We start from the raw sequence: 72,089 nt of genomic DNA on the forward strand, positions 1-72,089 counted from the left end.
GTCTCCTTGACCAAAGTCAGGTTTACTTGACTAGAGTCAAGTATCTTTGACCATAGTCAATCCCTTGACCATTGAAAGAAATCTTTGACCATAATCAACACATATAAAACACTTTAATTATGATCAAATGAATAGTTAACTGTACTTTGACTTAGGATATTTACATTGTGGTGACAGCACCAATAAGAGCAAACAAACCAAGCTGTGGCTAGAAGAACCTGGTTAACCACCACCACCCTGGAAGCCAAGTCAAGTTTGACTGAGCTCCAAAAAAGGAGCTTTCTTTTGATGCTCTCCAACACCGGAGCAAACTGTTGTGAAGGAGAGATGCCCACCCCAACCTGCCAGCCCAAGTATCTAACGGAGACGCCCCTCTGTACCCAAGTGAAGCCAAAATCAATACCCCAATCCGGTGTCATCATCGCAAATCCAAAAACCATTGGATTTATGCCAATTAATGTGTGCACCTGCAGCTGTGCAAAGTAAATCCAAGGCTGTCCGGAAGGTAGTGAGCGTCCTGGGGGAGGCATCCAAAAAAACAGCCGTGTCATCTGCCAACTCACTATCCAGGAGCTCTTCTTCCCGGCAGATAGGAAGCCTCAGCCCATAAATATCAGCTTGAGATCTAATGTAGATACTCATAGCTTCTGCCACAAACAGAAAAAGAAAAGGGGCAAGAGGACATCTCTGGCGGACTGATCTGGAAATCTGAAACCTGTCCCCTCTTACCCCCCCAATGAGCACCTGGCTATGGGCTGATCTGCAAAGAGAGAATACTCCTCTAATCCATGCATCTGAAAAACCAAAGCGAGATAGAGTACCCTCTAAAAAATCCCAGTCTACTCTGTCGTAAACTTTCTCAAAGTCCAAGAGTAGAATGGCCAAATCTCTGGCGGCTCTGCATGGCCCATTCTGAGGCCTCCCAAAATGAGAAAATATTATCAAAAATACTTCTGCCATGCACAAACCCTGTCTGCGTGTCATGAATCAAATCTGGAAGAAAAACATATAGCTGCAGACTGATGGCTTTCGCCAGAATCTTGTAAAAGGTGCCCAATAGAGTGATGGGTCTCCATTGAGACACAAGAGTCCTATTACCCCCCTTTGGGATGAGATGAATGAGACCATCTGTAAGTGAGTCCGGCGTCTCTCACCAGAGTCCCACACGCCCTGCAGGGCTGATGTAATGCGACCACCAATCTGCTCCCAAAAAGTAATAAAAAAGGAAGGGGAAAGTCCATGGGCACTTGCCCTTGTGAAGGGCAAGTAAAGCAGTCTTGAATTCTGCATTGGTGAAAGGTGCATCCAAAGAAACATGCATCTCATCCTTCACCAATACAGGGATACACTGCCAAATAACCTCTCTGGCATCATCTATAGCCTATGTGCCCGGATCTGCAGTAAGAAGGGATGCAAAAAAATCTAAAGCTACACGCATGACAACATCAGGATCTGACTGTAACACCCCGTTTGAGTCAACAAGCTGCGAGACACTATCTCTACTATGTCTGAGCCCATGAGTAGAGAAAAAGTGTTTGTTGACCCTGCCACCCATCTGAATCCAAAAGGATTCCCGAGCATGAAAGGCATATTCTGCTCTCTAATCCAACAATGTCTGCATATGAGCCCTTGCTGCAACAAGGCACTCCTGAATCCAAACATCTGTGGGCCTCTTCTGCTCTTCCCTGTGAAGGGACGCTAATTGCTGGCGTATACCAATCTCACGTCTCTTGGAATCAACGACTGTATGATAATAGTCACTAATTTCGGATAAGGGTGCAGCTACCTGAGATGGTTGGACAGCTCCACCCTATATGTGAGAAACCCAAATCTATAAAATATCCTCTGTGAGGCTCTCCTCTGCATAAAAAGCATCCGCAATCCTGACACTAGCAGAGCGTCCTCTCCGATGAGGCTCAAGAATCTGCAACACCACTGGAAAATGATCTGAGGTGGAAACCCCAGTAGAAATGCATACAGATCCTCCTCTGTCAAGTGCCCAATCATCTACATAAAATCTGTCAATACGTGCATGGATGGGCATGTGTATTCTCCTGTTTGACCAAGAGTACAGGAGTGACTGTGGCATAACATGAAAGGCATCATCCAACCAAGTGCCCCTGCCACTGTACTGAAAGAGAAAGGCATCCCAGGCTACCCTCTCCAAAGAATGAATTCCACCCTGTCTGCCTCCCTTTTTGTCTGAAGGCAACTCAACCATGTTGAAGTCGCCACCAATGATCTAAGAATCTGCAATGGGGGCCCAAGAGAGTAACTCCTTCTAAAAGGAGATCCGCTCCCCTTTGTTGTTGGGAGCATAAAGATTGAGAAGATCAATCTTACGCCCTCCAATCAAAATAATGATCCATTGAGCTCTAGAGGGGGAGATAATACCATGACCAGCAACCAAGAGGAGAATAGAAGGCGAGACCGAAATACAAGTACCTCCCCTTGTGCCCATAGCAGGCGACCAAAAGGTATGTCCTGAAAGCAGTTTGCCAGACTTAGAGCAATCACTGGCATCCAACTTGTGTTCGTGGATAAAAAGGATATCAATAGCACCTCCAATGACACCTGGATGAAGCTGATTCTGGATCAGCTGCCTACGGCGACGGTGTGGAACTTCGCCTAGGCCCTATATGTTCCAGCTAACTATTCTCATCGACAGGAGGATGCTGGATGGAAAGGCTTACCTGACCTAGTAGAGGAGACCAGCTTCCCCTGGGCCGAAACACTCCTACTAAGGGTAGGAAACTCAACAGGTGAAAGGATCTCCACACTTGCTGAAGGGGAGGCCCTATCAAAAGGAATCCCAATGATCGGGACCCCTAAGGTGGAGGGCACAAACTCCTCATCATCCATGAAAGTAGCCGAATCTGCCAGTGCCGAAAAAGAGTTCTTGATAAGCAAGTCTGGCTGAGGAGTGCGAAGAAGACCTGCACTCATGAAAGATGGAGGAGAAGGACCTGCCAGGCCTCTATTAGCAGAACTGGAGCTGGGGGCTGAGGAGGCCTGTGGCTGGGCTGAAGAGGAATCTAGAGTCCTCATATGTGCCTGCACTTTCTCGGTTGTCCTGACTGTGGCAGAAACAGTCTATAGGGAAGAAGTACGTGTAGCCTCCCCATGGTCAGAAACCAAGGTGATTGGGGCTGGTGCATCTGAAGGCACCTCCTGGTGTGGAGCTGTAGTGTCTGGGGCTGCAGCAACATCCACCTCTAGAGTCTGGAAGGCGTCTGTATGAACAGGATCAAAGGTCTCCTCTTGAGGTAAGGGAGCCGCTCTGATAGCTCTCCACCGTGGTACTGGGTGTGCTGCGGGAATTGGGCGCCCTGCTACCCCTGGTGGTCCTAGGGTGCGCGAAGCAGGGCGCCCTGCTGCTCCTGGTGGTCCTAGATTGTGTGGTACAGGGTGCTGGGGAGGTGCAGTCGGGGTAGTACCTGAAGGAGCCGCACCAGAAGACCTCTTGGGCCTTATCTCTTCCTTGGGCAGTCTCTAGCAAAGTGCCCAAGGGTCCTGCAAATCCTGCACCGGTCCTGTCTACTCACCCATGTTCACCTCTAGGTCACCCCTGTTCACCTCTAGGTCACCCTTGTTCACTCCGATGTCACCTCCCCATGTTCACCTCTAGGTCACCCATGTTCACCTCCAAGTCATCCCTGTTCACTCCTAGGTCACTTCTATGTCACCTCCCCATGTTCACCTCTAGGTCACCCATGTTCACCTCCAAGTCACCCCTGTTCACTCCTAGGTCACCCCTATTCACTTCTATGTCAGCTCCCCATGTTCACCTCTCTGTCACCCATGTTCACCTCTAGGTCACCCCTGTTCACCTCTAGGTCACCCCTGTTCACTCCTATGTCACCTCCCCATGTTCACCTCTAGGTCACCCATGTTCACCTCCAAGTCACCCCTGTTCACTCCTAGGTCACCCGTGTTCACTTCTATGTCAGCTCCCCATGTTCACCTCTCTATCAGCTCCCCATGTTCACCTTTAGGTCAGCCCTGTTTACCCCTGTTCACTCCTATGTCACCTCCCCATGTTCACCTCTAGGTCACCCATGTTCACCTCCAAGTCACCCCTGTTCACTCCTATGTCACCTCCCCATGTTCATCTCTCTGTCACCCATGTTCACCTCCAGGTCACCCCTGTTCACCCCTAGGTCACCCCTGTTCACTCTTATGTCACCTCCCCATGTTCACCTCTCTGTCACCTATGTTCACCTCCAAGTCACCCTATTCACTCCTAGGTCAACCCTGTTCACTTCTATGTCACCTCCCCATGTTCACCTCTCTGTCACCCATGTTTACCTCCAGGTCACCCCTGTTCACTCCTAGGTCACCCCTGTTTACTCCTATGTCACCTCCCCATGTTCACCTCTAGGTCACCCATATTCACCTCCAAGTCACCCTTGTTCACTCCTAGGTCACCCTGTTCACTCCTATGTCACCTCCCCATGTTCACCTCTAGGTCACCCATGTTCACCTCCAAGTCACCCCTGTTCACTCCTAGGTCACCCCTATTCACTCCTATGTCACCTCCCCATGTTCACCTTTAGGTCACCCATGTTCATCTCCAGGTCACCCCTGTTCACTCCTATTTCATCTACCCATGTTCACCTCTATGTCACCCATGTTCACCTCTAGGTCATCCATGTTCACCTCCAGGTCACCCCTGTTCACTCCTAGTTCACCCGTGTTCATTCCTATGTCACCTCCCCAAGTTCACTCTCTGTCACCCATGTTCCTCCCTATGTCACCCCTTGTTCCTCCGCTGTTCACCCTAGGTCACTCCTTGTCGCTCCTTGTTCACCCCTCAGTCACCCAAGTGCACACCAATGTCACCCCTTGTTCATCCTTGGTTCACCCTTGGTTCATCCCTCCTTCACCCTCATTCACCCCTATGACACACTCGTCCACTGGCCTATACAGGAGAAAATATAATTCAAATTCAGATTTTACCACCTTTTTCATTCAAATATTGCCTCTTGCCCACACCGCTTTTTCTCCCACCTCCCACCAGGGCTATATTTAGCCGCCAAATTCAGCGTAGGTCCTTCATCTCACCTCCCAATTCCGACCAGTGCTATATTTAGCACTTGGCTAAACTCAGCGTAGATCCTTGGGATCAGCTCATCCATTGCATCTTACAGCCCACTCATGCTATTTTTGGCTTACCTTCCTAAATTTGGCTCTCTTTGGTTGTGTATTTGTGGCTGTCCCCCCCCCCCAACGAAACCATACGCAGCTCCCTCCCCTCCATCAGCGAATTCTCCTGCAGGCCCCCCCATCAACGATAGCAACCCTCCCTCCATCAACGAATTCTCCTGCAGCAGCCCCTCCATCAACGATAGCAGCCCCCCCTCCCCTCCATCAGCGAATTCTCCTGCAGCAGCCCCTCCATGAACAATAGCAGCCCCCCTCCCCTCCATCAGCAAATTCTCCTGCTCCCTCCATCAGCGAATTTTCCTACAGCAGCTCCCTCCATCAACGAAATCTCTTGGCAGCTCCCTAGCAAGAGCCTCTCCTTGGATCGCACCAACCAGGTGCAGCGCAGCCCTCCTTGCAGCCCATCTCGCACCCTCTTCTTGGATCACATCACTCCCAGAAGCACCCTCTCTTTGATCGCATCTCTCCCGGCAGCCCTTCTTCTAGTTGCGCCTCACTTTCCCTGGCAGCCTGCAGCAAATCGCCTCTTCCTTGTGGGCAGCCTGGGAGGGTCGTTGGAACGCTTCTCTATCTTGGACAGCCTGCTAAAAATTGCCACCTTGCTGTCCTCTCGAACTCAGCTCCTTCTTCTGATCTGCCCTTCTCTGCTCTACTCCGTGCTTCTCCATCAGCTCCCCTTCTCATCGCCATCAGCTCCCCCTCTTGTTATCACCCGCCCCACTCTCTCGTTATCTCTCAGCAGGCCTTGCCAACACCTCGACAGCAGCTCCCCTTCCTTGTCATCAGCTCACCTTCCTCGTCATCAGCTCACCTTCCTGCTTCAGCTCCCCTTCCTCTCATCATCTCACCTTCTACTTTGTCATCAGCTCCCCTTCCTTTCCTGCTTCCTTTCTAGCCTCGTCATCAGCTCACCTCCTGCTTGGACATCAGCTCCCCTTCCTTCCCTGCTTCCTTTCTAGCCTCATCATCAGCGCACCTCCTACTTCGACATCAGCTCCCCTTCCTTCCCTGCTTCCTTTCTAGCCTCGTCATCAGCTCACCTCCTGCTTCGACATCAGCTTCCCTCCTTTTCCTGCTTCCCTTCTTTCCTCGTCATCAGCTCACCTCCCTGCTTTGTCATCACTCACCTTCTTGCTTTGTCATCAGCTCCCCTTCCTGCTTCGTCATCAGCTTCTACTTCACATCGTGTTCCTTCTTCATGCTCGAGAAGAAGCCCAAGTATAAGCCACGGTTGCCCAGAGATAAGCTCTTGACCCCTTTCTATACCGCCATGACGTCTCAGGTAGCCTCTGCAGTGCACATGACCTCACCCATGCCTACAGCCTCTACAGTAGAGCCAACTACATCAGCCAGGCCGACTTCATCAGTAGAGCTAACTTCATCAGCAAGGCCAACTTCATCGGTAGGGCCGACTTCATCAGTGATGCATCCCCACCATCTTGGTTCCGGACATCACTATCATCTTGGATGGAGAGCTACCGCAATCAAGACAGCAGCGGGAGGTTCTTTCCCACTCTCAGAGCTCCAGTGCCTCTTCTTCCGACCATGGGGGCTCAGATTACACCCCCTCTGCACGGAGACCACATTCAGAAGGGTCGGGTGGGCCAACAGAGATACAGAGCCCTTCGATAACCACCCCTCCTCTCTCCCACATTTGGGTTATGTTTAAACCTCTTCTAGATCCAAACCTCAAACTATCCTCGGTGTTGACATCTTCAGAGATCTAGACCCTTTGTCTAATTGAGTTCGACAAGGTCATCTTCCTTCCTGTGGATGTGGAACTGTGTACAGAATTCATCAGATCTTATGACTCTGTCACAGACACTTTTGAGTTCATGGGCTCCAGGCAGCTTCTCACACCCAATTTGGTCTCACAATACATGGGGCTCCCTGCTCTCCCTATTCAGCCTCCTTCCGACGATTCACCACATCTCCTTTCATTCCTTTCACAGTGCAAACCCAACAGGAGGGGATATGATTTAAAAAGGTTTTGGAAGGTGGAAGAAAAGAAGCAGTGATCACTCGCTACTTCTTCACTCGCTTCTATTCTGTACCCAGGCATTACTACATCACGAAAGGTATCCGTCCTGCTCTCAATGCTCTCTTCACCATCACTCAGTATGATTTTGCATCCCTCTTCTATTCAACATTCCAGGCCACTGTTCGAAATCGTACACACAGAGGCACACACACATGTACTTGTGGACCTCACCTCACCTACCTCTTGCACCAGTGGCGGGCTGCAACGCCTGCACTTTTTCCTCCACCTTCACATACTTCATCTTCTCCTCACCGTCCACCTTCCGTCCCTATGGTCCCCCACTTGAGATCAGCTCCACTGGCTCTTAGTGCAGCCCCAGCATCCTCGGCCTCTGCTGCATCAGTCTCTGTCCTCTCTTCCTCTCCAGTCTCCATACCCACTCTTACTCCACCCACATCTGCAGCACAGGTTTCTGAGCCATCCCCTCTTGGGCCAGCCTCTAGAGCTTTGTCATCCGTTGCTCATGCAGGAGTCGCCTCTCCATCCATCCCCTTTGAGGCAGATTTTGATTTCCCTGATGATGTTCTTCCGGTCACTCCCTTGCCCTCCTCAGGTCTCACCCACCATGGAATGACATTACCACTTACCTTCCCCGCAGTCATGACCATTCCCCCTCCGATGATCTCATTAGGGTCAGTAGGGTGCAAGGATACGGACATTGGCCCCACAACTCAGAGGGATCCATCGACAGAAGTTATGGTAGCAGGGACCTCTGCCTTGGGATCTCGTGATGGAGAGGCATCAGAGCGACACAAGTTATTGAACTTGAATCGTACTTTGGGAGCCACTGGTGACGTGAAGACACCACCCCGGGTGTCTCGACGACTGACCCTTGAACCGAGTATGGAGGCTGCTGAACAGGACCTACTGGAAACTCGACCTGGCGAGGTTATTTTTGCTGGGGGTAAGATACCTTTTCAAGCTAATTGTCCTCCACTTCCTCAGAATGATATGTTGGATACCTACTTTGCATCCTCCTTAGGAGATCTATTCACCCATGAGGCCTAGATAGAGGAACAGAGCCAGGAACACAAACGGCTGCTGTATGCATTAAAGCGGAAGCGGTCTCCTGTTTGCATGGAGGAGGAGGACCTGGACCAAATTTTCACACTTCCCTTGCAAGAGACAATCGCTTCCAACAAGAAAGCATCCCAAGCTCCAAGTTGTTACCTAGACATCGACACACTGGTTCCAGTGGCAGCTCTTGAGGACGCAGAGCAAGAAGGATGAAAGCAGCCTTCAAGGAATATGGCGAACTCCTTGACATGGCTGGGGCTAAAAGATCCCTTCATATGGCTCAGCGCATTATAGATGACAGCTTCATTCAGATGGGTGCCTCCCTCTTTAATACTACGGGTCAGGTTTGCAAGCTTCTGTCATAGAAGCAACAACTCCGCTTGGAACACGAGAAGCAGGTAGCCAGCATGCATAAAGAATGGGATACAACATTGCAGGTGAAAGAAGCGGAGTGGAGAGCAACTCTACAGGCAAGGGAGGCTGCGTGGAAAACTCAGCAGGACGAGTTCCAGCAATGTCTTGCAGCGAAGGAGGCAGAGTGGACAGCCAGCAAGAAAGTTTTGGAGGACAATCATTCAGCCCTACCATCTACTAATTTTCCTAATATGTCTTCTAGCACCCTCTTGCTTGGGAAGAGCCCCAATACTACCTTGGCTCATGATCAACTTGCTGCCCTTCGATGGAAGCTATCCAATGCCTCTAAGCAATGCCCATTGTGGTCAAAGCTGAGATAGTGCACTCTTGCACTTCTGGCTGTGCTACCTGCAGAGATTTTCTCCCAAACTCGAAAAAGGAAAGCAACACCCGTCCTCTTACCAGGACACCGCGAACTTGGTTTGCTTTCTTGAGCTCCTTACCACGAACCAGGCTCTCATACCATGTAAAGATAGTAGGAGAGAGGGACGGAGTCTCACTTGCGGCTTTCTCACATACACAATGGGGGAATACTCAAGAGATGGAGTACTATCATATAAGAGCACCAAGCCAAGGGAGCTTGTAGGTGACATGGTTCAATCCATCATCATGTAGTCCATTTTTATCCCAACACACAAATGTCAATAAGGTAGATATGCTTGCAAGGCACAAACAAATCTTGTGACATATGTTGTCTGAAGTCATCATAATTGCATGTTGGTTCAGTATAAAGTGGCATTGTTTCTCCTAAAGGTCTAGAAGAAAAACACGTGACCAAGAACTCTTCATCAACATCCATGCTATGTAGAAATCTAGGGGTCAATAAAGTTGGCAACTTGAAGGAGTGATTGATACTCTCTACACAAGGTTGTAGTGCACCTTCTTATCATTTCCCTGCAAATTCAATTCTCCAGTATCCCACTTTTGAATAGCTTTCACCTTGCATAGCCAAGGCCTTCCCAAAATCAATGGATAGGCATTTCCAACAGCAGGCTGAGATCCAGAGGGAGCTTGCAGCCCTACAGGACAGATACACCTCACTGGCAGAGGACAAGCATAGTGTGGATCAACAGGTGGAGGTGGTGCGGAGTCAGATGAAGCAGATTCTCGAGGAGGAGGACCATCTCCAAGTTTCACATTCCAAGTTGCAAGACGACTTCCATGGGCTGCAAGCTGAAAATGCTGCTCTCAAATCTCGATGTGATCATTACAGGTCTGGCTACCATAGATATAAATCCAAATACGAGGACATCCGCAACCTCATGGACACAGTCGAGGAAGAGGCAAAGACCAGCCCCAGAACATCAGCACACCCACCACACCCAGCCCCTCCCCCTCCCTGACCTTCATCCAGCAAGCAGTAGCTCCTGGATCTTTTAGTTCGGCATTTCTTTTTGCGAGCTCTGTACATTTGGATTTGTGCAGTTCTCATGTAAATAAAGGAATTTTGGAGTTGTATGGCCATGAGCTAGTTTTATTTCAGTTTTACAGTTGTAATTGGAGCTTTCTTGTGTGTGCGCTCTTGCTCACTTGTGTTCACAACCTGTGTCCACTTTGTTCCTATACAAATGCACTTGATAGTGCAAGATTATGGGCTGCAAAAACAGTCCCGAAGCGAAATACACAGCTCAAAACACTTACTGAAAGTGCACCTTGGCCCTAACCACCTGCAAAATAGTCCACTGATTGTGTGGGTAAGCTGGAGATGACAAAGGAGCTGAAGTGAGCTGCTTGGAGTTGAATGAAGCTGTTGGGAGTACTTTTGAACACAATACACGTGTAGAGAAGAGCCTGAAGAAGTATGGAGACGCCTGGAGCTGCTAGAACACGCCCGAGAGAGGCTGGAGTTGAAAAAGGTCCAGATCTGAGTGATAAATACCGAAAAATAGCCGAAAACTACTCGAAATCACCTTCTGACAAGGCGTACGAACTCCTAGCACTGTCGCGCAATTGTATGGACAGATCCGTACGGACTGTACGGGCATCCGTACAACTGTACGGATAAAAAAATAGATTTCCCCCCCGCTTGAAATGGTGCTAGATAGGCTCGTTTGTATGCGGGCAGCTCAGAAATTTTGAAAAACGTCGAAATCGAACCTCAAAAGGTTAAAAAACAGTCGTTGGACTGTTGGAGCTACCTCAAATGAAAGCTGGAGAGCTGAATGTGAGAACCAGGAACGCGCACTCGAGCACCAAGCTTGCGGGAGTCTGGAAGCAAGCGTGGGAATGGGCTCTAGAGATGGAAGCGCTCTGATACCACATGTAAAAACAGAGTGGAGACAGGTTGTGAACAGAAGTGAGAAAGAGTGCACACACAAGAAAGCTCCAATAGAAATGTTCAAATGAAACAATACAAGTACTTGGTATATATAGTACCTAAGTACTAGTGGTCAACCATAGGGTTGACTTTATGCCTACACCACCATATCTTTGTAATCTCTTACACTAACACCCTCCCATGGAGAAAAGGTGAGGGACTACTGGAATGGCACCAAGAATAGAACATGACAATAATGGACTACTAATCTGTGCACCCCATGTAACTCAGGGGCTAAAGTCTGAGCATGTTTAGAGGTTGAGCCAAGCACTCTCATGGCTTGAGACTCAACATGACTCAGAGGCTCACATATTAGCATGGCTACATGACCTACTCATAGGTCTAGGAATACACCACCATCCTGGAACTCGGACAAGCCTGATAAAGAGACCCTATCAAAGCCAATACATGGCTCTTGGCTCCAAAATAGGGTGACATGGAGCCACACACCATAGATAGCAAAATACCGTTTTAGGAGGACTATCCAAGGCTGAGAAGCTTTATTTACTCAAAGATATTATTACATTCAAGTTTTTGGAATACATTAAGCTCGTGGACATAATTTAGAAGACATATTCATCATCCTCATCTACCTCTTGAGGGAAAGATAGATTTCACATATGAGCAGTGAGAGAAAAAGTTTGTGTCGGAGTGTCTTTCTTCTTCTTCTTCACTAGTGGCAGCTCTAGCCAAGTTAGCATGCTCCTTGGATTGTTGTTGGAAAGATTTTGAAAACAACGGTCCTCTGTATGACTACGCTTCTTACAATACGTACACTTGAACGGTTTGAATGGATTTTCTCTCCTCATAGAAATTGTGTTTTTTTCATTTATGATCGAGAAGCATTGCAACCATTTCATCAAAGGGCATATCCCATGCTACACGAAGTGCTGGTATAAGATCACGATAATGAGGAATATCCTCAATGTTGGAAAGGAGGACAACCACCTGATCATCTTTGCCAACAGGGCCCTTCAAAGCAGCAAGTTGGGTGATGAGGGATTCCATATGACTCAAATGAGAATTAAGATAATCTTCATGTTTCATATGGAGTTTAAAGAATTCTTGTCTGAGAAATAATTTGGAATTGAAAATTTTGTTATCAAATAAACGCTCTAGCTTGTCCCCCAACTCATGTGCAGTGTCATCAAAATCTAAGTGATGAAGAACTTGATCAAACAACAAACCCAAACCAATGATAGAAACAGCTTTGTCATAAAGGATTTTCCCAAGCTAGAATTTTCTTTTCATCACATATAGGTTTCTTGTCTTTGCCACTAACCAGCTTCCACACACCTTCCTTCATAAGTAGAAGCCTCAGCTTGGTTTGCCAAGTTGGAAAGTTCTTACCAAAAAACTTTTCACTGACAATTCCTATTTTGGCATACTCCATGTCTACTCCAAATGTTGCAACAATACGGGTTGAAGAGCGATCTTGGAGTGTATGGGCTGTAGTAGTAGCTTAGCTTGCAGTTAGGACAGAAAACCAGATGGGGGGTGGAGTCAATAAACACTTCTTCTCTACTCTTGGATCCAGACATAGTAGGGAGCGTGTTTCGAAGCTCATTGACTTAAATGGAATTTTGCAAAGAGATCTAGATCCTGTATTGTGTAAAGCTTCAGATTTTTATGCTTCCCTCCTCATAGCCGATCCTGATACTCAGACTAGAGATGATAATCAGATGCTAGACATATTATTTGGCAGAATATTAATGTGTTTGTGTAATCGGATATGTGAGTTTCTCTAAATGCACCTTTCACCAACACAGAGTTTAGGACCGCCCTCTTGGCCTTTGTGTGCTAGACATATTATATTGCAGACTATTTCCATGTTGGTGAAAGTAGATATGTGAGTTTCTCTGAATGCACCTTTCACCAGCGCAGAGTTCAGGACTGCCCTCTTGGCCCTTCACAAGGGCAAGTGCCCAAGTTTAGATGGACTTTCTCCCTCATTCTTTAATGATTGGGAATCACATTACCTCAGCCCTACAGGGAGTTTGGGACTTGGGTGAGATACCTGGCTCACTTATGGAGGATCTCATTCATCTTATCCCAAAGGGAGGTTGCATAAATTTAGTGTCACTAGTGGAGATCTGTAAACGACTTTATCTATGCCTGAATCTCTATTCCTACATTAAATCAAGCACGGGCGATGGCATTATTGTTGTTCCACCCAGCCAAAAACTCGTGGATAGCAAATCGTCAGATACATCATTTTCTTCGTTATTTCTTTCATGCTTATCCATGAGACCCTCATTTCCCTAGATAGTTCTCCTTGTCAAATGTCAACATTTTAGCCTCTCCACTTGGTGCACCTTTTTACCCCTCTCTTGGCACATTTAGGTGCACCTAGGCCTTAGCACTCAGAACTACCTAGTCAATGCCATTCCACCCTCACCTAGGACCTTGGCAGTTACTTCTCTTGACCATTTCAATTACGCACATTAACTATTACAAAAGTTGGTCATCTAAGAGAAAATGCCCACCGATCTATCCGAGGTCATGCTATCCCGGCTAGAGCATAACATTCCTTCCCTCTTCAAGCATCAGCGTCCTCGATGATGAAATCTGGGAACGCTCTCCGTAACTGGTATACGGATTCCCAGGTAGCTTCCGATAGAGGCTGACCATGCCATGCAACCAACACCGTGGGTATCTTCCGATTTCGTATTTGCATTGTTCCTCGGTCCAGGATTCTCGTTGGCTTGCGCCTTGCAATATCCTCTATCTCCTGAAACAAAACCACACCTTCGATTAGTGAGTCACCTGTATGCAAAAATTTCTTTAAGCGCGAAACATGAAAAACCGGGTGCACCTTACACCCCTGTGGCAATTCTAATTTATAGGCTACACTGCCTATTCTCTTTAGAATTAACCACGGCCCACAGTATCGAGGTGATAATTTAGCACACTCCCCTGAAGTCAACGACTTCGAGTGCGAAGGAACTCTGAGAAAAACTTTTTCTCCTTCCTTAAATACTCTTATAGACCGATTTTCATCCGCATACACCTTGGCTCTATCCATAGCCTGGCGGATATTAGCTCTCGCAAGTGCTAGCATCTCCCGCATCTGAACTACAAAGTTCGCGGCACTAGGCACTTTCTGAGGTACTCTAACTATAGTTGGATTTACTGGTCTATAACCATAGTTCAGTTCAAACGGACTGAACCCGGTAGAGGAATGTTTCCTATCATTGTAGGCAAACTCCAACAATGGCAACCACTTGTCCCACGTATGTTGCCTCAATGACACATATGCCCTCAGCATATCCTCTAAAGTCTGGTTGACTCTCTCCGTCTGACCATCCGTCTCAGGATGATCCCCACTACTCATTCCCAACTCAGTCCTTAGTGTCTCAAATACCGCTGTCCAAAAATGACCAGTAAATCTGACATCTCTATCTGACACTATGGATCTAGGAAATCCATGCAGACGAAATATATGTCTGAAGTGAGCCATCTTGGTTAGACGATCAACCACCACAAGGATAGAATTATACCCTCCTTGTGTTGCAGGTAGCCCTACAATAAAGTCCATGGAAATGCTCTCCCACTTACTTAGTGGTATTTCCAAGGGCTGTAAAAGTCCGGGTGGCTTCACCCGCTCGGTCTTACTTACTTGACACGAGAAACACCGTGTCACATATTCATGAATATGCTTTTTCATCTTTGGCCAAAAGAAATCTCGCTTCACGAGATCATATGTCTTCTCGACTCCTGGATGTCCCGCACACGGGCTATCATGGCATTGTCGAATGACTCTCTGCCTGAGATCATTCTGACCAGGTACTACAACCTTGCCATTTCTAACTAGCATACCATCCCTTATGGTATATCTTGCATAAGTTTGGCCTTTTCTGGATGCCAGGTCATCCTTTTCATTTTCCCCGGGTTTTAACACATGAGCTTTAGGCCACAAGCTCTGGACAAACTCGTCCACTTTTTGAGTTTCTCTTATCTCGGTCATTAGAGCACTCTCTAATACCGTGAAACTCAGGTTGTGCATAATGCGAGTCAACGCATCAGCAACCTTATTGTCTTTTCCTCTTCGGTACCGAATCGTTAGATTAAACTCCTGCATGAGCTCTGCCCACCTAGCTTGGCGGCCCCTCAAGTCAGGCTGTTTACAAAAATGTTTCAGAGTATCATGATCCACATCCACATAAAACTCTGAACCATACAAATAATGCCTCCATGTTTTCAAAGCATGAATAACAGCATACAACTATAATTCATGAGTTGGCCAATTCCTTTGAGAGGGAGAAAGCTTCTTGCTTTCAAAGGCTACTGGCCTTCCCTCTTGAAGGAGGACTGCTCCTACCGCAATGCCACTTGCATCGGTTTCTAGGAACAACGGTTTCTGGGGATCAACTATTTTTAACACCGGTCCTGTGACCACAGCTTGTTTTATGGTGTTAAAACTTTCTTGTTGATTCTGTCTCCAAATAAAAGGTACTTTATCTGAGGTCAGATCAGTCAATGGCGATACTATTCCGGAATATCCTTTGATATGCCTTCTATAAAACTGGACAAATCCCAAGAATGATCGCAGCAGTGCGGTCAGACTCTGAGGGATTGCCCATTTTAGTATCGCAGCCACTTTCTTCGGATCCATTTCTACCCCCTGTGGAGTAATTATGAACCCTAAGTATTCAAGCCTAATCATACACAGTATAGTTTTCTTTTTATTTACATAGAGACTGGCTTTCCTCAAAGTACTGAACACTACTCTTAAGTGTTCACGATGCTCAGTAATACTTTTACTGAATATCAGGATATCGTCAATGAAATGTACTACGAACTTTCCGATATACTAACGTAGTAAATCGTTCATAAGCATGACGAAGGTCGCTGGAGCATTGGTAAGTCCGAAGGGCATTACCAAAAACTCATAATGACCAGACCTGCTTCTAAAAGCGGTTTTATGCACATCCTCGGCTCTAATCCGGATCTGATGGTAGCCACACTTAAGATCTATCTTACTGAAAACCACGGCTCCATGTAATGCATCTAGCAAATCATCAATCCGAGCCATCGGATACCTGTGCTTAACAGTGATATTATTCAATGCTCTGTAATCTATACAGAGGCGAAACGTATCATCCTTTTTCTTCTTTAATATCACTGGCGAAGCAAAAGGTGAGAAACTTGGTTGAATCTGCCCCAACTTGAGGTATTCTTCCAGTTGTCTACGCACCTCCGCCTCTTCAGCAAAACTCATTCTATAGGGAGGTTTATTTACAGGTTCTGCCCCCGGGATCAGTTCAACCTTATGTTGAACTTTCCGCTCTGGAGGTAACCCATAAGGTAGTTCATCCCTAAAACATTCAGAGAACTCCTCTGTTATAAGATTAGCCAGCTTGGCCATCTCACCACTTTGCGTAACATCAGTGCTAGCCGAATCATCCACCGGCTCTACCGATGCTGTGCAAAGGAATAAAAACTCTACTTGAGCTTTTCTGATTTCCATCACGGAAACCAACGGTCCCTGAGGTATATCTTTTTCACCTCGTAAGACATAAAGCACATCATTCATCTTGAATTGATATACGTGCTTTTTCCAATCAATGGCTGGAGTCTTCCTAGAATGCCACGCCATACCCAGGGCTATATTTGCATGAGCAAGCTTGGTCATTTCAAAATCAAGCTTCTCAGCATAGTCCTGAATCCGAAGTTCCAACTGGGTAACCCTTTGGTCCCATACTTCAGTTGAACTTCCATCTGCCATCCTGACTGTATACGCATAGTCAGATGGACTTGTCTTTAATTTCAGCCTCTTCACGAGCTTGGAGTTAATCACATTGTGAGTTGACGCCGAGTCAAACAACACAATCACATCATGACTGGCCACTTGCCCTTTCATTTTAATTAACTTCGTATCATTAAAGGCCGTATACCCCGTTGCTGCGGGCTTAGATAGGATGTTATCAGGTGCACTCGTCACTAACTTAGCAACAGATACACATAACAAACAAGGTACTAACCTCTGAGAAGGTCCCGCTAGTTGCATCTGCATATGTTCCGCATTGGGACTGTCCTGCATTTCCACGTCGCATTCAGATATTATCATATTAGCCGTGCGACGGTCTTTATTTAGTGGACAATCCTTCCACTGATGTCGCTGAAGGCAGCCGAAGCACAATCCTTCTTTTCTAGCTTTCTCTTTTTGTTCAGGGGTCAACGAGGACTTTGACCAAGCCCGAGCTTCCATTGGAGTTATTTTCCTTTTCACCCCAACGGTGGTACTTGTTTTTACTGGTCCCTCAACCGGCTTCACCTGCTTGGTTTGGCCACTTGGCTGCGAGACACTTGTCTTTGAAACCCATTTCCTCGGAAATCCCCCTTTTTTCGGGTACTCATACTGAGTCCCTGCCTGCACAAATCCACCAGATCTGCCTCTGGCATCCTCATAGTTCAGGGCTACTGCTATAGATTCATCTAATGTAGTCACATATTTAGCCCGAACTTTCATTTTGATTTTGTCGTTCAGTCCATAGATATAGTCTTTTAACTGAACCGACATAGGGAGAGGGTCTGTTATTTTCATGACACATTCCCTAAATTTGTCAGTGTACTCTGCCACTGACAGACTCCTCTGACGAAGATTTCTATAAGCATCCCAAGCTCGGGATTCTTCATCAGGTGGAAGAAAGTGTTTCTTGAATTCAGCTTTAAACCCTTCCCAGGTGGTTGGAGCAACTTGATCCTTCTGTTGCTTTATCCACCATCTGTCCGCTGCCTCAATAAATAGGTGTGTGGCCTCGCGGATTTTCTTTAGATCGGATCTAATTTCACAAATGGCGAAGGCTTCTTCCCACTTGTGTAATCAAACCTCGATCACATCAGAGCTGCGCTCGATCATCCGACTAGCGTACTTCTCCAGTCTATAATTAGCGATATTAGGCACTTTGACCCTTGCGCGCTCTAAGGAATGTATACTGGGCTCTGGCTCTGCTGGAGCTTTGCCCTTATCAATTCTAGACGGTCTAGCCGACAAGGCTTGCACCATCTCCCTGATCTCATTTTGACCAGCATTCACTTGAAGCTGCTGGTTCATAATTTGCTGTAAAGCATCCTCTAATATCAAAATCCTACCAATCAATGTAGGTGCTGCATGATGTGACATCTGTTGTGTAGACTGTACTCTAGACTCACTAGGATTCACCCTAGAATTCTGCCCTTCTGCCTCCATAGTTCCACAATGGAAGAGGGTTTTTTTTTTTTTTTTTCAGTCTTTTCTAAAACCCAAATAACCAATATATACACCCTTTACTTCTGTTCTGCTTTCCTGGGTTTTTTTTTCTTTTCTACGGTGCAGAAATAACAGGACCATATGAAAAAGAAACTATATGGAAAGAAGAGCTCCCTGATTTCTCCTCGTGAAAGGTACCAACGCCCGATGTAGCTCCCATGCAAACAGAGCGCTAGCTAGCGGGACATCCCTCTCTTACTTCGTTGAGTATTTCAGACCACATGACACCCACTGTCAATGACCCTTCCTATTTTTCTTGTTACACCGTCGATCGCCCAGGATCACGTCACGTACAATCCTCGTTACGGTCCACCTCCTAAATCTGCACGCCGTTTGTTCGTCAACATCGCACGAGGTAAAATATGCTCTGATTAAAGAAGGTCCCGCAACCCATTGATTTACGATCCTACGCCTTCACCGACGAATATCCACGTCACCTCTGCGCTCCACCTGCTACCAGCCGCTATTCAGAAGCCCCGTCGGGTTTTCTTTTGGACTCTTCTTCATACAAAATCAGCGTCGATTTGTTGACCCATAAGCTCTTGGCTATGGCAGACGATCTCGAAAAACAGCCACCAACGCTTTTTCGACGTCAACAGAGTCCAAGCTCACATCCAGCTCGACACATCTATCCTTTCTAGACCCTACGCTCCTCTTGGCGCAAATCAAGCACCTGTCAGCGCCTCACTGTGATCAGCTCGTCGTAGCAGAACACCAAACAAAATTGGTCGTCCACCTTCCCTTCACAGGTTTCGTCGTAGATCACGAATCCCTTTCATCATCTAACCATGCTCTGATATCAAATGTAAACGACTTTATCTATGCTTGAATCTCTATTCCTACATTAAATCAATCACGGGCAATGGCATTATTGTTGTTCCACCCAGCCAAAAACTCGTGGATAGCAGATCGTCAGATACATCATTTTCTTCGTTATTTCTTTCATGCTTATCCATGAGACCCTCATTTCCCTAGATAGTTCTCCTTGCCAAATGTCAACATTTTAGCCTCTCCACTTGGTGCACCTTTTTACCCCTCTCTTGGGGCACATTAAAAACCACTTGCCCCTTGGCATTATTGCACATTTAGGTGCACCTAGGCCTTAGCACTCAGAACTACCTAGTCAATGCCATTCCACCCTCACCTAGGACCTTGGCAGTTACTTCTCTTGACCATTTCAATTACGCACATTAACTATTACAAAAGTTGGTCATCTAAGAGAAAATGCCCACCGATCTATCCGAGGTCATGCTATCCCGGCTAGAGCATAACAAGATCTATCACATGCCTGGGCATGTGCTACAAAATTCTGGCCAAAGCAATAAACCTGCTATTGCAACCCTTCTCGATCTTATTCATGACAGGCAGACTGGTTTTGTGCATGGCAGAAGCATCTTTGATAATATCTTCGCATTCTGGGAAGCTTCACAGTGGGCCATGCACAGTTGGTCAGAGTTCTACTCTTGGACTTTGAGAAAGCCTATGACAAAGTAGATCTGGGCTCTCTGGAGGGCACCCTTATTCATTTTGTCTTTATAGTTGCATGGATCAGCGGGATTTTCTCTTTATATAGACCAGCCCATAGCCAAGTGCTTATTGATGGTGTAAGGGGAGATAGTTTTGAGATCTCGAGATTAGTCCGGCAAAGATGTCCCCTTGCTCCCTTTTTGTTTTTATTTGTGGCTGAAGCTATGAGTATCCATATTAGATCTTGATTTGATATTTTTGGACAGAGAGTTCCTTTGAGACAGGAAGTGGAGCTTTTAGATAGTGAGATGGTAGATGACATTGCTATTTTTTTGGATGCCATGCCACAAGTGCTCACTTGTCTCTCATTGTCATCTTGTATTGTCCTTTTGAGAGTCTTTCATGATTTTCTTGTTGGGGCTTAGGCCCCAACACATTGGCTATCACGATCAAACGGACTTATCGACGAGAGTACAGTTGCTATCATTGTTCATTGCATGCAAGTAGGAGAATAGAACCAGACGTTTTGCTTGAGAGACAACAGCCACACTATCATTCCAAGAGCCCCATATATATTTGATGAGAGCAATCAAGAATCTCATAATGACATGTACATATCTTTTCATCTCTATGAATTTGTCAAAACTGCTCTAATACCAACTATGAAATCTAAATGTAGTTTTATTGAGAAATCAAAGAAGCCCAAAAGCTACAACTAAGAAAGAAACTCAAAACCACACTTGTATTATTTCACAAGGTTAATAATCCACCATTGCCACACCATCTCTTGAGAGCTTTCTATGAAGTGCATAGTGCAAATGCAGAGCTATGCAAGGAAGCTAAGGAAATCAGTGATGAAGACGAGCTTATTTTATTGCGACAGGTGATTCTCATCAGACTAGGTCTTTGACATGCCATGTTTGTAACTCCGAAGTTTTGCATGACATTTCGTCTTTCTTCTTGCATAGAGCTTCCTTCTAAATCCATTTGATAGATTACATTACATCGAGGGCTTTGCTTGGCAGTTTCTTTTTGTCCCAATAAGGTAGCGGCAATTTGGAGCTTTATTTGTCCAAGACATCAAATCGAGAGTGTATGGGGGGTGGTATCAAAAGGTGTGTATGTGTGGTGCCAAGGGGATTTATTCTGCACTGCTACGTGGCATATATTAATTGGCATTAATCCAATGGCTTTTGGATCAATGACGAGGACACTCTAGTTTGGGGAAGTCACATAGGTTTCACTTGGATTGAGAGGGGTGTTTCCGTCAGATACTCGGGATGCCAGGTTGGCTTGGACATCTCTTTGACACAAGAGTTTGCTCTGGTGTTGGAAAGTGTAAGGAGAAAGTGTAAGAAAATAATACAACGTCTGTGCTCAACAAATAACAGGATCTCGTACGCAAGAGAGAAAACAAGATAGTATGGAGAATCGAAAATATGATTATTGTAGAACTGATACAATAGATGGCGTTGCCTCCCGACCGTGCGCTCCTGTGAAAGAAGCTTCGATGGCATGCTGGAAACAGTAGAAGACGGAGGCTGGATGCTAAGGAATCAGGGTTGTTGTAGCCAGTGATGAAATGGGCTTCACGGGCTTGCTCTTATATAGCCACCAGTCATAGTCGGTCACCCAGTCCGCTCAAAACGGACGACTGGGGGTCGGTCCCGAAATAGGCCACCGACCATACGATAGAACTGGTGCGCAAAACAGAGCAACTAACCTATGGTATCCGTTCGGCCAAGAGCCATCCGGGATGATCTGAGGCTCCAAACGGGCCCTGTAACCCCCGAGAGTGGTGGGCTGCCCCGGGAAATGCTTCGTCTACCCTCAGTGCGGTCAGTCAAGGGATGCCTTCCTGCACTTGCATGTAGCCTAGTTGGCGGTGTGCCAACTTTATCTGAAGCCGTCCAGCCATCAGACCACACATGGCCCCCATCTGGTGTCCAAACCAGGACCCACTGGATAACCGAGCTACTCAAATGCCTTCTCCTCATATGGGGGGCTTACAAGTAGAGTTAGTTGGTTCCCGCGTAGCTACACGAGAGTGGAGCATTGATATCTAACACCCCCCCTCAATGTCCATCCGCAAGTGAACTTACTTTTTCAGCCCAATGCCAAGTCGATGAAGATGCCTCTCTAGCAAGTCTCTTCCAAGAGCCTTTGTGAAGATGTCCGCAGCATTCTCTGTAGTCGGACAGTACACCAATTCGACCTCTCCATCCATGATGAGCTCACGTACAAAGTGATATTGAATCTCAATGTGTTTTGTGCGAGCGTGGAACACCGGGTTCTTTGCAATCGCCATGCAACTCTGATTGTCACATGATAACTGCGTAGGCTTGTTCTGCACTGCACCCATGTCCCCCAAAATCCTCCTCAACCACACTGCCTCGCAAGAAGCAAAGCATGCAGATTTATACTCGGCCTCGGTAGAAGAAAGAGCAACTGTGGGTTGCTTCTTGCTGACCCATGACACAACTCCAGATCCAAGTGAGAAACAGTACCCTGTCACTGATCTTCTGCTGTCCACGTCTCTTGCCCAATCTGAGTCATAGAATCTGGTCAAGATGTTGCCCTTGGTATAGGAGATGCCATAATCAAGTGTGCCTTTGATGTGTTTCAGCACCCGCATCCCTGCCCTCGAATGGATCTCCCGGGGCTTAGTACATCAGTTGCAAAACTGATGTCCGGCCGTGTGTTGCACAGGTAAATCAAGCTGCCCACAAGCCTTATGTACTTCGCTTCGTCCACCAGTGGTGATGAATCCTCGTTTGAGAGCTTCGCGTCAACCTCCATAGGGGTACCAACTGTCTTGCACTCAGCCATGCCAAATGCCTTCAGTATCTCTCCAACATACTTCAGCTGTGAAATGAAGATCTGTTTTGGCTCCTGCCAAACTTCAATCCCCAAACAGAAATGTATTAGTTTGAGGTCTGTCATTTCAAACTCTCTTCCTAGCAATAGTATGGAGAATAAAAAATTTGATTACTGTAGAACTGATACAATAGATGGCGCTGCCTCCCAACCGTGTGCTCTTGTGAAAGAAGCTTCGATGGCGTGTTGGACACAGTAGAAGACGGAGGCTGGATGCTAAGGAATCAGGGTTGCTGTAGCCAGTGATGAAATGGGCTTCACGGGCTTGCTCTTATATAGCCACCAGTCGTAGTCGGTTAGGCTCAATTGGGTGACCGACCCAGTCCGCCCAAAACGGTCAACTGGGGGTCGGTCCCGAAATAGGCCACCGACCATACGATAGAACCGGTGCGCAAAATAGAGCAACTAACCTATGGTTACTGTTCGGCCTAGAGCCACCATCCGGGATCATCTGAGGCTCCAAACCGGCCCCGCACGATCATCTGGGGCTGCCCTGGGAAATGCTTCATCTACCCTCAGTGCGGTCAGTCAAGGCCCGCACTTGCATGTAGCCTAGTTGGTGGTGTGCCAACTCTATCTGAAGCCGTCCAGCCATTAGGCCACACATGGCCCCCATCTGGTGTCCAAACTAGGACCTACCGGATAACCGAGCTACTCAAATGCCTTCTCCTCATATGGGGGCCTAACAAGTAGAGTGAGTTGGTTCCTGCGTAGTTACACGAGAGTGGAGCATTGATATCTAAGAGAAAGCTTATTTTTTGGGGCTCAACAAAGCTTGACCCTGCCTCTAGAGTAGTCGTGGTCAACCAAGTCCATTTGGCCATGGCATGGTTTGTGTGTTCTTGCTGGTGCCATTCAAGAGATGGCATCACTTTGCTTAAGAGATCGATAAGGAATTTTATATGGAGTGGACGTGATGGCACATTTGACATTACAACCAGAGTTGCTTGGGAGATTCTCATTCTCCACACTATGGAAGGCGGTCTCAATATAATTGATCCATATTTATAGTTTAGGGACTTGCTCTACAAGATGCTTGTGAGGGGGCTTATGGTTGGACAAGAGCCATGGAACGACTTTTTCATTCGTAGCATACAATCATGCACACCATCATAGGGAGGAGAATGGATAGATAGTACCAGATGGATCTTAACTTCAGCCCGTCTCAGACCTTCTTCCTCCCCTCTCATGGATGCTATCCTGAAAGCATGGGCCAGCTTTAGGAGTACTCTTTGGAGAGTTCCCCCTTCCTCTTGCGAAGAGATTGATAGGCAGCCACTCATGTGGGATGACATCATTTTGGATGAGCATGGTAGACCATTGGGTGCCTCTCATTACATGCAGTGGTCTAGTTGGGAGAGGGGACCTGCCTCCACTGGGGGTTCCTAGAAAGCTTTCAAAAATCTTCCAGAGGATAGGAAATCTCAGATGACTAGTCATCTTAGAGGTAGTGTAGGCAGAATTTAACAAATTGATGTAGCCTTGCCAGTCGATTAGATGGAGACATATGACGTGCCTATCACTTGCTCCACTTGTATAGCTACATTCTCTAGTATGGGTATTCCGTGTCAGATTATTGCAATTCAAGATGCACATGAGGATGCCCTAGTTTTTTATGTGCTTTTTGGAGGTAGGTTGTCTAAATCTTTAGACCACATCTTGCTAGAGAGAGCATTTCAGCCGGTTAGGATTGTAGACTATGTGAAGATTGATTCTGATGTAAATAGTGTAAAGAATAAGGGAGAGAGATAGGAGACTCAAGTTCAGCTTTCTTCACAACACACAAAAAAGAGAGGACACAAGGTTGGAGGGTGAAGCCTTTCTTCACTTTTGCACACAACAACAATACAATAGAAGAGGGAAATACCCTATATGTCAAAACCTAGAATACGTGGTTCATATGTGAACCCAAACCAAAAACATACGTGGTAGTCTAACTACACCACGAGTACAACTAACATAGGCGGTGACATAAATGATAGTCATCCAGGAGATATGTCGGGGATAGAGCTTGATATCTCAACACTCCCCCCCAAGCTCAAATCCATCTCACGTACACCAAGCAAGCTCCTAAATCTGCGAAGCTTCTCGGTACCCAATGCCTTCGTAAAGATATCAGCCACCTGCTCCTCAGTGCTGACATAGACAAGATCAATCTCACCAGCTAGAACCTTCTCTCTCACAAAGTGATAATGCACCTCAATGTGCTTCGTTCTAGCATGATAAACTGGGTTATTAGCAAGCATGATGCTGCTAATGTTGTCACAATGAATGACAACTGCTGCATGAACTGACTGTCCCATATCTGCAAGTAGCTTCCGTAACCAAGCTACCTCACATGCAGCCATTACTGCACCCCTGTACTCAGCCTCTGTGCTCGACAAGGCAACTGTTGGCTGCTTCTTGCTGCTCCAACTGATGGTACCACTCCCAAGGGAAAACATGAAACCACTAGTAGATCTCCTGTCTGAGACACTACCAGCCCAGTCAGCATCTGTGTATCCATGTACCTGTAATGCACACCCAGCTTCATAAAACAGTCCATAATGCAATGTGGACTTCACATACCGCAGTATGCGCCTAGCCGCATCCAAATGTGGCTTCCTTGGTGCCTGCATAAACTGACTCACCAGCCCCACAGCATAGCTCAAATCTGGTCTGGTTATAGTCATGTAAATCAAGCTACCTACTATGCGCCTGTACATAGCAATATCTTCAAGAAGCTCACCTGACTCTGCATTGAGCTTCACATTCTGCTCCAATGGAACAGAGATAGGCTTACAGCCTGTCATCCCATATTTGGACAGCATGTCCAAACCGTATTGCCTTTGCAACAGCCATATCCCACTTGGGGATCTAATAACCTCAATGCCCAAGAAGTAACGCAGCTCTCCCAAATCCTTCATCTCAAATTTCTGCTTCAACAGCAGCTTCACTTCATTAATGTCTGCATCACTATCACCTGTAATAATCAAGTCATCAACATAGATGACTATAAGCACAATCCCTTTGTTTGTCCTTTTCACATAAAGTGAAAAATCTGAATTGGAAATCTGAAATCCAATAGTGACAAGATATTGTCCTATCTTGTCTGACCATGCCCTCGGCGCCTGTTTTAAGCCATACAAGGCTTTGCGCAACCTGCATACAAAATCGGGGTGTGCTTTATCCTCATAACCTTTTGGCTGCATCATATAAACCTCTTCCTGCAAATCACCATGCAAAAAGGCATTTTTCACATCCATCTGATGCAAAGACCATCCCTTTGCAGCAGCCATAGCAATTACTGCTCTCACGGTTGCCATCCTTGCAACTGGGCTGAAAGTTTCCTCATAGTCAATTCCATATGTCTGCGCAAAACCTTTGGCAACCAATCTTGCCTTGTACCTGCTAACAGACCCATCAGCATTGTGCTTTACTTTGTAAACCCACTTGCAGCCAATAGCCTTCTTATCATGAGGCAAAGGCATCAAATCCCAAGTGTGGTTTGCATCCAAGGCAGCCATCTCTTCATCCATAGCTGCTTCCCAATTTTTATGCCCTGCTGCATCCTCAAAACATGTGGGCTCTGGCTCCTCTAGAACCTTGACCATATAAGCATAGTGATGTGCTGTATACCCATCATATCTCAGCCTGTCAACTGGATACTTAATACGAGTGGACCTCCGTACAACTGGATCAGTTGCAGGAGTCTTTAAATCATGCCTGCTTTTCCTTGCACCAGGTGTAACAACAGAAGGAATCCCAAGTTCCTCATCAAGGCTCATTTCAGAGCCACTTGACTCTCCATCAACATGAGAGCTACCAGCAGACACATCAAACACTGGAGCATGGTCCACTTTTTCTTTTCCCTTATGTGATACCTGCACAACACTATCAGGACTGCCATGTGACGATTCACTAGATCTCAATCTCCCTGTCCATGCATTAGATCCACTAGTAGAGGACTCTCTGGGTCCACTCAAGGCTTGAGATTGCTGCTCTGCATTTATTGCAGCATTCCCATTTCCTGCATCTGCATCTCCTACCATAACAGTTGGTGCATACCAGCTGCTCATTTCATCAAAAACAACATCTCTGCTCACTTGCATTTTGCGGGTGGAAGGGTTATAACAGCGATACCCTTTTTGGTGCTGAGCATATCCAATAAAGATGCATTTTTCTGCCTTTGGATCCAGCTTTGTTCTCTTCTCATCAGGAACATGAACATAAGCTATGCAACCAAATACCTTCAAGTGAGAAATATCTGGTTTTTGGCCTGTATACATTTCTTCAGGCGTCATGCCATGGACAGCTGCAGTGGGGGTTCTGTTCATAATATAAACAGCAGTTGCTACTGCTTCAGCCCAAAAATAATCAGGCATGTTTTTCTCATTTAGGATCGCCCGTCCTACTTCTGCAATATGCCTGTTCTTCCTTTCTGCAACCCCATTCTGCTGAGGGGTAGACATGCATGAGTACTTCCTTTGAATTCCCTGTTCTTTCAGATATTCACAAAATTCTTCTGAAAAGTACTCTCCCCCTCCATCAGATCTTAGCACTTTAATATGCACACCTTTCTCTTTTTCAACCATGGCCTTAAAAGCCTTGAAATGGCTGAACACTTCACTTTTGTGCTTCATAAAATAAATCCACACCTTCCTAGTGTAGTCATCAATAAACGTCACATAATAATGGCATCCACCAATAGAAGCAGCTTTGGTTGTCCAAACATCTGAATGGATCACTTCCAAAGGTCTTCTGCTCACCTTAGCATTTTTGGGAAATGCATGTCTGGCTTGCTTACCCATTTGGCATGCTTCACATACCTTTTGCATTCCCTCAACTCTGAATTTAGGCAAACCTGCAACAATGTTTTTCGTTTGCATAGATTTCAGCCTTTGTATATTCACGTGCCCAATGCGCTTGTGCCATATCTCAATATCTGCAATGACACCTCTCCCATGCGCAAACATAGCAGCTTTCACCTCAGGCATATCAACATCCAAGGTGAACATTCTACCATTTTTGTTGCCTTTTGCAACCAAGCGGCACTTATTTTTTAGGTCCTCAACAAAGCATCCATCAGGATTAAATCTAACCTGCAGACCTTGCTCAACCATCTGGCCAAGTGAAACCAGGTTCTTAGTGATTTTTGGAACATGAAGTACATCTGCCAAGTACTTCGTTTTGCCATCCTGCATAGCCAATGGCACTTTACCAACCTGCGTAATTGGGTGCACAGTATCATCACCTGTTTCAACATAACCTGGCTTATCCAAATTTCTGACATCATGAAACCACTCACCATGACTGGTCATGTGGTTAGAGGCACCTAAATCAACATACCAAACATCATTGCAAGCTGCAGCATCTCCTGACATGGAGTTAACCATATGCTGCATCACAAAAAGGTGCTCATTTCTGTCGTCACCATGCCCACTTGATGATGCATAGTTGCTTTGCTGCAACTTTCCACTTTTGATGTCATTCTGCTTTTTATAGCATGTATTCTCCTTGTGTCCAGGATTTCCACAATAATAGCATTCTATGCTGCTATTTACTTGCTGGTTCCTTTGCCATGAACCACGGCCTCTTTGGCTCCCCCTGCCTCTAGAACTACCACGTCCTCCTCCATAGGACTGGTTTTCCTGTTGTTGCTGTTGGTTCTGATTTCCTGCATGGCCACCAGAACGGCCTCTTCCTCTACCTCTGCCTCTACCTGTATTCGAGTAGAAAGCAGTCTCTTGAGAAGTTGAGGTGGCTGAACCACCATTCCTTTGCTCTTCACTCAGCAAGAGAGCAATAAGTTCCTGAAAATCAGGAAATGTTTCACGGACTCCAATGGATGTCCGAAATTGTGCATAATCTTTCCCAAGACCATTCAAGGTCACGGACACTAAGTCCTCATCATCAACAGGTGCTCCAATGGAGGCAAGAGAATCTGCAAGGCCTTTCACCTTCAAGGAATACTCATTTATATTCAGATTTTTCCTTTGCACATTGTGCAACTCCTGCTTTAGCTGCATCTTTCGTGCTTTGGTATTTGTGCTATACAGCTTCACCAATGTATCCCATGCCTCCTTAGGCGTCTCTAGATCCTGTATATGCACAATCATAGAATCTGAAATGCTAACGGACAGCCAATACAGGCATTTTCTGGCTTTTTCATGCCATTCTTTAAAGGCCTTCAATTCAGCAGGAGTGGGAGCAGCACCCAAAACTGGTTCTGCAGTTTCACCACTGATGTAATCCCAAACTCCCTTTCCCATAAAGAAGTTTGTCATCCTGAACTTCCATGCTTGGAAGTTGTTCTTGTCAAGCTTCTCACTGACAATGGTAGACAGATTCTCAGACATTTTACAAATCACGAATTGCAACAGCAACCTGTAAACACAGCAAATGCCTCAGAAGGGCAAATAGCAAAACTTCTGCAAAGAGCCTCACAGGGGCAGATCTGCAACACTGACGAAAGTGGTATTTCACCACACAGTCACTTCCTCGTGACGATTTTGCATCAACAGGCAACAGGCATGAATCTGCAACTCCCAATATCTCTGCACATAGGCATACGATGCAATTTCTATGGCACCTTTCCACCGACTAGCCGTGCGGTGGTCGCACAGCAAAAACAGGGCCTTTTCTGAGTGCCTGCGAAGAACTTCCGCCTTCAAAACGGGCCCCGAAACGGCCTCAAATCAGAAAAATAAAGTTGCCAAGGGCTTTGCCCTCGCCCGCAGCATATACTGCGCTCTCGCCGCACCGCGAAGGGCCTCTCAATCTGAAGCAGTGCACTCCTGCACTTCTGGCTGTGCTACCTGTAGAGATTTGCTCCCAAACTCGAAATAGGAAAGCTACACTGGTCCTCTTACCAGGACACCACAAACTTGGCTAGCTTTCTTGAGCTCCTTACCACGAACAAGGCTCTGATACCATGTAAAGAATAAGGGAGAGAGATAGGAGACTCAAGTTCAGCTTTCTTCACAACACACAAAAAAGAGAGGACACAAGGTTGGAGGGTGAAGCCTTTCTTCACTTTTGCACACAACAACAATACAATAGAAGAGGGAAATACCCTATATGTCAAAACCTAGAATACGTGGTTCATATGTGAACCCAAACCAAAAACATACGTGGTAGTCTAACTACACCACGAGTACAACTAACATAGGCGGTGACATAAATGATAGTCATCCAGGAGATATGTCGGGGATAGAGCTTGATATCTCAACAAATAGATCTAGATCTTCTTCTCATTTCCCTAGGATCTTGGAGAGTATCGCTTTATGGAGGTGTACCCATAAAGTTCCTGCAATGGGACCCAGGAGAGTGGAGTGGATTGACGAAAAGGCACCGAGAGAGGAGCCTCCGCTTCTAATGACATAAACATAACACGGTAGTACAAAGTGTTTGAACCCATGGAGAGGATGGAAGCTGCAGTGTGGCATTACTATGGTGATCCTCTGTATTGTGTATGAGGAATCAAGTCTATCAAAGGCTGTCATGGTGTATAGGGCTGTGATGTACATAAAACCCATGATAGAACATTGACATCGTGCAATATGCATGGTCCTATGGTCTCATAGTTGTGGCCCTACGTCATATGTCCCCTAATAATATTCTTTGGAGAATTGATTGGATCTACAAGACAAGACTAAATCTCAACATTGTGTAATTACCTTGTATTCTTGGTAGTCTCCTTTTGTAATTTAAAATTTGAGAAAACCCTTCAAATTTTGAATATGTTTGAATTAAGATGCATAGCAAACATTAGCACTACTAAAATCCAAATTTAAATATTTTTAGAGAGATTATTTGGAAGGTTAGAAGTTTATACCTGATAGGAACACCCCTCGAATCTAGGAAAAGCCAATGTCAACTCCCCAGCCTGGAGTGTCCTCATCACTGATCCAAAAGCCAAAGGATTTATGCTAGTTAATGTGTGCCCCTGCAGCTCAGCAAAAAATATCCAAGGCTGTCTGGAAAGAATCAAGTGAGTGCGAAGAGGCCTCAATAAAAATAGCAGTGTCATCAGCCAACTCACAGTCAAGAAGCTCCTGCTCCTGTCTCAAGGGCAATCTCAACCCAAAAAGCTCAGCCTGAGAATTAAGGAAGATACTCATAGCTTCTGCCACAAAAAGAAAGAGGAAGGGGGCTAAAGGGCACCCCTGACGAACTGATCTGGAAATCTGAAACCTGTCACCCCTTACCCCTCCAATCAAAACCTAGCTGTGGGCTGATCTGGAAAGGGAGGCCACCCCTCTAATCCAAGCATTTGAAAATCCAAACCGTAGAAGAGTGCCCTCAAGAAAACCCCACTACTCTGTCATAGGCTTTCTCAAAGTCCAGGAGTAGAACTGCTAGCCTCTGCCCACTCTGCATAGCCCACTCTGTGGCTTCCCAAAAGGAAAAGATATTATCAAAAATGCTCTTCCCATGCACAAAGCCTGTCTGAGTATCATGGATGAGGTCTGGAAGAAGGGGCTGTAATCGGATGCTAATCGCCTTGGCAAGGATTTTGCAAAGAGTGCCCAAAAGAGTGATGGGTCTCCAATGGGATACAAAATTCCTATTGCCACCTTTCGGGATAAGGTGAATGAGTCCCTCGGTCAATGAGTCAGGCATCTCACCCGAGTCCCAAATGCCCTGTAGGGCTGAAGTAATATGATCACCTATCATATCTAAAAGGCTATAAAAAAGGGGTAAGACCATCTGAACCAGGGCATTTGCCCTTATGAAGGGCAGAGAGAGCAGTCTTGAATTCTGTGTTGGTAAAGCGCGCATCGAGTGAGCATAACATCTCTGAGGTGACCAACACAGGTAAACTCTACCAAACTTCATCTCTAGCCACCTCTCTGGCTTGTGAGTTTGGATCTGCGGAAAGTAGGGAGGCATAGAAAGCTATCGCTAAGTGCATGACGGTTTCTGGATGGGACTGCAAAACGCCGTTAGAGTCAATAAGCTGCCTGACACTCTCTCTACTATGTCTAGGACCAAGTGTAGAGAAAAAGTGTTTATTGACTCTCCCTCCCATCTGTATCCAAAAGGACTCCCGTGCATGGAAGGCATACTCTACTCTCTGATCAAGCAAGGTCTGCAAGTGAGCCCTTGCCGCAACAAGGCGCTCCTGTATCCAAGCATCTGATGGTCGTCTCTGCTCCTCCCTCTGTAGGGTTGCCAACTACCGACGAATACCGATCTCTCGCCTGAGTACCTCACCTCGCTGAGCACTAGCAACGGAGTGATAAAAGTCGCTGATACTGGCAAGTGCTGTGGCCACATGTGAAGGACCCGCCACCCCCCCTGCATATGAGAAACCCAGATCTCCAACACTGCCTCTGTGAGAGTCTCATCCGTGTATAAGGCATCGGGGATCCTGATACTGTGAGACCGTCCTCTCAGATGAGGCTCTGAGATGGACAAAATTACTGGAAAATGGTCTGAAGTGGAAACACTAGGTGCAATGCAAACTGTCCCCCCTCTATTAAGAGCCCAATCACCCACATAGAATCTGTCAATCCGAGCATGGATAGGCATCTGCACCCTATGGTTCGACCAGGAAAACAAAAGTGATTGAGACTGAACAAGAAATGCATCATCTGACCAAACATCTCTGCCACTGAACCTGAACAAGAAGGCATCCCAGGCTACTCTCTCAAGGGAGTGGATACCACCTTCTCTGCCCCCTTTCTTATCAGAAGGTGCCTCAACCACCATGTTGAAGTCACCTCCAATAATCCACGAATCCGCAATGTCAGCCCACGAGAGCAACTCTTTCCAAAACAAAACACGGTGCCCTCTGTTGTTCGGAGCATAGAGGTTGAGGAAACCAACCTTACGTCTATCAATCAGAAGTAAAACCCACTGGGCCCTGGTGGGAGTTATGGTACCATGTCCGATGACCAGAGGGAGAATAGAATCTAAAACTGAAATGCATGTACCTCCTCTGGTTCCCAAGGCAGGAAGCCAAAAAGTCTGGCCTGAGAGCAGCTTACCTGACTTGGAGCAATCTCTCTGACATCCAGTTTGTGTTCCTGAAGAAAAAGAATGTCTAGGGAACCACCTAAAACACCTGGATGGAGCTGATTCCTGATCAGCTGTCTACGACAGCGATGAGGGATGCCGCCCAATCCCTGTATATTCCAACTGGCTATCCTCATTGGCGGGAGGAAGTCGGTTGGATTACCTTACCCGACCTGGTGGCGGAAAAAGAAACCTCTACCGGAGCATACCTCCTGCCATACACACAAGGTCCAAGGGGGAGGAAAGTCCACAGGTGAGAGAGAGAAGGATCTCTCAAGAGGGATGCCAATAACTGGCTCTCCAAAAGTAGAGGGTACAAAATCATCATCTGGGAGGCTAAAGAGGTCCCCCAAAGCGGAAAATGAGTTCCGTTGAGCCAGCCCTGGGGAGGGGGTACGAAGGATTCCTACCGAAGCAGGAAGAGAATGTAAGACCCCCTTCCCTCTGTCCAAAGAGGGAGGCACCTGTACTGGATCTTGATCAAAAAGTGGTGCGGACAAGGTGCCAACAACTTAGGCTGCTCAGGAAGGTACAGCCTGATCCAAGGGTGGAGTCGAACAAGGCTCCTGAACACTAGTCTCCTCCCGAGGCTCCAAGGGGGTAGCCTCCGAAGAGGTGAAGGCGTGAACTAAAGTAGAGGACCTAACCGCGATCGGAACCCACCGTGGGTCAGAGGTGGTGCGGGGTGCCGAAGGGACTCGAGTAGCCCTAGAAGGGGGGGGAGCCCATGTCTGAGGCCGTGTTTGTGGAGCGGTAGGTCCTGCTCCTGCTCTCTGTCGTAAGCTAGTATGAGCTGGTTGCTTTCTGGGCCTCTTTTTCTTCTTTGGGCAATCTCTGGCGAAGTGCCCCGAGGATCTGCAAATCCTGCACTGGTCCTGCCGACCTGCAACCTCAAATCTCTGGCGGAAGAAAGACCCATCGGGTCACTGTAGCATGATGTGGTCATATGAAATATTGGGGTCTTGGACAATGACCCTAACCCTGGGTACCCCGTCCATCCTGACCACCTCAGCAGCCGAAGAGGGCTCACCAGGGAGAGGGGGGATCTTTGCTACCACACCAAACCTCTCGCTAATAACTGAAAGAAGCCGATGATAAACTAAGGGAAGACCACGGAACCTGATGAAAACAGAAACCCCCTGCTTGTCCTCTTCAACTGGGTCAAATCCCAGTTGAAAAGGAAACAAAAAAATCCTCATGTAGCCTAGAAGTAGAAACCTGGCCTGTAGCAGGTCTCTCGTGATGTCCGAGGAAGCTAGGCACATCTGAAAGAAACCCCGTCCCAACAAACGAACATCCTTGAGGTGGGGGGTGAGGTCCTGAGGAAGCGCCGCCAGCATCCAATCTCTAGCTTGTGACCTGGAGGGGTGTGAGCCATGAATGCGTGCGAAGAGAGTCGTGGAACACTCATGCTCCAAATCCTTTTGCAACTGCTGACCCACTGAAATAAGACTCTTGGTCAGCTTAGGCACATGTCTCACATGTTTCAAAACAAATGCAGACCCATTTGCAAAAGAATACTGTGAATATGGTTGATGTAGTAGTGGCAGGGAAGGGCAACAATCCCCATTTGATTGGCGCAGTGTTGGGCGCTGTGAAAGGAAATAAGTGGCAGGTTTATGTAGACTTTCGTCCTTTAATACATGCACTAAGAGGGATCATTTTTCTTTGCCATTCCAAGATGAAATACAAGACCAAGTAGCAGGCCAAGAGATGTATCCTATATGTGATGGGTATTCTAGGTACTTTCAAATTCGTATTCGGGAGGAAGATCAAAAGAAAATATCATTTGTCACCGTGGGTAGTTTTTGCTTACAAAGTGATGCCTTTTGGGTTGACCAATGCACCATCTACATTTCAAAGGTTCACGAGTCAAGTGCTTGAGCCTTACTTTGGAAAGTTCATAAGGGTGTTTTTGGATGATTTTTGCATTTATTCTTGGCGCATAGATCACATGGAGAAGTTAAAGATGGCCTTAGCTAGGATTGATGAAGCAAAAGGGCATCTAAATCCTGAAAAAAGTCATTTGGCTCAAACAAAAGTAGTCTTGTTGGGGCATATTGTGTCTGAAGAAGGCTTGCAAATGGATCCTGAGAAGGTTCAAGCAATCATGGCATTGCCAAGTTCTGAGAGTGTCACTAGTGTTCGTACAATTCTAAGAAAGAGCAAGTTTTATCAACGCTTTTGTGATGATTTCACAGAGATAGTGCATCTCATGAACTTGTTGACAAGAAAAGGAGTTTCTTTCCAATGGGGTGTGAAGCAACAAGAGTCTTTTCAACAACTTAAGGAGGCCATGAGTCAGGGTCCAATATTAAAGCCCCCTGATTGGTCTCAAGACTTTTATGTAAATCCAAGTGTATCTTTGCATTCAGTTGGTGCTGTATTGCTACAAAAAGGAGAGGCGGGTAGAATGCAACCCATCTATTATGCCAGCCGATAGCTTACAAAGGTGGAAACAAGGTATGAAGAAATGGAGTAGCAAGCCCTCTCTTTGGTGTTTTCAGTCAGAAAGTTTCGCTCCTATTTATTACCTTGGCCATTTTTTTCCTTACCTCTCAGTCTGTATTAGCATATCTAGTTCGCAAGCCTAATCTTAGGGGGAGATTTGCAAAATGGTTGTCAGAGCTTCAAGAGTTCTCTTTCTCTTTTATCACTGAAAATACCGCTAGGTCCACTATGGATTTGCTCACAGGACAGCAGGATCTAAGAAAAAAAAAGAAATAAGGAGGACATTAATGATGAAAGGGAGACACCACCACCAACTTTTGTCTTGTATTTTGATGGGGCTTTTAATCCTTCACGCCAACAAGGAGCCGAGGGGATAGTCTTGATGAATTCTGAAGGTCAAGAGGTGTGGGCAAGAGAACAAGAGCTTCCAGGTATCACAACTAACAATGCAACTGAGTATAATGCTTTGATTCTTAGTTTGGAGGGTTGTCTTCAGAGTAAGAGGAGATTCTCAGCTTATTATAAAGCAAATGCAAGGGCATTATAAGACAAAAAGTCCTCGTTTGAAGGAGTTTAATCAAAACGCTATGGCACTATGTAGACAATTTGATTTTTGTAAGTTTGTTCATATAAACAGAAAAGAAAATCAAAGGGCAGATGAATTAGCTACTCAAGCCATTGTAGTACAAGACCAGGGGTGGTTTCTTTGGTAGACACTGGATGGCTAGAACTGCAAGATGTTCAGCAATATGTGGAAGAAGGCATGTTTTCTCGAGAGTTAACTCCACAACAGAAGCAGAGATTGGTAAGGAAGGCTTGTCCCTATACTATTGTTGATGACATTCTATATAAATTGGGAAAAGACAAGGTGCTTCGTCGGGTGGTCCATCCCATGGAGACTAGGAGAATCCTAGAAATGTGTCATGAATGCTCCGGTTATTTTGCTTCAGCGAGTACATCTAGGAGAATTCTTAATGCAGGTTCTTTTTGGCCACGCCTCCATAAGGATGTATATGAATGGTGTCGAAGTTGTAAAGTATGTCAAAAGTTTGGAAGGTGACAGTTAATTTCTGGGCCCTTGAAGCCTATTCCAGCATATGGACCGTTTGAAAGGTAGGGATTGGACTTTTTGGGACCACTCCCTCGCTCATGGCCATAGATAAAGTGACTCGGTGGATAGAGGCCAAGGCCATAGTCAATAGCAAGGCAAGCATAGTTGTAAAATTTCTCTTTGATCAAATTTGTTCATGCTTTGGTTGTCGTTTGGAAATTCTCACTGATGGTGGAGGAACCTCTTTTAGAAATGAACTAATTGAAGATGTGGTGCATAAGCTAAAGATAAATCATAGCATGTCCACGCCTTACTATCCCCAATGTAATGGCTTGGCTGAGAAAACAAATGGATTGTTGTGCAATTCAATGGGAAAGCTTGTAGACACCAAGAAAAGGCATTGCGATAGGCACTTGGCAGAAGTTTTATGGGCTTACAGAACCACACACAAGCTAGCTATTGGGTTACACCATTTCAACTAGTGTATGGAATAGAAGCCATTTTGCCCATTGAATTGGAGATACATAGTCTTCGCACTGCTGTTGCAAGGAAAGAAGGACAAGAGGATGCCTATGCTCAACACTTGGTACAACCAAAAACCTTGGATGAATGCAGATTATAGGCCTTATAAAGCTTGGAAGCTTCTCAAAAAAGGCGCAAGGCCTGTTTTGACACCAAATTATGCAAGAAGAAAGATATTGCAGAAGGAGATTTGGTAATCAAATTTGATAGCCAGACAGACAAGCGGCTAGACAAAAAGTTTATTAGGCACCATATCGAGCCAAAAAGAACTTCATGAATGGAACCTATCAGCTTGAGGATGTTGATGGCATGGTGATACCTGGACGCACCAATGAGTATCGCCTTATATTCTTCTATGTTCAACCACCTTGAGGGCTAGCAGACCTCTCTCTCATTAGAGAGGATCTGCTGGGAGGGAAAGATGGGACGCCAAAAATTGACATTTTTTATTTGGCATTGGTATTGTTTTCTTTTATGTTTGATAAGAGTTTGAGTATCAAGTGATAGCCTAGCGGCTCTCACTTATTTCTATTTTCTAAGATATTATATGGGATTGAGAGGTTGAGTGGAATGGATCATTGTAATACCATAGGTATGAATTATAAGTACCTTGGTATGGGGTGAGAGTTATTTGTGTATGGGATATTATGGGGTTTTTAGAAAATAAGAAGAGTGAGTCATATAAAGAGGTGGGCTCATGTCCATGTGTTTCAATAATATAAGAGAGGCCACATGCCAAGCGTGTGGGAGGCATGTGTCTATGGGCTCCATGTGGGGAAACTCTTGACTTTCTCAATATTTTAAGAGTCTTCAGCATCTTTTTATGGGACACATGGCAAGAGTAGCCAAAAAGGACATGGATGGTAACATACGGACTTATGTGATTGATGGGAAAAGGAATCTAAAGGCAGCAATTGTAAATGGGTGAAGGAGGGTGACAAAATCTCTATAAAAAGAGCCGTCCTCTCCCTTGTTTAGGCCTCATGTTGTTGTAGCTCTAGTCTCCTCAAGCGTCTTCCATGAGCCTTCTCTCCCTCTTGTAGATATTCTCTTATGTAGACTCTTGCGTCCATCTCTCTCTAGTTCATTCTCTCTCTATGAGTAGTCTTGGAGCTTCTGCTCCCTATTGTACGTATGAAACCTCTTCTTTTCCCTTGTGTTTGTAGTATTTTGAGTTGCATTGGAGTGGAGTCTCACTCTATTGACAATGAATATCACTTCATATTCTCTCTCTTGAGTCTCTCTTCTCTTTTCTTTCTTTCAAAGCCTTAAAAGTTCTTTCTATTCGGCCGCTCATTGCACACACATGGTCCATTCATTTCTCGAGCCACCAAGGGAGTTACTCACTCTCTTCTAGGCAAAATCTATGAGTGGTGGATTGTTGATGAAGGTGGAGTCTTGAGGGAGCATCCTGTTCAGGCGAAATTAGCATGGGTGGAGGGAAAATTTCATGATAATTTGACCCCCTGTTAGTGTTTTGCTCATAACTTTATGCTCGTTAGTTCGATTTTGATGAAACTTATATCAGCACAAAGCTCTCTTCAAGGCTTATGTCTCTGTGTTATTAGACCTTGAATCAGATACTACAGCAAAAAGTTATGAGTCTCTGTGTTTGAGTCAGTTTTCATGACAGTTTGAACCCCCTGTTAGTGTTTCGCTCATAACTTTCCGCTCGTTAGTCTGATTTTGATTAAACTTATATTAGCGTGAAGCTGTCTTTAAGGCACATGTCTCTATGTTATAAGACCTTGAATTAGATACTATAGAAAAAAGTTACGAGTCTCTGTGTTTGACATTCTATTTTGATGACAACTTTTACCCCCATCTAGTAAACCACCCATAACTTTCTGGCTGCTTTTAGTTTCTTATGAAATGTATATCAATGCGAAGCCCATCTCAAGGCACATCTCTATATGTGTTTGAATATCTGGTATCATGTCTTTACCAAAAGTTATAGGCCTCTGTGTCTAATGACAGTTTGCAGAGTGTTTTGAGCTAAGTGTAAAGGTATTTATGAAGGAGGTGCAATGTTTCCTCAGAAGCTACCCATCCGACCCAATCAGCCCCTTCAAGCTCCTCGATATATATCAGTTCATGTCATCTTTCAACAACGTATCGCTCTTCTCTTTGGCGCAAACCGGCTTACTGAGATTATGGCCTCTGCTGATCCTTTCCTTCTCCCTATGCTTGAGTACATCACTTGGGATGTTTCCATCTTCATTCTCATCTAAGGGAGGAAAGTATGGTGTGGTATCTGGGCATAAAAGCGTATTTTTAATGTCCCTTTGTCAATTATAAATATCTTTTTCACTTAGTTCAAAAGCAGTAGGAAGTGAAGAGGTGCGTGAAGTTTATCACCCCCAACTTCATGTCACAGTACATAGCACTCCCTCTGAAATTTTGAAAATTTTCAAAATGTCAAAATGGTCTTGTTGTTATGAAAGAGAAAGTATCATGTAGCTTACACACAACAACACACACACACACACACACACACAGAGAGAGAGAGAGAGAGAGGGGAGGGAGCCACCTTCTTCTTCTAGTGAGCTCAAAATTACAAAACTAAGTGTGCTTTATATACAGGGGCACTAAAAATAACAACACATTTATATCTATGAATGCGAAATAAGATAAACTTTGTTCTCGCTTATTGGTCACACCTTTGTGTCAATGATGAGCTGGCAAATAGAGATGTGTGTCACCGTACATCTCAACACTCTCCCTTAAGTTCAAGTCATGAGGAAGGTGAGTACTTGAGCTTGTACGACTCAAGCAATGTACTCCCATAAACTAGTAGAAGTAATCAAGCTTTTATGGGGCAATGCCTTCATAAAAATGTGTACAATTTGCTCCTTGGTTGACACATGCTGCAAATCTACCTTTCCGTTGAGAATCTTCTCTCAAATGAAATAGTATCGGACCTATATTTGTAGGAGCATAAAAGAAGATTATTAGCCGGCATGATGCAACTATACTATCTAGTATCAAATCCACCACATCATAACAGACTACAGAACCAGATGGCCTCACATGCCGCAATTGCCGCCTCTCTGTACTCTCCTCTATCGAAGACAATGCAATGGTCGGCTGTTTCTTGATACTATATCCCCTATGAGACTGAACACCTATCTTGATGTGGATCTTTTGTCATTTGTACTACGTGTCCAATCGGCATTTGTGCATACATAAAGCTCAACCTCTACATTAGCCTTGTAGTGCAACCCACATCATGCAAGTGTGGCAATTTGAGTGTATGCTAAATTAATTCACCAATCCAACTACCAAATTGAGATCCGGTCTAGCAATGGTGAGATAAGAGAACCCACCATTTGCATGTACATTCGAGTATCCTTGATCTCATTATCCATATTTATTATCCTCATATGTAGATCCAAAGGAATAGACATAAGCTTACATACAATCATGCCATACTTTGCCAACATGTCTAATGCATATTGATGCTACAATATCCCTACGTCATCACCTTTGCTGATCTCTATGCCAAGAAAAAATGTAGCCCTCAAAGATCCTCCATCTCAATCTGAGCCTGCAATTTTGCTTTTACTAATGATAAGCACCTTCTCACTCCTCGGTACCAATACAAAGAGGAATGAATTTGCCAGACATGGATAATAGCATAATTGCTATTGCAAATACGGCTATGCCATGCTCGCATTGCCTACTTTAGTCCATATAATACCTTTTGCAATATACGTCTATGCCATGCTCGCACCGCCTACTTTAGTCCACATATTGCCTTTAAACTATTCGGTATCTCTCATCCTCATAACTAGGTGGTGGTTGCATGTAAAACTGGTCATTAGCTCACCATTCAAGAACACATTCTTGATATATATTTGGTGCATTCCCAACCATTAGCCATAGCTAATCCACCATCTAAATTGTTACCATTTGACCACTGGTTTGAAGGTCTCTTCATAATCAATGCCATATTGTTAAGGGTACTCTTTAGCAACCAAATGGGCGTTGTACCTACTCATACTACCATCCACATTATGCTTCATCTTCTAGACCTATTCGCAACCTATGGCATGCTTACCTGGAGGTAATTCAATAAGAGGCTGTATTCCTTGCTCTTTTAGTGCATCCATCTCATCATTCATAGCCTGTAACCATTGCCGATTTTGAACCACGGCCTTAAACCTTTTTTACTCTCTTGCTTGCAATGCTCATGTCATATAAGCATGATATACTACTAGAAACCCATCATACATGAGCCTATTGACTGTATATCATCTTTGAAATTGTTGCCCAAGTCTTCGAAACTATTTCCCAAGTCTTCGAAATAGTTGCCCAGGTCTTCAAAAGAGTTTCCTAGGTTGGGCACTTATCCAGGACCAATAGCTTGGGCACGTGGGCCTACTATGAGAAGGTATAATATGGCATATCACCATGAATACCTCGAACTGTCATAATTGGATAACACAAGTGCCATTGACCAAACATGGAAAATCGACGACAGAAGTGGAGCCACAAGAAGCCAATGCAAAGATAGGGAGTAGCATCATGCCTTACAGCTAGATGGACCCAAGCAATTTGTAAAAAGAGAGGATAGATTGGTAGGAGAAATAGGGTTGGACCTCCCTTTAAGAGGCGCTATGTATAAAAGGATGAAAGTTTGAATTTGGTCTTCAGTTTGTAACCTTGCAAGTTTGAGGAATACAAGCTATCTCTTTTTTAAAAGTATTGTTTATGTTCTTCTTCCTCTTGCCTTTGTGGATGCATCTTACCCCCTTTTCCTCTCTTACTATATGCTTCCCACTCCCCTTCCCTCTTCTTCTTCCACTCCGTCTCCCCTCTCCCTCTCTTCTCTCCCCTTCTTCTCTTGAGCATTCACATTGCTACAACTTCAAAAGCCATTGGCATAATACTCTTAGACCACATGTGCTTCCACAAGGAGTAGCTTGGGAGGAGGCTTCATCGGCATTCCTTCAAGATCCCCACAACATGTGAGTCACAGCCTATTGCCAGCGGGGAGTTCAAGGTATGCTTTTGCTTGCACATGTTTCTTTTGTTCTCCCATTGCTAAGAGCTTGGTTTGAGAAAAAGAGGAAAGTGAGAGAGAGGAAGGTACGAAGAAAACGCGAGTTAGTTTGCGTTTATTTTTGAGATTTGAAGGTGTGCAAATAGAGTAGAAGGAATCATTGCTAAAATTGTATGCAATCCCATCCCTCTAAAAAAGTTGATATGTGATGATTGGGTTGAATTTTCAAGGTATTGGGAATGACGAGTAGTCCATTTTGGGAAGAAATCACTCTATTTTGCTCCATACTTGCTTGTTTTTTGTTGTTTTGGTTCTTTTTTGTTGCTTCATGTTGTTTAGTAGGCAGAGTAGTTAGAAAAGTAGTTTCCAAGCACCCCAAACACTACATAGAATCTCCAGAAACTCCAAAAATTCCATCGGCCAGATAGTCTAGGAGAGACACACTGCATTAAAAATAATGTAGCCTATGTTGCAATATAATGCTGCACACGGCGGGCTAAAAATCCATTGCATTAAATGTTGATCACGTTGCATTAGCGTTGACACCCCGTTGGATTAATAATTCGCACTCTGACATGCACTGGCAACCTAACATCTGACAAGATTTGCCAGCTAGCATAATCAATGCACTAAATCTTGTCCAAAAGAGGAGTCAACTCTAACCAAGCACACACCAGGATAATATCCCAATAGATGGTGTGCTAGCAAGCCATTATACAAAGAGTTAGCAATGCAATGCACATTGCATTAATAACCCAACGCATGTTGAGTTAATAACCCAACACATGTCAGATTAATTAGTGAATGGTTAACAAAACTTTGTGATTTGAATTTGATCATTAAGTGATCTTGCATGCTCTGGATCTCCACCAACCACTCAGAATAACTGAATTATCCTTTAAAAAAGTGACACAGGGGTGGGTTACATATCATTTGATCGATATGTTCGCAACTCTCTACGAGTCGAAGAACACTCCTAAGATTCTCATACTGAGAAACCAAATCAACCAAAGTTTCCACAACAGTAGTGAAACTGATCATGCTTACGTACTCAGGATAAAGGATTACAACAATCAACTCGCAGCAACAGCAAGAGAGACCATGAATCCAGCAGAAATGGTGCAAGTCATCCTAACTGGACTAGGAGAGAGATATGAGAATCTAGCCCAGAGTATTACCATCTAAAGGCAAATTCTAACACTGGAAGAACTTCAGGCAGTTTAACTTGGTGAAGAACTCAAGATGCAAGCCATTCACACATGCAAAAGTCATTCCAATGGTCAAGCACTCATAGCTTCACAGATAGAAGCATGGTCACTAGGTTATCAACCCCGCGTGCATTGTGTTATATTGTAGTATATGCTGTGTTATGATTATTGTAGAGGGTTGCTAATTCTGGCAGTTTGGAGGCTCAAGTAGACTTTTGAGTGACCCTGGCCCATTCTTAGAAGTGGTCTAGATTCCCAGCTTACTCAGCGATATTAGTTTGATGGCTTTTTTAGGGATTTTTCTTGTGTTCATTTCATGCACATAGCATGTCGGGTTAGCCAGTTGACTGGCAGAGGGATCTATTGACTTGACTAGGCTGGCCAACTAAGGGTCCACTTACCTTGACCCACCTTCATACAATTGAGGTCTGGGAGAATATAAGGAGCTAAAACAAAGCCAAAGGACAGTGCTTCCAATAACGTTGTATTTGATCAAGTGCCCACCTTACCATCAGTTCAATTGAAAAATTCAACTATAAGCTCACACTAGATGCACGGTCTTGCACACAATGACACCTTGAGATTGGAGAACTCAATGAGATTCGATGGAGAAATGGATGAAAACTCAAATCTTGGGACCTCTATGGCCCCTAACTCTAGCTCTCAGTCAGCAGACCTCATTCCCCCACACCTTCAATTATAGCCTGATGTCTTAGGGAATCGATCTCCAACATTAAGGGGATATGGGGCCAGTCTGACCATGATATGATAAATCCATTTGCTTGGGAGATCAGAGTGCGTGAGGGGCCCTCCCACAACATTTGTACCAAGAAGCACGTAGAGTATTCCTATTTTTGCTAGTGCGCTCGATGGGGAAACCATGATCCATTCAAGTGTCTCTACCCTAAGGTTGTCTCCCAGCCAATGTACCAATAAAGGCCACCCTTGACCTTGCCTATAAAACCAAATCATCCAATCAAGGATAGTTACCATTCAAGGAGTCCCTCTTACCAATCAAGGGTAATATAGGGCTCAAAACCTCCCATTGCCTCCACCCATCTTGGGTCCTCAATCTCCACCAGCTTCGATTACTCGTATGAACCAGATAATAATTGAGTAGCCACTGAGTGAGTGAGAGGAACCAAACCATGCCCTTTCAGCTGGTGATTTCTCGTAGGACAGTCCTTCCTACTAGTCTTCATATGTAAGTCACTACATTATGTAGAATGAACAGTATATACCGATGTACCATTTGAATGGCTCTCACCACTCTCAAAAAGCCTGAGACATGAAGACCTTGACACACAGACCACCTAGACTAAAGTGCTATACATGTCAAGGTCCAAACTGAGCCAGTGAGTGTCTGTATAAGATGACAGTCAATCAACCGGTGGCTTGTTTTAAATGCCAAGGACCTCACTTTCTAAGGGACTGCCCTTATAATGATGATTGACCCCTATCCACAACCACCACCACTAATATGGTGCTCCATTGTTCTCTCGCTCTATAGAGTAGACCATCTTTACAAGAATTATCCAATGCATAGGACCTCTAGAATGACCACAAATACTAAGATTAGCATTAATTCTGAGTAACAAGAGGAACCAAGTTTCTTTTGTGTGTTCTTAAATATTAGAACTAGGGCCTAGGCTAGAGATCTAAGAAAGGAATTTCATAAGCAGGCCAAGAGGGATAAAATAGGTACAGCTCTTAACCCAGAGATACAAACTGTACGAGTGTGATTAAAGTAGAGAGAGGATAAGATAGAGTAATTATTCAGAGTGAGACGGATGAGGACACAACTACATTATCCACTTCATCATCTTCAAGACATACCCTATCGGTTCAAAATCCAACCAACCCACCACTTAAGATTAGGCACAATACAAGGGAGGTTCCAAGCTACAAGAAAACCCCAACCCTTAATAAGGGCCAGGGTGAATACCCTAACCCTGTTATTGAAAAACAATGCCTTCCTAAGGCACAAAAACATCTACTAGTGAGGGACTATTAAGAGAGATTTCAACAACGGCTTGCTAGCTCTGCATCAACATGGACTCAAGTAGCACAAAATGTGTGTGTCAACGAGTAGCGACAAAGGTCATGGAGTTGAAGATCTCCCTAGCATACAAGTACAACACAACATCCACCCTGATCTACTAGAAAACTAGAAACCCACCTAGCAAGGTTGAGGTTTTGTCCTCCACCAACACCACAACCATTACTCCAAATGGGAAATCCTATACCATGATGGTGATTTCATCCTTTAAGGAAATCACCACCACAACCTTTTAGGCTCCTGAAAGAAAGAAAAGCCACCACTGTTCTCTCCCTCTTCGACTCACCCTAGCACAATCGGTAGGAAGGACACTAGTGGGTCCCAAAGGGTATTCTCCAACCAACACTATTTGAAACCTAGAAAGAGGGATTCAACATGCAATTTTTCTCTCGTCCTTACTTCCCACGCCAACCTGGTTCAAGCTTCCAGATAGAGGAAACCCCAAAGAGAAAGACATGCAACGAAGTCCAAGAAGCAAAGAAATCACCCAAGGTGGATCCCTAAAAGGCTACTACAAAGATAATGCCTATATTTGGGAACCTAGGACCCACCACACAACTGCTTTGCCTTCCACCACCCCAAAGGCATAAGAGAATCCCCAGCCTCTTGAAGTGGCATGGCAACAATAGAGGATTACCAAAAAGCGAGTAACAAAAAACGAGCGAGTCAAAAAAAGTAAACGATACATAATAATAAAAGATTTTTAAATCCCTTGTTTGAGTATCAAAAAATAATAATTTATTCAAAATTCCATATGCTTTCTCAATGCTAAAAGGTCAAATATGCGGAGAGGGTATGTTTCAAGTCATCATTAGTATCAACAAATGACAATCAAGGACTCTTTGAATGGATTAGTCTACATGCATGTGTAAATGCTTAGATTTTTAACTCTATTCACTCTTGGAACAACACCCATGTTTCATTGTTACTACAAAAACATCCCTTCCCAATGATTCAATCTTACAACCCACAAATCCAACCAATGCGACAAATTTAACACAAACTCATATTTTGCAACATGATATTTTACTAGATGGTGCAAAAAGGCATGATAATCATCTAAATCATGGCTTGCCATTTGATCTCTCATATGTAAGGTGATGGAACCTCTCAATTTTGAATATTTTGCCATGAGTTCTCAACATCTTGCTGGGAATAATGGTCCCCAAACCATCTATGTGCGCTTCATTGGGTACCTGGAGCCGATGGGAACAAATGTATTTTACCAAGGGACGAATGGAGACTTTGCATATGCATTTATGAACCACATACACACTCCTGTGCGCCAACATAAGCATTTTAATTAATGTGTTGAGTATTATAAAGACACATTTCTAAATTTTCTTTGGTTTAAAAATTATAATTCTTAAATGATTCTTTTGCCTTGCATAAGTCGACGCCGTACGCATGTGGTGGTGCATGGAGTGGGACATAGACATAGTCTGTTTTCTTAAGGGAGCTGACATAGACACTCTATATCTAAATGTATGAATTTGTAAGATTTTGTAATACTCTTGTATAGGACGTATATTTTGTTAGGTATGCTGTATTTTTAAGTAAATCTTCTTTGTCGTGTTTATTAAAGCATGCACATATACATTTATACTCAAACAAATTCATAAATTCCATTTATTTATACTCAAACATGTTTACTTCAAACAAATTCATGAATTCTATTTATTTATCTCATAAACCAAGATTGATTGTGTTACAATCTAACACATATGCATACAATGCATTACGCATGTAATCTTGCAAAATTCCATGTATGAAAGCAGAGAGAAGATATGCACACAAACCTATTGCCTTCGAGGGTTGCAACTCACGAGCCATTGTCCGAATCCTAATGTGTTGGAACATGGGGATGGAGAATGCGCCAAGGACAGGGGCTATATTCACTTTTACACAGCACACGGTTTAAAGTACACATCTCTTGTCATCAGTGACCACAAGAAAAGAGACCCTGTGGCGGTTCCTGTGGGAGGTACTGGACAATGAACGCTTGAAATGATGACTGTCTGGTACAGCATCATCGATGATGCTCGGGCACAACAGACAGCCCTGCGGACCGACCCTATGGATTTGTGGGTTAAAACATTAGCACATGATCCCTGTAGATCCCAACTCGCACAATATAAGTCAATCGTCGTGGCCCGTGAAATCCTCGCGCATCTGGTGAGACAAAAAGACTAAATCGGCGCAACTGGGGATTATAAGCGAGAAGATTTCTGTTCAAAAAAATCTGGAGCGGCGGACCTGCGACGCCATCGCAATTTGCCTCGTTAACTACTGCGTTCTGGCAAGCCTCGCAGATTTGCACTGAGTTACAAAGTTGATGCAGAATGCATCTATAAAATTGCAGTACGCATTCTGAAAGGCTGACATCCTGTGTCCCTGACTCCTGCCATGCACACAGCTAGCAGGCTCGTCGCCAAGTGCATCCCAGCTCCCAGCTGGTGGACACCATTTACAACGTTCCCAATGCCCATCCTTGCACCAAGAATAGCAATAACTCCACAAGCTACGTACCACTACAGCTTCAAGTGATGTGTTTCATGCTCCCCATTACATCTTCTGTGCAAACAGTATGGCATAGGTTTCCTTGCCAATCGGAAAAAGCAAACAATTCCCCCGGTGTTCATGACAACCAAACGGCTTGTAAGCTGGTACGCAGAGTTTTGTGTGTATGCTGTGGCGTGGAGACTGCCATCTCATAATCACTCATCACGAAACCCAAGCTCTGGAGAAGATCGGGGGCAAACGATTGAGGCTAGTTATAAGCTGGTTTCCATAGTGGAACCAAGCAACAGTTAATGTCGAGCTGGATTTCAAAACGGGCTAGTAGCCTACTCACCACTCGCAGTCGCATGTACTAAACTGACGCGGACACAATTTATATTATGTCTATGGAATCTCTGGAGAGAACAAGCGCATTACCGAATTTCTATTGTGCTTCTACAGAGAAGGTAATAACATAAACTTTCTTGAATTAATCCAAGGTCTGTTACTCTTTCTTTACAAGAACCGATGTTTGTTCTTACCAAGAACTTGCAGAAAGCAGTGACGGCATAAGGAAAATAAAGAAGAAAAGACTTTCCGTCACCTACAAGAACATAACGAAGCCATAACCCCTCGACTCGATAAAGATCACAAGTGCGAACCAGACTAATATATTCAAGCTTGTAACAGTTACAGTACGCCATGTCTCTACAACTGTTAACAACTTAAAACTCAATCTGATCAACAAGAGAATGTTGGATGCTTCCGTTGCACCAACCAAAGTTGCTGTCAGTAACAAAAAGCAATGTGTCCAGTTTACAAAACGTAATAAAACCGGTCCACAGCATACAAGGAGATAACCGAAAACTAAAATGTAACTCCTACTCCTGCAAACCAAAGCAACTTCCGTCTAAGAAAGAATGAATAAATCGCCCGCGAAAATCATGACACCAAGTCAGGTGCCTTCGCATTTCCAACAGAAACCTGAAGAAGTCGCCAAAACTCAGACACACAACATAGCAGCTGCGAGCTGAAGAGCAGCTATAGCCACTCCGAGAGCAGTGTAGATGGGAGGAGCATTAGACGAGTGGCTTTCAGGGGATTGAGCGCTGGAAGAAGAATTCGGGGTTTCCGATGGAGGAGCGGGGGGAGAAGCGTTGGGAACAGAGGCAGATGGAGAAGGAGATGGGGAAGAAGACGGTACCGGGGAAACAGAAGGAACGGGGGTGGGAGAAGAAGCTGGGGCGGGGCTCGGAGCAGAGGAAGGAGCAAGGCCAGCGATGTCAGTAGGGATGAGAACAGTCGAGATGCCATAGACAGCCACTGGATCAGTAGCGTAGAGCGTTGCACCAACTGGAACTTTGTTGTATCCTGTGTCGATGAAGAGGCTTCCCGCTTTGTTGCGAAAGATGGAGCTATACTGGAAGGTGCCTCCTCCAGAGCCAGATGCCAAAGTGGTCTGAGTCCCGGAAAGAGTAGCGAGCTCCTGAGATGGATAGTAGCCTGCCATGGCATGGAACTCGAGCAGAGATACGAGCTGGACGTTGGAGAGATTTGCGAGGAAACCTTTGGGAAGGCTACCGAATGCGGCATCGTCTGGGCAGAAGAGAGTGAGGCCAGGAGGAGTATCATGCTTCTGCAGAACGACGTCCACGCCTGTGCTCTGTAGATACTTGAGAAACATGGTATACTTCTTAGATTGAGAGATGATCAAGGTGAGGTTGACGGGAGCTGGCGAAGGCTCAGGAGCTCCGATACCAGGAGGAAGCAAGAGCTGACTGACGGTCATGACACAGATGTTGTAAGGATTATCGTAGAGCTGGCCTTGGATGACTGCAGTCAAGGGGGAGCCACGCAGAGTGAGGCCGACGTGAGCGGAGCCAGCGATATCGGTGATATTGACGGAGCCTTGGTTGCCGGTGGCGAGGCCGGTGGTTTGGAAGAGGGTGGTGGAGGTGGTGGTGCCGTTGGCGATGGTTTTGAGCTTGGCGAGGTCGAAGTAGTCGAGGAGGACATGGAAGCAAAGGATGTCGTAGATGGACTGGGCGGAGAGGGAGGAGGAGAGGGCATCGAGGGCGGAGTTGGGCGGGCAGAGAACGGTGAGGGTGGTGCGTGAGTCGATCTGCTTATCCACACCATACTTGGCGCAGGCTGCGCTGAAGGAGGAGCAGCTCGGATGCGAGGCTAGAATGTGGGTGATGTTCGTCGCAGAGGCCAGGCATGGCGAGATGATGAAGAAGCTGCTCAGTAAGCAGCAGAGCTGCAAGAGCACGAGGAGCTTCATGGTGTTGTTGTAACAAACAAGGAGCAGAAGCAGCAACTCCAGAACCAGATCAAGATGAAGACGAAGATGAAGATGAAGATCCAAAAATGTCTCCCACAGTTATTATAACACACCAATATATTGCGCTCTTATTCTAGTTTAGACGAAGTTTCCTATGTTCACCTTTCTTAACACATCAATATATTCAGTCTTTGCGTGGGCAGGCGGTAGAGCCTATTCACACGCAGGGGAGTGGTTTTGCAAACCAACTCCAACTGGTCGGCAAAATTCCATGTGGCAAAAATTCTTGGTTGCCCTGTTCTGGAGTAGGAGAGGTTATTCGCAAACCACCCCCCTACCCAATGTCCATAACCATAATGGCATCCTTAGGTGCAATTTTACACCACCGTCGCATTGCAATTGCAGCATTTGGCCCCTATCTCAGCTTGTGGCCTTGGCACAGTGCAACCCATGCTACATTTTTGGCTCCATTACACAGCCTTCACAACCTTTGAGAGCATAGAAAACCTCTTGCATCCGATCATCTCCATGAGATTGTGCACTAGCTTTGCATTAAAGTGAGATCATCTCCAGATTCTGCACTAGCTTGATGGATGTGAGGGATACGGCTATGGCCAGCAGTGAAAGGACTGTTGATGTCTCAGCACCCGCGTCCCCCTCCTGCTTTAGGGCAGAAATGCCAGAGCACTTAAAAGCCGACTTTGGCTCACAAGACACAAACAAAACATCTGCAGTGTGCACTGCATAGCCTACATGAAAAGAAGATGATGACACACACAGCATACACTTTCATAAGGTCGTCTAATAAAGAAACCACCCCAAGTACTGTAACCGTCAACCTTCCACGTGGCGCCCATCCCTTTGCCAACCTCCATTATCTCTGCCGTTGCTTTTCCTCTCCGCCGCTTCACTTTTTCCTTGGCCTTTTTTACTGTGCCAGTGCACCCCGCCAGCCTGGCAGAGCCCGTAGGTCCCATGCTTTGTCCTCGTGCACGGCTTTTTTTCATTCTTTGAATCTTACCTTCCCTCATTCCGAGGTTCTTCGGTTTTTATTTACCATACGCCCATTTCGAGGGACAGCAGAAACCCGCCTGTCTAAAACAGTCATTGCCTCTTGCACACGTGACACATCCCATTTGCCGCTATTGGCACGCCACACAAGCATTTATTATTAGCACCTCGTTTACCTTCAATTTGTTTTAAGCTGTCATCAAGTACATCCAGATTGCATCAAAGGTCACAAAGACTTCTCATTGGCTTGTTGAAACGTGAACAACACAAATATCCCCAACCGACAAGCAGTAGAGCTGGGATTGCAACTATTGATTGGCCTATTTCTTAGACGCACACCAACTCAGCCTAGAAGAGGGTGTGTGCACACAGCATCAAAAATTCGCAGGTGGTGCAACCCCGAGACTTGGATTGAATTCTCTTGTGTGAACAAAATTGCTACAGCATTTGCGTTGTTGGCCATCTGATGACCTGCAATGAGCTCTGTCTTGGCTGCAGAGTTCTCCCAGACACAGGAACCACATTCAAAGCTTTGGAGTGGAAGGACAGAGCCAGATGGCACACTTCTATTGGATAAAGGACAAATCGCGCACCCTTGCTGAAATCTGCACCCTCCAGAAATGAGGTGAGAGTTTGAGCTCCAATGGTGCTCCAAAGCTGCATCAATTGAAAACCCACCACCAGCATTGCATTGCTAGGATCATGTGCACAGAGCCATAGTTAAGCATGAAATGTTGTATTTTCACTCTTGCCCTATTTGACTGCAACAAAGTACAACGACCCACTCACTTTGGGCCACGTGTGCATTGTCTCTTATTGATAGTATTGAAACTTACAAGAAAATCTCTCTCCCACAAATGAGGTACAAGCTCAACAAATATCTAGAAGTGAAACGATGCCCAAGAGCAAGATGAGCATTTGCCATTGAGCATGAGCTACCAAAAAAGTGCCCTTACTTCATCATTGAGGAGCAAGATGAGCATCGAGCTTGAGTTAGCAAAAAAGTGCCCTTACTTCATCATTGACTGAACACCATAACATGCATTGAATCCAATGCAAGGCAAAATATTTGGTGGCATTCTAGAATTAACCTCCCTGAAGGTTCATTCCAACACCACATACCATACCTCCCCCATTCCCTCTCTAACAAACCGAGCCCACAATCATAGGTCTTGCTAAAATATAACTAGAACCTTGACCATAAGTGTTTGAAATCTAGCACATGAACATTTAAGGCCATTACCCCTTTCTTTAGACCACCAAGCCTTCGGAGGCACTACAATTTGTTTGTTGTTGTTTGCCGAATCTATCAAAGGAAATACCCATAATTTAATTCTAGAAAACCCCATCTTTTACAACGTGACAAAGTAGAGTTAATGCTTAAAATAGTCAAATTGTTTGGCCAGACATTTGAATTGCATTAAAAAAGAGAGGTAGAGCAATCCAAAATACAGTGACAATTATATAATACTCGATTTCCAATGAAGCATGAGTTAGGCTAAAGGGTAGTTGGCAACACTACACCCCTGTGCATTTGTATACCCTCGTGTTCCATGTCATATAGCTACGTTTTATGGGTAGCTCAAGGGGCAAGTAGTGTAAAGGTGAGAAATGGTGAATATATAGGGTTTATGAGTGATTGTATTAGGGCCTCAAGATCATAGTGTGGCTAGAGGCAACTAAAATGTGAAGGACATAGCTTGGGTCATCCACTTGGGTACTACTAACGTTAAGTAAAATATGAAGGCAAGTTCCCACCCTACTTGGGCTAGCCTACCCAAAAAGAGGGAAGACATTTGAAAAAAGCCTACCATGACAAACATTGTATACAAATATCTACCCCACCATCCTCTAGCTAGATTTCAATCTCCACAATTATTTCAAGCTATCTCTCGTTCTACATTGCTTAACAATCACGTTACTCTCTCTCTCTCTCTCTCTCTCTCTCTCTCTCTCTCTCTCTCTCTCTCTCTCTCCCCCATCAAACGTATATGCACAAAGAATGTTGGTTCAAATCCCAAGCACAAACCAAATATATAAATACATAGAGGTGGATCATACTTCTATTACAAATGATACTTGTGTCATACATGGTAGCCAATTCAAAAAATGGAACATCATCGTCTATTTATACTCAAAAAGTAGCACCAACTTTTGATTTTGATAGCTGTAAGAATCATTTAAACACATCAATTCGAGAGCTCCACTATCAAGTAGTATGTTGCCTATAGTCACACCACTCATTGCAACATTAATGCTTATGTTTCCTACCATGTGAAACGTCATATAGAGCCTTACTCCATCTTCATATCCATTGTATCAAGAATTAGAAATTCCTAGTAATGCAAAGATCAACAACTTTGTTGTTTTTGGTCTATACCCACTACAACTATAGGAAGAAGAAGAATATAAGACTAAAGAACTCATGCACGTAATAAAGCATTATAAAAGTTTTACATGTTCAAGATTTTTTTAATAATTTGACCTCCATGCACTCATTCATACAATCAGTCATATTTGCCTTGCTCTATTGATGCATTATGTGCTCTACAATGGGATTTGTACTAGCCCAATGTGGTAGTAGCTAGTAGAGAAACACTTTAAGAAAAGAAAATATGTAAATCCATATTTATTTATATCTAGTCATACATAAAAGTGTATTGCCTTTAATGTAATAGTCTTTTAATGACTGGATCAAATGTAATAATATAAGGTAAAGATACATATCTAGCTTAAAAATAGTAATTCTCTTTGTAAAGTTGACATCATGTGTTTGAACCAACATGGTCAATTACCTTTACAATGTGATGAGAGACACCATGTATTTGTGGACCATGTGTTAGCTCCAATCATGTGGTGTAGTTAATATTATTTACATTTAGTGGAATAATTATATAATCATGTGATCATGTGATGATATTCTCAACATGAAGAGATTAGATAAGTTAGTAGTGGGAAGTTTCGAGACAATGCTAAAAGATGATCTATATTCTACTTTTTCTTTTGAGAAAAAGAGATCCTTTTAACAACTCATAGTTGGCCCTAGAGGAGACGTTTCTTTGAATTTTAATGTACTTTTTTTGTATCTTTGTCGATAAATATACCAATTTGACAAAAAAAATGTTGATTTCTTTGACAACTCATAACTAGCCATGAAAGATGCATATCTTTAAATATTGCCATATATGTTCCGCAATGTCTTCAAGAAATCCACCAACTTTTGAGAAATTGGAAGATCTCTAGAACCACCATATATGTGGCCATTGGGGTCCCACTTTTTTATTGAATGCTTCCACATGTGTTGCATTATCCAAAAATTATTTACTGCACACACTATATAAAAATCTTTTAAAAGAAATGTTTATATTTTTGTCGTCAAAAGTTGATATATAAATCATATTTGGTTTGACAAAATGATGTTGGCTATGCCACCATTGAATGCTAAGAACCTTACCATTTTCCCAAGGTATAAGCATAAGAAAATGTAACATCTAACTAAGATCATGATGGATTTAGGAGCACTAGCTTGTTGAGCATGAAGACCATGGGGTTCTGAGTCTAACTAAGTAGGATCAAGAGAAAATCATAGGGCACATGGATGAGAGTCATCCTTCAATCAAACGTTCTATTATATAGCCATGAGACATGTAGGAATCCAAAAACTACAACTTAGATGGAAATTCACTTATCGTGAGTGCTCATGCAACTATTAGAAATACGATCGTCAAGAACTTACAAAGAAGATACCTCAAGACCCCTTTGCCCCAATTCAAGGGTATGTGCCATGAGCATTTGGATACTGACTTGAGTTTGAATTCATCTTCATTATCAATGGGGTAGTGGATCACAAGGACAAGATCATTGGTTCCCATATGGCTTGAAAGATACATCCATGAATTAATATGTGCAATATGAAAATAGATGGGATGTCCTAAAATATGCCTTCTTACCATGTGTTAAGGAGGTGAGTATAATTGAATCCATGCAGGAAGATTATCAAGCCTCCTTCTGTCCTTCTTTGGATTATTAGTGTCATCCCTGAATAGAGCTACCTCATGCAGACTTAGATTTGGACTCATTCAATGATTTGGTAGCTAGTGGCTCTAGTGTAGTGGTGGTGGGTTCTTCGACTCCAACAAATACTGGGGTTAAGATTCCATATAACCCCTCCAATGCTTCTTCTACTCAAGATTATACGGCCGATGAGTTAACCTTGGTGACTAAGATGTGTGACCAATGGAAGGAAGGTGCACTTTATCGAAAGAGCAAGTACAAGTAAATGGTGTATAATTCCAAACAGACGATGCAAATTATGCCAGACAATTTTATGAGTCAAGGCATCGAAGTTTACCATCCAATTCTCCTTACGAGGGTCATAATGATGAGGTGCTAGCTCAATCGATGCAAATTCATGAGGTCTAGACGACTGCTCAGATTTGGCTTCAAAATCTTTACGATAAATTGGACATTTAAGAGCGAGAATCTACTTAAGTAAATAAATTGGCCATTCAAGAGCTAGAGCCTACTCAACTTCATACTAAGTCTAAAGAGGCTAAAGTTTTCCCTCATATGACATGCATTCAAGGGCATATAAAAAACCCTTATATGTAAATTTTGCATGGATAAAAGACCCTAACTTCCATATAAACTTATGGGTTTTCAAATAAAGATAAAAATGAAATACTCCCACAAGTAAATATATTTTTGCAAATTGAGCTTGAAATTTTGAATTACAAAACCCTTCCATTTGGACCCACATGGTATATCCATCTTTCCAGGTGAGATTGCACTTCCACACTTACTGATGGGATTGTGGCTTTGGAATAGTAGTTGGTGCAAACTTTGTGACCATTGCTATTGTGCTCACTACCTTTGTTGGAGCCTCCTTAGCCACAAAAACTATCATATTTGTTGTTGCTTCTATCCTTAGTTGCTTTGTCGTGGGTGATGCTTCGAGTATCACTATGCTCCCCCTACTCCTCTTTGAATGACACCCTAATGTTGCTTCAGTAGTTCCTTCCCTTATTATGCCAAATCCCTCTGGTGCAAATGCAAAAATGCAGGCATTTGAACGAAGTAGAAATGGATATGTTTATTTAAGAAGAGGAAAAAGAATCTTGTACACCTGACCCACCTTCGAATTGACTTCCTAGCTCTTTGATAGTGCTGTTGCCACCCTCTACCCTCTGGGCCTCTATATGTAGTCGATACTTAAAGACACACGCCCAAGCAGTTGTATGCTACTTTACCCTTGAAATTAGACCCTGTGCTTTCATTGATATATTATAGGTCTTGGCTTGTAGGAAAAACGCCTCCAAAAACCACCTATGGCATTCTGGATTGTTGAATTGCTACAATTGGTAAGTTTCTACTCACCACGTGACTTCACCCTAGATGAAAGAACTTCCCTCACCTGCATTTTGCCATCAGTCAACAAAAAGAATTGCTCATAGATCAACTCCATGATGAGGGTACATTGCTTGCCCAAAAATGTGACATGATCTCCACTGCCAATTTTGCTGGCAAAGATGTAGCCTTGAGGGATGAACGCTAATGCGACTCCAATTGATACTACTATAACTATGAATGCATAAATAAAAGAAATACCTGTTTGATGTATTTCATGTCCCGAACATCACCAAGAACCTAGTTTCTATTGCTCAAATGGTTGAGCAGGGCTTGCAGGTCAGATTTAATCCTCATGGATGCTTTGTTAAGGATATGAAAAATAACGGTCGCTTGATAGCAAAAGGAAAGAAGAAGAGCAGGATGTTTACGTTGGATGCGGACATGCCTGAATTGAGTGCAGCAATGTTTACACATGGGACCGATGTAGTTACAGATATTGATATCTGGCATAAACGCATTGGTCATGTTAATATACAGCGACTTAAATCAATGCAAGGCCAAAATATTATTGCAGGATTGCCTAAATTCAAGGTTGCAGAAATGCATAAGTTTTGTGAAGCCTGTCAATTTGGAAAATAGGCAAGAAAACCATTTCCCAGGCATGTTCAAGAGAGTAAAAAGCCATTGGAGTTAATCCACTCTTATGTGTGGACTACTAAAGCTACATCTATTGAAGGTTGTCACTATTTTGTCACTTTTATTGATGACTTCAATAGAAAACTTTGGGTGTATTTTATGAAAAAGAAAAGTGAAGTGTTTGGGCACTTCAAAGCTTTTAAAGCTATGGTTGAAAAAGAAACAGGCCTACAAATAAAATGCCTAAGGTCAGATGGAGGGGGAGAGTACCTCTCAAATGAGTTTGCAAGGTTCCTGCAGGAGCATGGCATAAAGCATGAATATTCATGCAGTCATACCCCACAGCAAAATGGAATTGCAGAAAGGAAAAACAGGCATATTGGAGAGGTATCTCAGGCCATGCTAAATGAAAAAGATCTACCAGATTATTATTGGGCTGAAGCAGTTGCTACAGTAGTTTATATAATGAACAGGACTCCCACTGCATTAATACATGGCATGACGCTAGAGGAGATGTATACTGGTAGGAAACCAGACATTTCTCATTTGAAAATTTTTTGTTGCATTGCCTATGTTCATGTGCCAGATGAGTTGAGGTCCAAGTTGGATCCAAAAGCTAAGAAGTGCGTCTTTATTGGTTATTCTCTGCAGTAGAAAGGGTATAGATGCTATAACCCTTCTACACGTAAGTTCTTAGTGAGCAAAGATGTTGTTTTTGATGAGATGAGCAGCTGGTATAAACCAGTAAATGTGATGATTGATGTAGATGCACAAAATGGTAATGCTGCACAAAATTCACAGCAGCAATCACAAAATATCAGTGGACCTGCAGTGTCCTCTAGCAGTGGTTCACATACTTTGCCATGGACAGGCAGATTGAGATCAAGAGAATCTCCTCAAAGCAATGCAGATAGTGGTGCACAAGTATCACAGAAAGGAAAAGAGAAGGTAGATCAGCCCATGTTTGATGTGAATGCAGGTCACTCTTATGTGGATGGTGAATCCAGTGGCTCAGAACAGAGCGTATTGATGATGAGTTGGGTATTCCTTCTGTTGTTACACTTGAAGTAAGGAAGACCAGGGATGTTTTGAGAGCACCTGGAAGTGAGCCTATTTTGCATAGGTCTACCAGAGCTAGGTATCCTGTGGATAGGCTGAAATATGATGGATTTATAGCCATTCACTATGCCTATATGGTCAAAGTGATACAGGAACTAGAACCCACTTCTTTTGAGCAAGCCATGGGAAATGAAAAATGGGAGAAAGCCATGGATGAAAAAATGGATGCCTTAGAAGCAAATGCTACATGGGAATTGGTGCCTTTGCCTAAAGACAAGAATGCAATTGGCTGTAAGTGGGTTTATAAGATCAAGCACAATGCAGATGGTTCTGTGAATAGATACAAGGCAAGTTTAGTTGTGAAGGGGTATGCACAGACATATGGCATTGATTATGAAGAAACATTCAGTCCGGTTGCAAGGATGGCAACTGTAAGAGCAGTCATTGGTATGGCTACATCAAAGGGATGGTCTTTACATCAGATGGATGTAAAGAATGCCTTCTTGCATGGTGATTTGCAAGAAGAGGTCTTTATGGAGCAGCCAGCAGGTTATGTTCATGCTATTCATCCTGAGTTTGTTTGTACGTTAAAGAAAGCCTTGTATGGCTTGAAGCAAGCACCTAGAGCATGGTCTGACAAGATAGGACAGTATCTTGTCACTATTGGCTTTCAGATTTCCAAGGCAGATTTCTCACTCTATGTGAGAAAAACAGAGAAAGGGATTATGCTGCTTGTCATTTATGTTGATGATTTGATCATCACAGGTGATAGTGATGAAGATATCCTTCATGTGAAAATGCTATTGAAGCAGAAGTTTGAGATGAAGGATTTGGGAGAGCTGCATTATTTCTTGGGCATTGAGGTGATTAGATCACCAAGTGGGATACAGCTCTTGCAGAGGCAGTATGGATTGGACATGGTATCCAAATATGGGATGACAGGCTGTAAGCCTATTTCAGTTCCTTTGGAGTAGAATGTGAAGCTGAGCATAGATGCAGGTGAGCTTCTGGAAGACCCTACTATGTACAGACGCATAGTAGGAAGCTTGATTTATATGACTATTACCAGGCTAGATCTAAGCTATGCTATTGGATTGGTAAGTCAGTTTATGCAGGCTCCAAGGAAACCGCATTTGGATGCGGCTAGACGCATACTCAGGTATGTGAAGTCCACATTGCAGTATGGACTATTTTATGAGGCTAGGGTTCAGATACAATTGCATGGATACACTGATGCTGATTGGGCTGGTGGTATTTCTGATAGACGATCTACCAATGGATATGTGTTCTCTTTTGGGAGTGCTACAGTCACCTGGAGCAGCAAGAAACAGCGTACAATTGCCTTGTCGAGCACAGAGGCTGAGTACAAGGGTGCAGCAATGGCTACATGTGAGGTAGCTTGGTTGCATAAGCTACTTTATGATATGCATCAGTCTACACATGGGCCAGTTGTCATTTATTGTGACAACATGAGCAGTATACACTTGGCAAACAACCCAGTCTATCATGCTAGAACAAAGCACATTGATGCATTATCACTATGTGCGGGAGAAGGTTTTACTAGGTCTTATTGATCTAGTTTATGTCAGCACAGAGGATCAGGTAGCTGACATATTCGCAAAGGCATTGGGCACAGAGACGTTGCACAAGTTCAGAGACTTGCTTGGTGTGCAAGGATTGGGATCGAGCTCAAGGGGGAGTGTTGAGATATCGAGCTCTACTCGCGATATGCCAGGGTGACCGTTGTGCATTTATGTCACCGACTTGTTAGCTGCAGATGCGGTTGGTACACCACCCACAAATAATAGCTGGATGACAACTATCCTTATCTACTCTAGTTGTTGCTCAGTTAGTATGCCACTATAGTTAGTTGAGTTTGGTTTGAGACCCACATATAGGGTTCTTCTATTTCTTTGTACTTGAGTTCTTTTGGCTTTCACAACTAAGAAGAGGAAAATTGTTTTCAGCCTCCAACTTTGTGTGTATTCCCCCATTGTGTATGTGAGAAAGCCGCAAGTGAGACTCCTTCCCTCTCTCCCACTATCTTCACACTTGGCGCATATAGCATTGGATCAGGGGCCTTCACATTATGAAGGTCATGTCTCTTGCCCTTGCGGCCATGGCTATTTTGATAGCCACTACATGAAGTGGAGGTTAAACAATGAAAGCATGTCTTCATTGCATAATAAACATGTTTCCAAGAAAGGGGAATCTATAGATGATGAGTCTTTAAGAGATGACATTTTGTGCATAGATGAAAAGGGTAGGGTTAAGGAAAGATGTAGGTCTACTAGTGCATTAGGCATAGTAAAGGAAGCATGGACATGAGGGTTTCATGCCACTTGGAAGCTTAGATGCAAAGCAAAAGATCAAGTGCATAGTTGATCAATTGGCCACTAATTTAACTATTGCCACAAAGGAATTGGGAAAGTTGAAGACATCACTTGAGATGGGTAGCGATTGTAGGAAGATGAATCTTAGTGAATGAACTTGTCGAAGATATTGGAATATAAATGGATGCAAGTGAGGAATACATATCGTTGCCACTAATCACCTCTCTAGATTCAAAGCACAAGATTGAGCTCAGAGTCACAATTGGAAACTACCCCAAGACTTTGGCACTCCTAGACATACAAATGGGGACAAAAAGGTGTCTCTCTTTCAAGTTTGTGCATTTATACTTGACTTTAACCAATCTCAATTGTGTGCATTTTTAAGTTTGACTATTCTTATTGTAATGTTTAAAATTGACGTATGGTTTTTGTTTTTTTGCAGTCTGCAATGTAGCTACAATCACAATGGTTGTTGGAGTTGCAAGGCCTAGCATCATCTTTATTTAAATATGCTACATGGAATACATAATAAGTAGCATGCAATGATCACCCCACCCCTACGTGTTACATGACCAGAATTTAAGGGCCAAATCCCAATTGAAGGCTACTGCATAAGTTGTGGCATGTCTCTTCATCATGAAAATGTTATGATGTTAATCATCTTTCCATGTAAGCATAGTTATCATCCACCATGCTTTGCCACAACATGCAACGTGTGCAGTCAACACGTAGGACTCCTAAACATAATCATTTTGCCATGTAAGCATAGTTATCATCCACCATGCTTTGCTAACAACGTGCTCACAACACACAACATGGGGTCAACATGTAGGACTCCTAAATGCAACCATGTGATCCATCCAATTGTGAAGACATTGGTTGGAGTACAATCTATAGGGTGACAAAAAGGTCAGGTGAGGATAGCCAATCGATTTTTATTGGTGCTATAATTTTTTTGGGGAAGATCTTAGATTAAGGATGTTTTCTCACATGATGCTTCTCAAATGTGATTCCCTTGTGAGATTTCTCAAGTAGAATGTTCTCCTTCTTCTTGTATTTACACTATGGTATATACTACAAAAATATGGTTGCAGAGTATAAGGTGGATCCTTTTGTGATGTGTCATGGAGGACATAGGTCAGATGTTGTAGTAGTTGTGGAGTCTATTAAAATTGATGTCTAGATAGATATTTGTAGAGTTGTGAATACATTTAAGTACAAGGGCTCCAAATGTGATGAATATGTAATACTACATAGCCCTTTGATAGAGGTGATAGCTTGGAACTTGATGCTTATTCCTTGGATATTATTGGTAAGGAGTTGTTTGGTTTATTGTGATTAAGGTGTATGAGACTCAATCACAAAATTAATCCCTCAAGGTCATGCATAGATCACCTAATATTCAACATATCTATATTATGAGAACATTTGTGGCATTAGTACATGTATTATTTAGGACATTTTGGTTAATAGCATCTATAAATAGCATATTTGTTATGAGAATCATATGTGGTATTAGCGTATCTATGTTATTAGTACATCTATCATTGACACATCTATGTTATTAGCACATCTTGAACTTAGCATATATGTCATTTAGCACACCTATCATTAACATGGCACATTTGTAATTTAACACATCCAATATTAGCACATCTATGTTATTAGCTCATTAATGTTATTAGTACATGTGTAATGGGCACATCTATAATCAGCTAATATATGTAAACCAACAAATAGTACTCATATGTGAAGTGGAGATGTTGCAACTGCTAATAGCATAACTCATGTGTATGTTGAGGAGCACACCTTTGTTACACATGCCAACAATCGATAATATTGACCATGCTAACTAGCACTCTTAATATGTGTTTGTTGGTATACTCAGGTGCTAATTAGCATTTATGTTTGTTAATATAGTACTATACGATTAAAGCCACATAAATATTCTCTATCACCTTTACTAATTGACCTTCCTTCTCATTATAACACTTTTTCTTTCTTGTGCAAGTATATGTGTTGAAGAGTGTGGGGGTTAAACGTCACTGTGCCTTTACCCCGATTATGTACAATACTCAAACACATATATAAATGAATGAAAAAGAAGATTAGGGTGGTTCTGCACCCACCAAAACTTGTGGCTCTCTATCTCTCTCTCTCTCTCCTTCTTCCATTCTTGCTTCCGTTGAGAGCACTCTCAACTGGTATCAGAGCCCGGGTGATCTAGCTGAGCGTGCGTGAATGCTTAAAGCTCAGCAGCTCTGTGGGAGGAAGGAGAAGCTCTATGGGAAGCTTTGTGGGTGACTTTACTTGCATTCGAGTGTGCAAAGACCTTGGAGGAATCTTTGGAAAAGTCACTTTGGCTTTGCGAAGTGGTTTTGAGAGCCTGTTAAGAGTTTTCAAAAAAAAAGGGTCGTTTTTTTGAGCTTTTCCTTGTTCCGTTCGATGACAGAGACTCCGTATTGACTTGTAGAGGCAACTATTGCTTGCTTTTAGTGTCCACTTCACTTCAGGAGCTTGGAAACACCTTCATTCTTGAATCTGGGATCATTTCATTGGATTTCTGACTCACTATGTCAGTTTCTGCGTTTTTTGCTCGGGTGTTGAAACTCAAGTTTGGAGCAACCATTTGTAGATCTGTCAGTTCCGGTGGACTCACGAGGTCCTAAAACTTGTATGTTGCTCATCATTCGCACTCCGGTGGAGTTTACAAATAGCTCTGTTTCCAAAAACGTTTTTCAGTCCATGTGTTGGACCTAGTGATTGAGACCACGGTTTCCAAAACCGTTTATCCCATTGCGTTCCGGATGCCCAAAAACCCCTACCTATCAGTTCTTGCACGATTCGGTGGAGGATTTTCAGAGTTATAGATCTCTGTGTATTCGATTTCGTCTCTCTGTTATGCATTTTTCATTCTAAGGTTTTGAAACCTTAGATTTATGCCACATGGCAGTGGATAACTGTTGACTCCCATTTCTCACTCATCGGTTGGGATTTTGGAGTTCCGACAGAAGAGAGATATTTGCAGATTTTCTTGCCGAGTCCGATTATGCAATGGCGCTCATGTTTTGAGGCATCTCAGGTTCTATTTTTAGTAGCGGTCATTACCATGGGACTATGATTTCTTGAGCATACCTTATGCAGATTACTCTGGTTGTAGTTTGAGCAGTGTGCGCTCATTTGTGGTATGCATTGGGTTACAGTGGATGATTTATAGGCCATTTGGATGCATTGCGGTCCTTGTTGGATGTGCTAATAGGCCCAAATTGCCTTGTGGGATGCTATTTTTTATGGACGCTTTGCACATGGATGCTATTTTATGCTGAGAGATAGCTTTGACACATTGCAGGTGATGCACTGATAATGCTATGCTCTCTTGGATGAGATATTATTGATGCATATGCCAGTGGGACGATGTTTATGCTTGAGTCATTTGGCACTTATTGGCATTTTCTTTTGGGCCAGATTTGCTCATATGGATGCATAGTATATGCACATGAGTCAGATGCATCTTTTAATGCTTTGAGCTTTGAGTTTTGGTGATATTTCACTCTATTGTGGCATACACATTTGGATGCACCTGGTATTTGGTGTGATTCTCTCTTGCAGGCACTAGCATTTAGGATTTTGCTTTATTTGCATCATGGCATCCTCTTCCATGTCTGAAAAGGAGTTTTTCAGCATTAAAAAGTTTGATGGGAGAAACTTTTCTTTGTGGAAAGAACAAATAAGGGATGTGCTTATTCAAAAGAAGCAGATTAAACCCTTGGCAGGGATTGAAGCTAAGCCTTAAATATGTCTGAGGATGATTAGAATGAGTTGGAGACATTAGCAAAGTCTACTATTAGACTTCATCTTGCAGAGTCAGTTTATTTCACAGTAGTAAATTAGCAGACTACGGAAGATTTGTGGAAGCAACTATGTGCCACTTATGAAAAGGAAACTGCCTCTAATAAAGTTTACCTCATGAAGAGGTTGTTTGAGCTGCAGATGAAGGAAGGGGTCTCCATTGCTTCTCACTTGAATGAATTCAATATTATTTTTAGCCAACTTCAGGCTCAGAAAATGAATTTTGATGCGGAGACTAAGGCAATATTTCTCTTATGTTCATTGCCATCAATAAAGTTTACCTCATGAAGAGGTTGTTTGAGCTGCAGATGAAGGAAGGGGTCTCCATTGCTTCTCACTTGAATGAATTCAATATTATTTTCAGCCAGGTTCAGGCTCAAAAAATGAATTTTGATGCGGAGACTAAGGCAATATTTCTCTTATGTTCATTGCCATCCTCACGGGATACCTTCCGTATAGCTATCAGTAACTCTGCACCTGGTGGAGTGCTGAAATTTGATGATGTTTGGGTAGCTTGTTGGCCGAGGAGATTAGACGGAAGTCTATGGATGGCAACAAGTAGGATTCATCCTTAAATGTGCAAAGGGGCAGATCACAGTTCAGGGGGAAGTCCCAAGAAAGAGGGAAGCCTCATAGCAAATCCAGGGCATGGAACATTGAGTGTTACCACTGTGGCAAGAAGGGCCATATGAAAAAGGATTGCTACAAGCTAAAAAGAGAGCAAAAGGATAAGAAAAAGAATGCAAATTGGGGTGCAAATCAAAAGGAAGAGAGTCCAAGGGAGGACAAAGGAAAAGTAAAGATCGAGGAGATCAATGCAGTCACACATGATAGTGACAATGACGTTCTCTTCATGTCTAGTTTATTTGCAGAGTTGCTTACCACTTCAGATGATGCATTTTCATAGGATTGGATTTTGGATTCTGGTGCTTCATTCCATGTTACTCCCCATAGGGAATGGTTCTTCACTTATGATAGTGGAAAGACAGGTTGTGTGCATCTTGGAAATGACTGTGCATGTGACATAGTGGGAGTAGGTGACATAAAGTTTTCTTTTGCAAACGGGTCTGCATTTATTTTGAAACATGTGAGACATGTGCCTAAGCTGACCAAGAGTCTTATTTTAGTGGGTCAGCTAGATGATGCTAGTTTTCACACCACTTTTGGCTTTCAGAGTTGGAAAATTCAAAAGGGCTCTATGCTTTTGGCCAGGGCTGCCAAGTGTGGGACTTTGTATCCCTTACATGTATCAGGGGTATTTGATCATGTTGTTGCAATAACCAAGCAACCAAGCACTTCTTTGTGGCATTGCAGGTTGGGGCACATGAGCCAGAATGGAATGAAACTCTTATGCCGTTTGGGTTATGTACCGCATTTGAGTTTCTTTGATTTTGAATTTTGTGAGCACTATCTCTATGGGAAGCAGACTAAATCAACCCATAAAAGAAGGGAAAAGAAAGAGTTTGAAAAGCTTGATTTGGTGCATTCAGACGTATGTGGTCCTATGCCTACACGGTCATTAGGCGGGAGTGAATACTATGTGACATTCATTGATGATGCAACTAGGAAAGTGTGGGCTTATGCTATAGCTCGGAAGAGTGATGTGTTCCAGGTATTTCAGAAATGGCTAGCCTTGGTTGAGAATCAGTCAAGTAGAACGCTTAAATGCCTACGGACTGACAATGGTGGAGAGTATCTCTCTCATGACTTTCAGCATTTCTGTGATACACATGGGATCAAGAGGGAGCTCACATCCCCTTGTACTCTAGAGCAAAATCCAATTGCAGAAAAGATGAACCGTACCATTCAAGAAAGGTTGCAATGCATGATTTCCAATGCAAGTCTTTCTGGTGGTTTTTGGGCTGAGGCAATGAAGACTGCAGTGCATGTGATCAATAGATCACCTAGTAAGAGTTTGGATGGTGGTATTCCTAAAGAGGCATGGAGTGGCAAGAAGCCCTCTTACTCTCATTTGCATATATTTGGGTGTGAGGCATATGCACATGTGCCAAAAGAGCTTCGAAAGAAGCTAGATCCTAACTCTAGGAAATGCATCTTTCTAGGCTATGGTGAAAGTGGAGAGATGGGTTATCGTCTCTGGGATCTAGAAGCAAAGAAAATCATATGCAGCCATGATGTGGTCTTCAATGAGAAGAAGATGCATAAGGTACCCATGAGGGATGTGGAAATGAGGAGAATCACTTTCCAGGATGTGAATCCACCTGCATATGTTGATAGACAGCAAGCTATCCATGCACTAAATGTGCAAGAAATGGTACCACCAAGTACTCCCACAGGTATACAATCAAGGGTAGATGATGGATCATCTATTAGTGGAAATGATGAGCCAAATGTGGCTGATATGCAGGTGGGACAACAAGCTGAAATGCCCTTGAGAAGATCATCTAGAGTGTCTAGACCGCCTGATAAGTTTATTCCAGGGGTAGACTATGTGATGCTTACTGATTGCGGGGAGCCTTCTTGCTACAAAGAGGCTATGATGTGCGAGGATCAATGCAAGTGGGAGTATGCTATGCAATCAGAGATGAGTTCACTTATGAAGAATAAGACTTGGGACTTGGTTTCTTTGCCACATGGAAAGAAAGCATTGCCATGTAAATGGGTCTACAAAATGGTCACAGGTGATGATGTTGCCTAGGTACAAGGCCCGTTTGGTTGCTAAAGGGTTCAAGCAAGAGAAGGGTTTGGACTTTGATGAGATATACTCTCTGGTTGTGAAGATGACCACACTTAGATGCATGCTTGGACTAGTGGCAGCAGAGGATATGGAGCTTATATAGATGGATGTCAAGACAGCTTTCTTGAATGGGGATTTGCATGAGGAAATTTACATGGTTCAGCCGGAAGGCTTTGAAGAAAACGGCAAAGAGCATTTAGTTTGCAAGCTGAAGAAGAGTCTCTATGGTCTTAAGCAAGCACCTAGAGAATGGTATCAGAAGTTTGATGCTTTCATTCGGTCCCAGGGTTTTAGAAGGAGTGAAATTGATCACTGCCTCTGCACTAAAAGGGCTAAGGATAATAGCCTGATAATCTTAGCACTATATGTGGATGATATGCTTTTGGCTAGCAAGAGTACTTATGAGCTAGATGCATTAAAGGCCAAGTTGCATGAGGCCTTTGATATGAAGGATTTGGGATTTGCAGGTCATATTCTTGGTATGCGCATCACGTGTGATCGGAGTAGGAAACTCCTTTGGCTTTCACAAAAAGAGTATGTTACAAAAGTATTGCAGTGTTTCAATATGGAGGGGGGGAAGGCAGTGAGTACTCCATTGCCTCCATATGTGAAACTGAGTCACACAGATAGTCCCAAATTAGATGAGGAAAGGGACATGATGGCCAAGGTTTCTTATGCATCAGCAGTTGGGAGTCTTATGTATGCTATGATAGCTACTCGACCAAACATTGCATTTGCAGTGGGAGTTGTTAGCCGGTATATGGCTAATCCAAGAAAGAGGCATTGGGAGGTAGTTAAGTGCATCATGAGGTACATGAAGGGTACAGATAGTCCCAAATTAGATGAGGAAAGGGCCATGATGGCCAAGTTTCCTTATGCATCAACAGTTGGGAGTCTTATGTATGCTATGATAGCTACTCAACCAGACATTGCATTTGTAGTGGGAGTTGTAAGCCGGTATATGGCTAATCTAGGAAAGAGGCATTGGGAGGCAGTTAAGTGCATCATGAGGTACATGAAGGGTACCAAGGAGATGTGCATCTGCTTTGGTAAAGGAGACATGCGTGTACTTGGGTACACAGATTCAGTCTATGCAGGGCATGTGGATAGTAGGAGATCCACTTCTGGTTATGTGTTCACCTTTGCAGGTGGTGCAGTGTCGTGGATGTCTCACGCACAGAAGTGCATTGCTTTGTCTACCACAGAGGCTGAGTATGTTGTAGCCACAGAGGGTTGCAAGGAGGCTATATGGCTTGATCGGCTAGTGGGAGATTTGGGGATTCATACAGGTGTACCAACATTGCATAGTGATTCCATGAGTGCTATTCAGCTAGCACGGAATCTGGTCTTTCATGCAAAGACCAAACACATTGAGGTCAGGTACCATTTCATCAGGGAGGTACTTGAGGACAAGTGCATAGAGCTTGTCAAGGTTCATACAGATGATAACCCTGCAAATATGCTGACGAAGAGTCTACCTAGTCAGCGGTTTGAGTATTGTCATGTATTGATGGGCATTGGATAGTATGCTCACTGGTTGTTCTCCCTTAAAGGCACATTGTCCTTTAAGTGGGAGGTTGTGGGGGTTAAAGGTCACTGTGCCTTTACCCCGATTATATACAATACTCAAACACATATATAAATGAATGAAAAAGAAGATTAGGGTGGTTCTGCACCCACCAAAACTTGTGGCTCTCTGTCTCTCTCTCTCTCCTTCTTCCGTTCTTGCTTCCGTTGAGAGCACTCTCAAAGAGTATAAGTCAAAGATGAAATACCATGGGAAGGAGGAGTTGGCTAACAAAAGAGGAGCTTTCTCCTACAAAGCTTTAGAGAGAATTAGATAAATCAAGTCAATACAACATCTTGCACCTAGCTATTACAAAGATAGTCCACAATGAAGACTTGGCTGATGCCTTCAAATAGAAGATTGACATAGAAGCATCACATGAAGATGTGGCTATTAATGTCCTAATGCCTAAAGATGTGGCTGCAAGTGATGCTATAATTGAAGTACTGATGGATTTTCATGAGCTTAAGGAGAACCAAGGGTGGGCATCAACTCATATTAAAATGGAAATGGGTGATGATCATCCCTTTGGAAAAAGAAGAATAAGGCTACCACTAATGCTTCTCTACTTTCTACTTTAAAGAAACAGAATCTCCCATCTTGCAGAAAGGAGGACACAACCAATGTTTGGAATGTACTTAAACCACATGCATGCTAGAATTTGTGATGTGTCATACTAAGTTGTGCTAGGATCCCATGAAAAATCCTTGCAATACTTCTTTATTGCATGGGAGAACTAAGCTCCTGCACAACTTGTTGTAATGGAAACTCTTCATGAACTTGAAAGATGTATTTCAATTTTGATTCCATTCAAGTTGGTTGCATCTGCATACTATTGCTTATCATGATGAGCTCCATGTGACATTTATGTAAAGAGTTTTGGACATTAACAATAGATCAAAAGAGTTTTGAATGTGTTACCTATACTTATGTTCATTTTGAATGCTTATATGTAGTATTAATCTCCATATCTACAATTTCTATATATGGTACTATAGTTTTTATTTTAGACTCTATGAAATTTTCTTACATCATGTAATATTGTTCTCCATGTCTACAACTCATTATTGTGTAGGTGAGAGTGCTCTAGTCAACAATGTAGACCCTGCAAAAGCTTTGAGGGCTACTTGAAAACTCATTGGTTGCCTTTACATGCATAATTACAAGTACTAATGATGTGCTCTAGAGAGAAGAGAGCATTGGTACTAGATTGCATATCCTCAATTGCAAACAACAATTGTTTTTTCCCAAAATGAAAACATCTTACAAGGAAGAAAGATCTCTTAGGGAAGGACATTAAGATGCCCACATTGTCTAGTTGGTGTGGAATGACGTTCAACACTTTTTTTAATGGGATATTCAATGGTTAAACATGTTTGTGTGGAATAGTTAAAGGGTCTACATTCTCTTGGAAAGAGGATATTTGCTTGCTTGGTATGAGGAGGGAACTTATAGGAATGTTAGGCCAAGAAAGTTGTGTGAGGGATAAATTTTTCTTTCTTGGTATAAAGTCAGTATTTTTGAAGAAGTTGGCTCTCTTTTGGAAAAGCTAGAGCATGTATGGACCAACAAACACAGTGGCAGAGGATGAGAGTTTCTACAAGGTATCCAAAACCCCACCTAAGTGTGTGTTGTCATCCCTAAACTTGAGCATATTTCACTTGTGATGTTATCCCTAAACTTGAGCATATTTCATAGTTCTAACCTCTTCTCCTCTATTGAGAGAGAGGGGGAGGTAGAATAGTAGAGACCCTAACTAGCCTACAAGGCAAGCTCTTCAACTCGAAACTGTGCAAGCGAGCTCAAAAAGTAGAGGCACTAAGGCAAGGGCTCATAAGGTGACTCAGCTCTGAAAGGCAAACTCCAAATGACTTGGCTCCTAAGGCAAGCTACTAGAACCTCTACAAGTGGACTGTTACATCAACTGAATATGAGGGCTGCTGCTAATTTCCTCCAAGCCATAGTTTCACGAGGATCTTCCTCTCGTAAGTACTCTTATCTTCTATATCACCCTGAAGATCCCTCTTTAGAAACCTCCCCCTAGCCCAATCTAGCCCAATGCTTGCAAGGTGGCCTCCTCTTTTGGTGCCATGTGTCCCAGAAGGGACCTTACCCTTCTAGCCCCCTCATGGGCTCCCCTTTGCACCTCTTAACTAATGTTTAGGCCTAGGTCTGCTGACCCTAGACCCAAACCCTCTAGGCCTCATAGTATGCAAGCATCATCAAGCCCTCTAGTTTACCGCCTAACCACAATCATGATACATGGTTCCAAGATTATGGTTGATGTAACATTCCCTTCCCCTTGAGAATGGTTTACGTCCTTGAAAACAAAATTGGGAAACCTCCTCTGGAGACTGCTTACCCTTTCCCATGTTGAACTCTCTTCAGATCTATCTTTCCACTTAACCAGGTATTCTTGCCATATAGTATGTTGTGTTTTTTTTATTGTCTATCTAAAATTATTTTTGGTTCATGTAGTAAAGATGCGGGTTCAATGAGTTCAACTAGGGCTTCATTTCCAATGAGATTATCATCATCTCCTAATTTTCTTTTAGCCTACTAACATGACAAATTGGATGTGCTCTACATCCCTCAGGTAAGGCTAATTTGTAAGAAAGTTCTCCAATCCTCTTAAGTATTGTGAATGGTCCACAATACCTAGGAGAACTTTGGACATTTACCTATCTTTAGAGATTCTGAAGATTCAGGTAACTTGAGGTAGACTTTCTCATTTACTTCAAACTCCAAGTTTCTATGGTGGGGGTTTGCATAACTTCGTGCTCTGTCTTGAGCTCTTCTTATGCTATCTTTAGCTAACTTAAGAATTTGATTCATATCCTCAAGAAAGTCTTTGGCCGCTTGAACTTTCTCTTTTTCGAGTCCCACTATCATTGGGGCTCTTGGTTGAAATCCATACATCATCATGAATGACTAAAACTTGTAGCTGAATGTTTGGCACTATTATATGCAAATTCTAATATGGGCAAATACTGTTCCCAATTAGTTTGCCATCTACTTACATATTCTTGAAGCATATCCTCAATGATCTGATTGACCCTTTCAGTTTGACCATCACTCTGTGGATGATCTGCGGTGCTCATATTCAATGAAGTTTCTAACCTCTTGAACATAGCCCTCCAAAAATGGATGTTAAATTTGCTATCTCAATCACTAATAATACCGGCTGGTAGCCCATAGAGTCTATAGACATGCTCCACAAATAGCCTAGTTAACATCTTCACTGACAAGAATAAACTGAGCCATCTTGGTCAACTGATCCACAATTACCCACATAGAGTTGTGCCCCCTCTGTGTCCTAGGTAACCCCACAATGAAATCCATGGAGATGCTTTCCCATTTGCCAGATGGAATCTCCAATGGGTGTAGGAGACCTCCTACCTTAAGGCATTCAACCTTATTGACCTAGCATTTTTGGCACTTCAATACATAATCTTGGACATCCTTACCTATTCCAGGCCAAAAGAATTGTCTTTTTAGAAGCACATATGTCTTCTGAATTCCTAGGTGTCCAGCACTCGGACTATCATGACATTCAAAAAGGATTTGGCACCTAATGTCATTATCATCCGGGACACATACTCTAGCCTTGTAGAGCAAGTAGCCATCTTCAATAGTATATTTTTTCCCCTTGAGTCCTTTATCACCAACTTGTGGTGTGTCGCCATTTCCATGCGACTCCTCAATGAAAGCCTCTCGATTAGTTGGATCCCTATTTTTAATTGCTTTCCATATTTTAGAGAAGTGAGGACCAAACTCACATTTCCCCTTTAAGGACTCTAGGAAATCATTCTGAAATTGAGTAAAACTCAATTCATTAACAATTGGCATTCGGCTAAGCAAGTCTGCTACCACATTGAACTTCCCTTTCCTATATGTCAATTGTATATCAAACTCTTGCATTAACTCAGCCCATCTAGCTTTTCTACCTTTAAGC

At 43.7% G+C, this 72,089-nt stretch overlaps 1 protein-coding gene across 1 annotated transcript; it reads right to left on the bottom strand.

Annotated features, from left to right (window-relative positions):
- Positions 1-48,140: 48,140 nt before the first annotated feature.
- On the bottom strand, positions 48,141-49,746 carry LOC147904361 (fasciclin-like arabinogalactan protein 2). The gene has a single exon (XM_087394110.1). The coding sequence runs from the start codon at positions 49,630-49,632 to the stop codon at positions 48,352-48,354; it is 1,281 nt and encodes a 426-aa protein (XP_087250236.1). The 5' UTR covers positions 49,633-49,746; the 3' UTR covers positions 48,141-48,351.
- Positions 49,747-72,089: the final 22,343 nt, after the last annotated feature.

This window comes from Dipteris shenzhenensis, chromosome 2 (genome assembly GCF_047967505.1).
Source record: "Dipteris shenzhenensis isolate YYH24624 ecotype China chromosome 2, Dip_SZ_1.0, whole genome shotgun sequence".
In the NCBI taxonomy this organism is placed as follows: domain Eukaryota; kingdom Viridiplantae; phylum Streptophyta; class Polypodiopsida; order Gleicheniales; family Dipteridaceae; genus Dipteris; species Dipteris shenzhenensis.

What these genes read in the sequence shown, in the direction of transcription:
- LOC147904361 (XM_087394110.1), bottom strand. Translation starts at nt 49,632, where the DNA reads ATGAAGCTCCTCGTGCTCTTGCAGCTCTGCTGCTTACTGAGCAGCTTC.